The 56,137-nt window shown below is 42.9% G+C and overlaps 1 protein-coding gene across 2 annotated transcripts; it reads left to right on the plus strand.

Annotated features, from left to right (window-relative positions):
• The first annotated feature begins 19,908 nt into the window (after positions 1-19,908).
• Positions 19,909-49,921, plus strand: frmd6 (FERM domain containing 6). 2 transcript variants are annotated; one of them, XM_079528860.1, is made up of 14 exons: positions 19,909-20,216; positions 33,515-33,824; positions 34,064-34,154; positions 36,614-36,693; positions 38,699-38,775; positions 39,160-39,346; positions 40,660-40,815; positions 41,119-41,184; positions 41,965-42,033; positions 46,931-47,105; positions 47,439-47,747; positions 47,885-48,022; positions 48,935-49,026; positions 49,308-49,921. In XM_079528860.1, exons 2-14 carry the CDS (start codon positions 33,726-33,728, stop codon positions 49,599-49,601), a joined length of 1,833 nt encoding a protein of 610 aa, XP_079384986.1. In that variant the 5' UTR covers positions 19,909-20,216; positions 33,515-33,725; the 3' UTR covers positions 49,602-49,921. The 2 variants fall into 2 exon arrangements, with proteins under 2 accessions (XP_079384986.1, XP_079384987.1); XM_079528861.1 differs by lacking the exons at positions 19,909-20,216; positions 33,515-33,824; positions 34,064-34,154 and adding an exon at positions 34,287-34,310.
• The last annotated feature ends 6,216 nt before the right edge of the window (positions 49,922-56,137 follow it).

Consider the following 56,137-nt stretch of genomic DNA (forward strand, 5'->3'; position numbering starts at 1 on the left):
CATCACCACCATCATGTCAACAAATGTTAATGGCTTGTACCAATTTATCAACATCTATAATGTGAAACCTTTCAAATGTCCCTCGGAGAGTCTTGATACGTGAAAGATAACGTATTTTCTATCTATCTATCTATCTATCTATCTATCTATCTATCAAGACTAAGATGCACGCAGTACCAAACTAAAATCATATTCATCTGCAAAAAACCTTCTAGTGGAGAAAATGTGCAAATAAAAATAATAATAATTGAAGTTGAAAGTTAAAAGCGAATGCGGGGGTGGTAATTGCCATAACCTTGGACCCCAAATGACGACTGTATTTTTGGTGATGACAACCCACAACACGAAAAGGTTTCAGAAAGTCAATATACACTCATAAAAGGCTGATTCAATCACGTCTGTAAAGAAAACTACGTTAAAATATTTGCATAACCTCAAAAAAATAAAACAAAAGAACATATAGTATCTATCTGCTGCAGATACTACAGCCTTGCTTTAGGAACATTTGGAAGGAGAGTCAATTCAATGGGGTTTTTCACTAATGAACACTGCAACGATGGTGTCGTGTGTTTAGATAGAAAAACTGGTTAGTTGGAGAAACCTCGATCCTGCTGACTCCAGATTGAAGTGAGAGAGAAAGTTGAGTGGCAGAGAGAGAGAGAGAGAGAGAGAGGAAACAGTGCATGGTAGAACACAGTATGACTCATACAGTGCTCATTCCATTCACATGGAGAAACATAACTCTTCAATTTGCACATTATGTCAGAGCGGGAGCCAGGAAACTTCCACTCAGAAGTTTGTCATTAGTCCTCTAATGCCATAAGCAGTTCCTCTCTTGTTGTTAGTTGACTACTGGCGTCATGGAATGAAGCACACCATCCTGAAGCACAAAGTTGATAAATGTAAAATATAAAGGTTTTTATTGTTGACAAAAGTCTTGTTTTCTATGGGTTAAAAAAATGTTTATGTTCTTGAATTAAGTCAAGACTAGTCTATTTATAATTTATTTATACATGGGGCCAGAACTTTTACATGGGTGTATGTGTACAATATTTGGGAATAGATACTGTATGTGTCTTTATAGGAATGTTTATACATTATACGTCTGTATGAGTATATGTACATGTGCATGTATTAGTTCAAGTAATTAAGCCTCTTAATGAATGAAAAAGCAATCACTCCTAACCATTAGCCTTTTGAAGTCATACCTCTTGGGGCAACCACTGACAATAATACAGATTAAAGAAAGAATTATATTTGTGAGGTTAATGACCAGAACAACAACATTGTCATGCATAAAAGTTGGTCCATCTGGGAAAAGGAGAAACAAGAAGAAGAAAGCCACAGGACGTCAGCCTGTTTGTCTTTTATTGCATTTCTCTGTGCTTTGTTTTCCTGTTAACAAAAGTCCTGGGTGACTGGAAACACTGTAATGTCAAGTGAAGTCATTAACAAACAAAGGTTAATGTATGTGGTATTCATTTTCCAATTCCACATTTTCATAAAGCTGCAGAATGTCAGGTAATAGTTAAGCAATCTATGAGTATGATTATTTGCTTACTTTTAATGTTTGTTTGTTTTTTTGCGGCTTTCGCCTTTATTTTATATTTTTTATAGAGGGACAGAGAGTAGGCTGACAGGAAATGGGGGAGAGAGGAGTCGATCGGGAGTCGAACCCGCGGCACACTGCCAGACTCGGACTGCCGGCCAAGGTGCCTGGACCGCTGAGCCACGGCCCAGGCCTATTTGCTTACTATTAATGGTATTAAAAGATGTATTCAAGGAGCGGGGTATCAAACAGGGAACCTTCCACTCGACTCTACTTCCTGAGCCACATTTTTTGTGTGACCTACCACCCACAAACAAAAGGTGCTCAAGGTGATCTGGTGATGTAGGCCTACCTCAAACTGTACATGTTTTGTACAAGCACATAATGAAGTCCTCGGTTAGAATTGGCCCATGACCTGTGTTGCATATTATTCCCACTCTCTGCTCCTTGTTTCCTGTCTCTAACAAACACAAAAACAAGCACAATTTAAAGATCATGTTTTATAAATGGACCAAATTTGATTAAACTCTGTACCATTGATAATTGTGGACATCTTGTGTAGTAAAACAAAAGTCAGAACAGATTCCCCTACTACAGTACAAGTTCCTGCTTCAGAATGTCAAGCCAGCGTAGAGTCATTGTAGGGGAGAGAACATACGCAGTCAGTCAGTGCCAGTGAATATCAATGAACACAACCCTCAAATGTCCCCTGCTCTTAGACACACAAAGCTGTTGCCTGCTCTCAGACACACAAAGCTGTTGCACAAAGAACAAAGAATAATTTAGCCCAGCAGTCTCAGCAATTAGCAAGAGCGGCATTTGGCTGCAGCTACACTAGAAACATTGACTTTCACACTGACATTTTCAAAAAATGTGAGTCCCTTGTTTGACTTGTTTGTATACAGAGTGGCTTTTTATGCTACGTTCCATTACTGTGAAGTACAAAATCCTTTGTTCAGTGTTTGGTGTGTAGTCTGTGTACAGTGAGTGTACGGTTACTGTTGTGACTACAGTGGGGATGCCATCTCTGAATGTGTTTTAAATGAAAACGAGTGAAGCTGTGTGTATAACTGTGTAATATGATATGGATATATGACATGTTCTTTATGTGTAGGAAAGAGGGTATTCTTAACCTTCAAAGGAGGCCTATGTTGTTGTTCTCCACATATTCATTGATTGATTGATTGATTGATTGATTGATTGATTGATTGATTGATTGATTGATTGATTGATTATTCTTAGGCTAATTGTTGGACTGGTCAAAAATGCAACACATATGCACAGTACAAGAAACAGAGAGTAATACACATTTAACATTACAGTGACATTAGGTCTGCGGTTCAAATTGTGGAACTCTTTTTTGTTTTTGAGAAATCAGAATTGCTGTTACAAAGCCATACAGTCAAGAGAGACAGAAATGAGGTAGAGAGACAGAGAGCAGGCAGATAGCGAATTTAGGGACAAATGTAAAGAACGGAAGAAAGACAGATACAGAGGAAACAAACTGTGGCTTGAGAGGACGACCCTGGTCTGACTGAGCTTTTAAAAAGCAAACGTAATTTACATAATCCAATGTTCCTATTTGGGTTTAGGTTAAAGCCAAGGCCTTAATAGAATTCCACAATGGCTCTACAGTACAGACTGAATGTGGCAGTACTCTGGGGACATTGATACAGTGCAGTCATTGGTGAGTGCTGACCATGAAGGGGACTCTGGGACATATCAGCAGTGTCCCACTGGGAGATGACATAATCAGATGGTGATGTAATTGACCAGCAGCAGGGGGACCACAGTGTAAACACAATGTGCATGTGTGTGTGTGTGTGTGCGTGCGTGCGCATGCCGCATGCGCACACGCAGTGCCACAGCCACGCACGCACGCACGCACGCACGCACGCACGCACGCACGCACGCACGCACGCACGCACGCGCACACGCACACGCACACGCACACGCACACGCACACGCACACACACACACACAAACGAAACGAAACTATACACACACACATGAAACTACCCACTCTGACGATGTAATAACATTGACGCAAGTCCACGATCTCGCACTCAGTAAAAGTCAGTCCGAGGGGCAGCTGTGTGTTTCAGTGTAATTATGTACTAGGTAAGCGTGGGCACCAAATGATTGTTTGTTTGCACATTTTGCTGTGCTTAGTGGTCAGGAAGGACAAAGTATATTGTTGTTTTGAGAGGCAGTCTTGTATAGAAAGGCCACAGTTTATTTTTTATTATTATAATTTTTATCCCACGATTTTGCAACCCATTTTTTCACCCAGTGTCAATTATCTAATGTAATCCTGGGCGCTACACTTCCTCTGCCAACCTGGGGGGGGCAGCGGACTGACCTCATGCTTCCTTCTATGCATGAGGAGTCCAAGCTGCTTCTTTTCACCTGACAGGGGAGAGTTTCCCCGGCCGGACGTAGCGTGTGGAAGGAACATGTTATTCCGACCAGTTCCTTTCCCCTCCATCAGGTGCCCCGGCTGGCCAGGGGGAGGTAGTTTAGAGACCAGGATTACTGCATGTTTTTTGTGAGGGTACCTATAGGTAACCTCACCTATAGGGGACACAGGGACACAGGGAAAACATGCAGGCTCCACACAGAAAGGCCCTTTCGCCAACCCCGCCTCGGGTATGGGCACTGATGACGGCGCGGATGAGAGAACACACCCCCAGCGCCCACAGCGTCCCCAGCGGGAATCGAACCCAGGACCTTCTAGCCGTGCCCCCTAAAGGCCACAGTTTTGATCCAGAAAGGAGAGATAGATTTTTAGAAGTTGATACTTGAAGGGATACATCATTTTGTATTATTAATAACAACATAAGCTCTCGTAGCCTACATACTTCATTGTGCAACGAATTGCAAAACAGGGCCAATCCACAGCCCCAGCTTGTAGATCTGCTATTTTTTGGGGGGGGGTTTTACAATTTTTGAAAAAATAGTACTATAATGACATTTCCACAATAGAGACACCAGGATCAAAGTGATTTAATGTAATGCAAAAAGCTCTGTTGGAACCTTATGCCCTTGAGCAAGATGACCAAAATATCAACTGCAAGTGTCCACTTAAGTAAGTAAGCCTGTCAGCTAAAAGCCAAAAAGTAGAAGTAAAGAGAATAGATTCCGGAAAATGTAAAGCTTCTATTAGAGTTCTACACTTGCTTTGATCACTGACTCGCTGTGCTATGTTATTACATGACAATGTTTTTCATTGATGAGTAAAGCAATCAGAATAATGATCTTTGTCTCCCCTTGTGTTCTCTCTCACTTTCTCTCTATCCATCTGAAAGGCTGTTTCAGAATGTGCACTTGCATTAGCTCCATCGCACGCAACGTTGACTTAGATCCTTTAATTGCAAATACACAGCGGGGCCACTGTGTGCCTCTCTTCTGCAACCCCAAAGGGCTTGAAACTTTTTATCCACACAGCTATTTTTAGGTCCTCCTTTGTCAGTATGGGACACATAATGGGGATGCATAAATACAAAGATCTTGCCTTTGTGCTGGAGCATCATGGTCTATGCTTCAAAGAGCAAACAGCATAGGACCATCCTATACTGCAGGGTGGTAAAAGGGCCTGATCAGCTGGCTCCTGTCCCTGGCCTAATGTACTGTAAGGTCCATGTCTCCATAGGATCAGCTGGCTCCTGTCCCTGGCCTAATGTACTGTAAGGTCCATGTCTCCATAGGACCATCCTATACTGCAGGGTGGTTAAAGGGCCTGATCAGCTGGCTCCTGTCCCTGGCCTAATGTACTGTAAGGTCCATGTCTCCATAGGACCATCCTATACTGCAGGGTGGTTAAAGGGCCTGATCAGCTGGCTCCTGTCCCTGGCCTAATGTACTGTAAGGTCCATGTCTCCATAGGACCATCCTATACTGCAGGGTGGTTAAAGGGCCTGATCAGCTGGCTCCTGTCCCTGGCCTAATGTACTGTAAGGTCCATGTCTCCATAGGACCATCCTATACTGCAGGGTGGTTAAAGGGCCTGATCAGCTGGCTCCTGTCCCTGGCCTAATGTACTGTAAGGTCCATGTCTCCATAGGACCATCCTATACTGCAGGGTGGTTAAAGGGCCTGATCAGCTGGCTCCTGTCCCTGGCCTAATGTACTGTAAGGTCCATGTCTCCATAGGACCATCCTATACTGCAGGGTGGTTAAAGGGCCTGATCAGCTGGCTCCTGTCCCTGGCCTAATGTACTGTAAGGTCCATGTCTCCATAGGAAAAAGCGGAAATAGTCAGGCTTGTACGTAGGTTTACTACTTTTGTACAACACTGTAATGCAGTAAAAAATTAAGGAATTAATTAATGAAAGAAAAACAGATAAAAAGATGAAATATGGAGATAAATGGTTTCTGCCGGACAGCGACGATATGTGGAATGTGGGAAGTGATGGTTGACTTTACAGCATGACACCATGACATGAGAAGTATGTGTTCGTGTTCCGGTCATTATAAAATCGCATCAAATGCACGACAGCTGGCCGAGTGGTTGATTTGACGATGTACAGTGCAGTTTACCCTCTCACTTAACAAAGCAAACATAACACTTAATCAATTTTACATTAATTTTAGAATCACAGAATATCAACTCACATGAAGTTCAAAACAACAACAACAAATTGCAGTATATTCCTTTATCTGCTAGAAATAGGACACAGCTATGTAACTTAAGCATGCTACTAACATTGGATATTAAGTTATATATTTTATTAGTAGGCTATTTATGGTAACTGATCGCCTAATATTTTAAAACGCTGTCTCTAACCCATCTCTTTGTGTCAGTGTCAAGCTGAAAGAGCTTAAACTCTTTATTACAGACATATTTATGCTTTATTTAGTCAGTATCTCTTTAGGCTCTATGGCATCTGATGCCATTTTTCAGGGCTCAAGTATACCGTAGCACTTTGTTTTTCAATTTGCACTTGAGTTCTATCTATCTCTTGTCCAGATCTCCCTCAAGAAAAGGGAAACACAGGGTTAAGTCAAGGTTAAATAAACCTTCTCTATATTTAATCTCAATACTGTCATGTTTCCACCTCCCTTCTCTTCCAATCCCAGGCCGCAGCATTATCACTGCCTGTGGAGTCACAACACAATCTGTGGGAGGACAGCATTCGGGTCGCCTCTATCTCTGGAGGGAAGCTTTCCCAGCCTTGACAGTGTATCAACAGGACTTAAGCCCCAGCACATGCCCACACACACATCATATTTATCTTCATGTTATCCTGGCCGAATAAATGACACACCCATGTAGGAATTTAGTAGCAAAACAGCACCTGTGGAGATAAAGTTTAACGTGGGATCTTTTAAGGTACAAAAACTAAAGCTTAGTGGTGAGAAAACATTAGGGTGACCAGCAGCGGCAGTAAATTGGATGAGAGGTTCATCCAGCCACAGTGCAATGATATTGCATACGCTACGCCAGTTTCCCACTTCCAAGTATGATTTATTCACAAACTGGCCACTGTGTAAATAAGGTCAACTGGACATGCATGATGAACATAAGTCATCATGTTTTGTTGAGGTTTTCTTTTTTATGCATCATTGACTTTGCCGACTGTGTTAATTTCTTGTGTTGTGGTTTTATTGTTTTGCTTGCTTTTTTTATGTGCTCACAATTTCCCCATAATAAAGTTGAATCTTGAATCTTAACCTCGGTTTCTATTAATTTGCCTCAGTGTCCACAGGATGAGCGCATAATAGGACATTAGACTTCTGATTTATGTATACAGTATGCCCTGCACAATAAGCACTATGATATACTGTACAGTAATACTGTACAGTAATAAAATACACAAATAATCATTACCAGAAACACATGATTTCCAAGTATGATGTTCATAAAAGGAAATTGCCTTGGCATTTGGAGCAGTGAAACCTTTATAATAAATACATTAGGGCGTTCATCATATTAGGGCATTTATACAAGGAACTTGCCTCAACATATGGAGTGGTACATAACAACAGTGGCAAGCCTGGCAACATAGAAAAACTAATACATGCAGGACTACCTCAACCTCGGGAGCAACTAAAATGACATGTGCTCATAGGAATTCAGAATCCAAACAGCACCTGGAGAGTGCCGGAATGTCCCAGTTTCCAGTCATTGATACAATATTCCATTGTCAATGTCAACTGTCGGATGCAGTTTGGGAAATTGACAAGACGGTGGGTGTCAAGGTTTTCAGGCTAGTTTTTGGTTTCTGGACTTTGAAACGAAGCGCCGAAACCCAAACACCTCTCTGGTGAAGGCAAATATTTACTTTCACCCCTTCATCTCTTTTCCTTTCCCTGTGCATAACATCAGTCTCTCCAAACCCCCACAGTCTGGTTTTATCAGCATGGCATGTCCTCTGTTTAATCCTGTTTTGTCATGTAGTGCAGATCATGTTATTATATTTGAGTTTAAAATAAGCTCAAGGACTCCAGTTTGGTTTGTACAGACAAGGTTTAGATAGAGGTGGTGTGGCCTGATAGAGATTGTTGTAACACAGCCATGACCCTGTGATTATTGGGATGTGTAAACAGACTTGTGATTACAATTTCACTTTTGGCAGCCAATCTCATAAAGTGTTTTATGAGATTGGCTGATTTATGAAATATCGCTCAACTAGAGAGCAGAAGTATGAGATAGAAAGTATGGCTCAGGATGTAGAGCCGCAGCTCACCCTGGGACTGGGTAAGTGTCAAAGTGTCCTTGAGCAAGACATTGAACCAACTGCTCCCGATGCATGATTTGCTCTGCTGCAATGGGACTTTTTTAACATTTATATGGGAAAGTACCAGCATGAGGAGAGCGAGAGAGAGAGCTGTCAAATGAAACAAATGTGTTGAGTCAGATTCAAGCCCACAATAAGTCACAGGGACATGGTACTTTCTCACACACACCCGCACGCACACGCACACACACACACGCACACGCACACGCACACGCACACACACACACACACACACACACACACACACACACACACACACACACACACACACACACACACACACGTGTATAGTGTGTATTCATTTAGGCACCATTTACCATTTGTATTAATTGTGGCTTTTTTACATCCTGGCCTGAGGTGTAAAAGTTCAAATGTAGGGAGCGCGATCCATTAAAGAAACCAGTTACATTTTACAGATGCTAATTTTCACTGACACGACAAAAGCCCTGCACCATTTCTCTGATTCAGTGAAACCTGCTACTGTCCATCAGGATTTAATTCTCCTTGCACTCTGAAGCCTCCTTGGCCTGCGTGCCCTCCTGAGTCCTGTCCCCTTCCCCCAGCCCCACACATTCAGAGAATGTTTTTATTGTAGAGGGGGGGGGGGGGGGGGGGGCTGCAGTCTAACAAATCCAACAAATTACACGGCCGTGAAGACCTACCTGTGTTTGTACTGCATGCCATTCACAGCAATTGATATGCATGCTTGCAAATTCATGCTTTGGGAGAAAGTAAATACGACAGCTATGGTGGTGGATGGCTCTGTGTAGTGTGGCCCATGGACACATACGGAGAGACTTAACAAAGGAATGGAGAGCAAACAAACATGCACATTCCACACACTGGAAGTAGAGAGGAACTGTAGAGAGAGAGAGGACTGGGGGGGGGGGGGTTGTTGTTGCCCTGAGGACTACGGCCTTTCCACTTTCTACAGCCTCCAGGTGCTGTGACCTCCATGACTGGGAAGGATCAGCGATCACAATCAACACTAAACCTCCTGATATACTGCAAACACACTACTGTGGTGTGTCATTCCATAGCAAGGCGCCCACCATTTGACACGTACACTCTGGTATGAAATGGGAAATGACTGCTGCTGGTGTGAAGTGAAAGCACATTATGAGTTGTCCTACTATTAGCGAAAGCGAAAGTGAAAGCACCAGGCTGTGGCTCAGGAGGTAGAGCAGGTCGTACAATGATCCCTGGGTCGGCGGTTCGAATCCTGGCTCCTCCTGTCCACATGTCGAAGTGTCTTTGGGCAAGACACTGAACCCTACATTGCCTCCAATGAGTTGGTCGGTGTGAGCTTGCCACCATTGGTGTGTAAATGTGGGAAGTGAGGACGCTGGCGTCGACTGTTCGCCGTAAAGCGCTTTGAGCACTTGGAAAAGCGCTATGAAAATGCAATTCATTATTATTAACAAGAGTTTGTATTCTCTAAATCAGGGGTGCAGAGAAGGCCAAGAAGACCCAATCTAATGTAGTACTTATTAGTGATACTTACCTGACAATTAATTATTTGTCTGCTGACAACAGCATTGTTTTTTAAGATAGTAGTTATATTTTAGAGACCAAATTGGCTTTTTGGGGGGAATTGAACAGGGATGTTGCAATGATGTGTTTTATCAGGTCAACTACAAGTACATTGAGATACCGTATTGATTGATGTCTTTCAGGCGGCAACAGCCCTCCGGAATGAAAAACCTTCCAGTCATATTCTAATCCCAGCTATTGTTGACTGTCACTAAACCCAATGAAAAGTGTTGGACAAACAAGGTTAGACCTGATGATTTATGAGTCTGGGTCGGGACAACCAGTGACCTGTAGTAGGACGGACAATGATCCACTGACGGAGCTCTGACGGAGCTCTGACGGAGCTCTGGCAATGATCCACTGACGGAGCTCTGCCAACGGAGACCTCATCCTGACGGAGCTCTGCCAACGGAGACCTCATCCCAAAGGCAAACACACTTAATTCACACTAATGGACTTTGGATGTGCCAAATAGGAAGTGATAATAAACATTAGGCATTCAGAGTGAAGCTAATCACCCGTAACCTGGGCAACACATTCTAACGATGAAAAAGAAATCTTGAAACTACTGTGTACGTACAGTAGTAGTTCCTTACTTGGCTGATACAAAGTATCAAAATCACTGTTTGTTCAGTGATTTATTTTGCAGATAAACTTTGACCTTGACTGACTTGACTGTGCGTGTGCGTGTGTGTGCGTGCGTGCGTGCGCGCGCGTGCGTGCGTGTGTGCGTGCGTGCGTGCGTTTTGAGGTCACCATTGTTTTGTTGTTGTTTTTTGACAGGCCCACTTGTGCGGAATGTGTGGAATGTGAACACACACACACACACACACACACACACACACACACACACACACACACACACACACACACTTGAACAATTTATTCATGTCCACACAGAGGAAATTGCAGCAAAGTGCAGCAAAGTTACATCAACAAAATCAAGGCGTATGTCCTCAGTCACGAATCACGATACAACAAGCATGTCATGTCACCCAGCATTCCATGGGCACAAATAGTGTAGGAATCCTAAGTTCGAAATCCCCTCCAACAACCAGTCCGCGGGTATGTCCCAGGCTGGACCACCAGAGGAAACAATTTCCCAGTCTACTCCTGCATTGCTGCCCGGTGTCATATCGTTGTCCATAGCGTGGCTGATCCCATGGGCCCAAAATTCCGACAGCGGACGGACACACCGGTAGAAGGCCAGGTCCAACGCCTCTCTTCCCAGTAGCTACTTATGGGAATGGCCACCAGGCAGCACCGGCTGTCGGTATACGCCATCGGTGAGCAGTGCCTTGTTGTATGCAAGCTTGCGATCGTGTTGAAGCACACATTCCACAGAGATTGCAAATGCATCTTAAATCTGCACCCATTACATTAACGGTGGTAGTTACAACGTCATGCTCAGGACACACACACACACCCACACACACACACACACACACACACACACACACACACACACACACACACACACACACACACACACACACACACACACACACACACACACACACACACACACACACACACACACACACACACACACACACACACACAGACAGACAGACACACATACACACACACGTATAAGAGATATTAACCAGTAAGACGCATCCGCCTGGGTGACGGCAGACTGCTGGGAGAGCGCTGGCGCTTTGGCATGGGGGGTCAGATCAACATATGGAAAGTATTCTGTACTGGCCATATACGTCTTGAGGGTTTGATGTGGTCAGATCAATATATGGAATGTCAGAACAGGTCAGCTCCATATATGGAGATCTAAGGGTGGCAGCGGGGGCAGTGTCTTGAGTGTACAGGGTTTGATGAGGGCCCAGGTAGGGCCGGGCCTTAATTTTCGGACCTGTTGAGAACTCTAGTTTTCGCCGGCTGCCGGGCACAGCTACACTAATAACTTTGGGGCGGGCATGTCTGGAGTTTGAATGGACAGGTATCAGTCAAAAGGGAGACATTGAAGAGAAAGGACGGGTGGGGAAGGATCAACATATGGAATGTCAGAACAGTTCAGCTCCATATATGGGTTTGAGGTTTGTGGAGTTGCTGGCCAGCTCCATATATGCAGATCTAGGTGATGATCCAGTCTTCTCCATGTATGGCTATCCAGGGTTTGATGAGGTCAGTATCGTGACCTTCATATATGGAGATGGCCATATATGGAGCGTGTCACGAGGTGACATATGGTGGCGTGACGGACTGACAGGTTTTGCAGGTTTTCATAGCAATAACACACAAGCCGCAGAATGTATAGCAGTCTCAGTGGCGAGGTGCCACCTGTACCACTGAAGTGTTATTTGATGCTCTGTTTGATGCATATTAACATCACAACAAATCTTTCTGACATGAAAGAAAATGACTCTGAGCCGAACAATAAATAAGATGGTATATCTTGGCTGTTGTTGTAAAGAGACTTTGGCAGAGCCATTATTAACGTCAGCCAGGACAAGGAGCCACAAAGGACCGACAGCCTTATCATCCTGCGTGCTGCTAACCGTGATCTTCAGTTCTATACTATGATGTCACAATGCAATAAAGGTGATAATGGTGATCAGTAATCGTTTACCCATGTTAATCGAATGACCCATTAACTTTTTATCTCCATGATCAATATAGAACTGCCCTGCTCTTTTTAATGGACAGACAGGGCAGGCATGGGCCAAGTGCAGTTAGCGGACATAAAATCTGCCATTACACAACTGGAATAGTATGCATTTAATACGTGCAATGAATAATTTAGACCACAACTAAGAGAGAGCAATCTTTATACAATGAAACCTACTGTTCAGCCAGATGAATATCCAACCATTATGTCTAAGCGAGGACTGAAGGTCCATTTAATGCAAAAGAAGATGGTGCTTGACAGAAGAATATGATGCTGTATAATTCTAAATGAACACAACTGGTTTCCACTGAGCACATTGAGTAGTTGACTGGGTGCCAGGTGGCTGAGAGACCCAGGGAATGGGGATAGGGCCAGGTATGACAGGTGGTGCATAGATCTGACCCTTTATTGACATGCAGCCACCAGCATGACCTCATGTTGCAACATTAACCACGTGCACAGCAATCTCCCTGATTTGATGACTTTCAAACTGCTGCATATCTATTTTGCATATTTATTATCTACGGCTCAACACTTGAAAAGGATAAAAACTAAAGACAAACTTTTTCATTCACCCAAGGACTTAGTATAACTACAGTAGTACAGCCCTTGAAATGGTAGAATGATATATTTTATTTTGTGTTATTAAATTCAGGTGATTCTCAGTGGTACCATGGCATGAAGACACTGTATGCTAGGGATAGTCAGTTGCAGTCTTACATGCACACCAGTTCACAGTTACCATTGTGCATTCTTTTCACTGTACCATCTGGTGCCTCTCTCTTTCACTCACTCTCTTTTCTCTCAATATCATTCCCTCTTGTAATCTCTCTCTCTCTCTCTCTCTCTCTCTCTCTCTCTCTCTCTCTCTCTCTCTCTCTCTCTCTCTCTCTCTCTCTCTCTCTCTCTCTCTCTCTCTCTCTCTCTCTCTCTCTCTCTCTCTCTCTCTCTCTCTCTCTCTCTCTCTCTCTCTCTCTCTCTCTCTCTCTCTCTCTCTGCTGTGCTCAGTGCATTGTAAAAGAAGCTGGTGACTATGCAGATGTGAATGTGACTTGAAGGTCTCGGGGGCCAATGGCTGGCCCTTTTGTCTCAGCTATACAGGAACAATTGTCTTGACAAAACAATGAAATAAAGGTGTGTGTTTGCTGGTGCCTGTGAATTGCGCTTTAGTAGTGATGAGAACAAACACCTCTCAGTTCGAATGTTCAGCATTCAGCAGGAGGGGTAAATTATTCTAAAAGAAGTACTTGGCACTTCTCATAAATAATGGCATCATGACAGTTCTGTAATTGAGGAACGCATGCATAATATAAAGACGATATAAACAGTCAGCTTAATCTCTGAGAGCTCAGCTCCATCATTTCTGCTTAGCATTATAAAGCCATTACCATTGCCACTAAGAACATAATGATAGCAGTATGGTCTCTCAGACAGCAGATGCAGAGGGCATTGGCACTATAATTTAAATCAATGCACTCCTCCATCCCTCCACATGCAGGGATCACTGCACCTCTCTACTAACTTTACAGCTCACAAGGGGCCCCTCTGGGCAGAATTACAACCATCCTTACATCTCAACATTACGGGATGAAGTTCAATGTGAAAAGTGCAGCCAACTAATTTGCGCACTTTAGTTCTAATGCAGCACATCAGCACTGCCTCGATACAACTACTCACTATAATATACTACTACTACTACGACTACTACTACTACTACTGCTGCTTATTACTATATACTAATATTAATATATAATGGCTCACAACAGTCAAACATCAAAAACTTAATTCTACCTACTTGTGAAGTTGTGACCCCCTGGTACTGAATTCTACTTTGCATTTGATTTAATTTGATAAGTTATATTGTTAGAAGCCTTTGTAGGGCAGGCTACAAATCTGCCTGAGAGCTTTCACTGTAGAGTACATGGGATCAATAGCCCTTTCTCTCACCAAAACAAGAAGGTATTCTTTCTAACCAAAGCCCTCACAATCTCCCTGTACTAAGTGGGGAAAACCTTAGGGAATTACAAGGTATCTCTCCCAGATGAGACATCTGCTCAGTTTCTTAGCATTTGGATCTACAAACGAACCCCAACCAAAACAGAAAAAGATATTACTGGCAAACATAACATGTTTGCCAGTAATATATGGCACTTACTGTAAGAACATTCTCAAAGTAACCTTGGTATGGATGCTTACATAATAGCAGCACCTAAAAGACTATGATTAGAGAACATCTGCTGGGCTTTATTTTTATGCATGACTTCTTAGATTTCAAAGTCATCTCCAAGGAGTTTAAAAAGCAGATGCTTGCAGTCAGATTTGAACTGAAACATTTTAAAAGCATTCTTCCCAAGGCAAAGGGCAAAATGTTAAAACGGCCAACAAGATCAAATTCGGCCAACAAGATCAAATTCTCTCACCAATTTGTGGTATTGTAGAGTTCAATTACAATGGTATGGCCTGGGGCCACACAGCAAAATCCTGAGTATTCATTTAACTCTGAAAGTTTTAAAATGAAGGGTTCCCCTTTAACAGACTTTCACTGTGTATGTCTTTATTCCCCAAATGTGCATTCTTTATTTAATATTGTACTGTAGATGTTATTCCACCAGGCCGGACCGATAAAGGCTGGGGACTATATTCTCACTCCTGTCCATCTGTGTGTGTGTGTGTGTGTGTGTGTGTGTGTGTGTGTGTGTGTGTGTGTGTGTGTGTGTGTGTGTGTGTGTGTGTGTGTGTGTGTGTGTGTGTGTCACATTCTGTCTGTCTGTCTGTCTGTCTGTCTGTGAACAGCTAATCTCCAGCACCATTGGACCGATCTGCATCTGCATGAGCTCCTCTGAGTGGGTTGCGTTGCGTTTGGACGGCGTCAAGAAATGAACCGGCGCGTAGGGTAACGTTGACAGTGGAGAACCCTTCATTGATTCAAATGGGAACATTCCCTGCGTTGACAATGCGATGCTGACGGACGCCCGATGACTGCAGTGGAGCCCCGGCGTAAGGAAGAACTCCCACGCCACATGTTTCAAATTGGCCTCATATTGGTGCGATATAACTGCCCACTTCATGTTTTGACCTATAACTCTTTTGTGCCAGACTACATTTTCCACCATTTCCTGTTTTCTTTAAAACATACTTTTTGCTACTACTTTGGGTTCATGTGATCAAGATGTATCAATCAGAAGTTCCATATTCCATTCCATTGGCTATGACTGCCTTCCAAAGTTTGCACTGCAGGCCCTGGGTAGGCAACCCGACCTGTGCTCAGAGGAGCACACTTTTCTAGCCATAATCATGTAAAAGGCCTTGTTTTAGAAAGAATTGCAACTAGAAAAAGTGCCCTTCTGGGCACAGGTCTCCACCAGGAGGATAGGAGTGTGTGTGTGATGTTTGGCAAAATGTTTAGGAGCAATATAAACGACGCGGCTTGGCCTGTTGTAGCGCCACCATGAGGCTGATTTGAAAACTGTCAAGTGGCATTTCTTCCAAAGCCTAGTGGGAATATGCATGCACAGTTTCACCACAATCGGACGCTGCGTGGAGTAGTTGTGGCGATTTGTACAAAACGGGTACAAAGCGGGCTACTCCTGAAAAGTTTAGAAGCCAATTGTAGCCAATGAGGGTGGATTATGAGAAATCAAACAAACCCGTCTTGATCACATGACTATGGAGAGCATGTGTATACCGATTTGCGGGAAATTTGGATAAAAATAAATAATTTGGATAAAAAAAAGGAGTAATATTAGAAAATGTGTTTTACATATGTCGGCCTCCTGATGTTAAAAATTCCAGGCAAAGGTTTTTCCTTGGCCTCTAGGGAGTTGGCATACAAAGTTATCCACAGATCCGTGCAGTTAGAGGTAAAAACACCTTTCGGCCAGTTATAGCGCCACCATGAGGCTGAGTTGAAAATGTTCATGTGGCATGAACATTTCTTCCTCGGCCTAGTGGGAATGTGCGTGCACAATTTCACGGAAATCACACGATGTGTTAATGATTTGCAGCATTTTGTTTGAAACTAAGCACTCCTGCGAACTTTGGAAGCCATGATCTTAGCCAATCAGGATGGAGTCTGAGAAATCTGAAAGGCCCGTTTCGTTGAATGGCCCTAGAGAGACTGTGTACCAATTTGCGTGATGTTTGGACAAAATATGTAGGTGTACTGTCCAAAAACTTGTTTTGCACAAAGCGGCCTCCTGGTGGCGCTATAACAGGCTGTTCTGGAAATTTTGGGGAAGAGGTTCATCATTGGCATCCAGGGAGTGTGTGTGCAAAATTTGGCATCGACCGGGTTAACAGTGCCGGAGATTAGCTGTTCACAGACGGAAGGACGGACGGACGGACGGAGTGCAAAACATACTCTCTCCCCATGCCTTCGGCCTGGTGGAGACAATTACCACACAGTGGCCATTTTGCTCTTGCATCATACCCAATCCCACCTCGAGTATGACACAAATGGCCATATGATCAATAAGAAATAGGAGACCAAAGCTATAGGAGAAAGGTGCACTAGCACTAAAATTTCATGCTAAAAACATGTTCTTAATCTGCCTGTCTGGTTACATAAAAATTCAATTTCTAAACAGAATAGACATGACCGCTTGGAGGTGATAATAACAGTGTGTGTCACAATCAAGGGGACTGGCTCTTGGCAAGGACTCTCTCATAATGACTGAACCCTAGTCATCCTCCCCTCGGGAGACAGAAACACAGGGTGACTTATTTCAATTAGTCTGATGCTGCCACAACAAAAAGCCCAACCCCACAGCTCGCCTGCTGCACAGCCTGACTTGAGAGGGCTAATCAAATCAAGGAAGGTGGAGAAAAAAAAACACAAAGCGCAGAGGGAAGATGTGTGGCGGCATTTGGCCCGGTGTGAAAAGAACATGGTTGTGGTGATGGAGGCAAATGTGACATCATCTGACATGTGTGTCACATTAGCATCACATATACAGCATTTCTGTGTAATGTTCAGGAAAGGTGTATTGTGTCTTTGAGATGGAAATGTCTCAATGTGAATAAGCAACCAGCATGGAACAGGTGGTAGTACACAAATGGAGAGTGGAGAAAAGGTCATTTGGACCACTAATGAATTGTAAACAAAGTACTTTTCAATGTCGAATTTGCTTGTTTGGTTGGCCTTCCACTGTGCGTTTAATCAACCTTAATATAATAATAATATCAATACTCTATTCTCAACTGTGGGCATCAGAGTATAACTTGAGTAGATTAGTGTCTCACCCAGAGGAGATTTGTGGTCTGCTGTTTTTTCTGAAGTTAATGGTTTGCGCAGCTTTGTTGTTCTCAGTTCCCCTTCTTATGTCACATCAAAGCGGTGGAAGCCAAGCCAAAGGGGGTTTTAGCCTGGCCTGACCAGGCACACTTCCGAGCTCTTTTCATGTTGGTACTCCATCTCTCCCTCTCCTCCTCTCTCTCTCTCTCTCTCTCTCTGACAGGCTGTCTGAGCCCAGTCTGGGCCCCTCTAGCCCTAATTACAGGTCATGATGTCAGCAAAGGGCAGGTCAGAACTCTTTGATCGTCTCCCTACTTTTTATTCCAATGGTGCACTTCATAAAGGAATAAACTTATTCAATTATATTTGCCTGCAATATGGAGTGCTTTGCTTTAACAATTTTCTCAACATATGAAAAGGTGGATAACACTTTCTATGCATCTATAGTGCTTCATAAGCATGCTTAAAATGCAATATAATATACTCATAACACTGTATAATTATAGTTATAACATACTCATAATGCTTTATAACAATAATCACAACACATTATAAAGTATTTTATAATTACTTATTACCGGTCGGTCATCAAGTATTACCTTGACCTAATAAGTCTTATGTATTACCTTTATACACACTCTTAAGTATGCACCATAATGCAAACATAACACATTATGTCTTTTTTATGTCTTATAATGACTATAAGGTCATAATTCTTTATAACTACTGGTCACTGACACAGAATTTTCCTTTAGGCCATCCTTTGACTTATAATCACACTATAATGCATTATAACAGTGATTATAACATTATTGTACTGTATTACAATTTACAAATAACTATGGCATTTATAATAGGCCTACATGTTTTCCCAAATAGTGGGTCACACGATTCACGACCCATATGTGGTTATGGATCACAAAGTAAATACTCTTACTGTGTACTGTTTTTAATTATTGTTTCAAAACATGTTCAAAATTGTTTTTAAACATTTTGAAACAAATTGTGAAACATTTTTCAAAACAAAATAGCAGAAAAAACAGTAGATCTGCTATTTAAACTATAGTTTGGGCTGCGGGGAGACATCAAATTTCTCTTTTTGGCCTCAAGCTGAAATGTTTGGGAACCACTGCAGACTGCACTAAGGAATCGATAGCAAAAACAAATGTCTATAGTGTCCAGCAATTATGAAGTAGTATGATACTTGACCTTATAAGTCATTATAAAATGCTTTATAATGAATTATTATTATTGTTATAAAGTATTATAAACAGATTATAATGCCTTGTTTCAGATCGCCATTAGCTTCTGCTGCCACAGTCACTATAGTCTTCCTGGGGTCCACATAAAACATCACAACATAAAACAACATTCATACAAAGTACAAACAACAACTTTATAATGCATTGTAGACATGGCATGCATAGCAAGTGTTGGTTAATTTGATGAATTGAACATTGTGGACCCTATTGGAAACAAGTGTAATGCTTAATTGGGTCGTCCACTCACAATACAGCCTTTGTATTGAGTTTGTGCTTGAAATGTACTGCAATTCTGCAAACTGTTAATACATTTTTCAATCAATCAATCAATCAAGGCATATGCTTGATTGAATCTTCTGAAACTTCTAATAGTGGGTTGGTCCTATATCTATAATCTATTCCTAATACAACAACGATTTGGGCTAATTTGAACAATCTGAGGTGAACACAAAATAAAGAAATAAGATAGAAAATAAGAATACAAGTTCTCCGGATACCGAAAAGAACTGCCCCACATGATGAACCTTTTCTGAGCATGTATTTGATGAATTGAAAATGGTGGGCCCTATTGTAAACAAGTGTAATGCTTTATGGTGTCGTCCACTCACTGTTAACAGTTTTTGTATTGAGTTGTACTTGAAATGTACTGTAATTCTGCAAACTGTTAATCAATCAATCAATCAATCAATCAATCAATCAATCAATCAATCAATCAATCAAGTATATAATTATATACGCGCGGGGCACTTGACTTCGATACTATTTCTCCCCACCAGGCTTCCAAAATTATGCTGCTCTTCTACAGTTGAGTGCCGACCGAGGAATGGAATGAGAGGCAGTCGTGGGCGCTACCAATTCTTCATCCAACGGGGGTGGATATTATTACGTGCAATGCAATCGTTCTACGTTTCGAGAGGTGGGGATTACACTGTGTGAAAGTCATCTTCAATATTACATGTTGTACTGGTGATAGATTATTTTCTGCACACAGAAATGCCGTTATTTGTGTAGAAACGCGTGGCTAAATTAAATCGTCCCACCCCTCATTCCTCTCGTGGGACTTCCACCAATTGCACATGTATTCCTATCTACTTGTTACTGTTCCAATAGAATGTGGCGCTCGTCGAAGGAGGCTTTCCCCAATCCCGCGGTCGTTTTCCTAAACTAAACTTAACCGAAGACTATTCTTAGTTGGATATCTTTTCTTAAAGCGTAGGAATAAAGGCATTTGGATTTACACGCTTTAAAGGGAATAATTTTTGTTTTCTCATGAAAGGTGAGTTGTATTTATGAATTTGACTGGAAACACCACCACATCTTTTATCCTTACTTTAGCACGGGGCTCCCCCATGAAACAACGTAATGCGATGTATTCACTAACAGTAATAACAATAATCAAAGTCACTTTGTCGTTTATGTCTTCTAAAGTTGTGTTTAGTCCGATCACTTCAGTTGGTAGTGTCTCTTGATTTACCAACAGTGATGCTCGGTGACTTTCTTTTATTTATTTATTTTAAAGAATGTTGGAATGTTGTTGTCGCCACGCGATGTTTTTTGTTTTTGTTGTTTTTTTCTGCGTTCAGACGTTGATTTGTAGCGTTAGAATAAATTAGATTTAGTAAAGGCTTGATCAAACTGGACGGAGTAGCTAATCATGTGTAGTGTAGCCTGCCTAGTATAGTAAATCCCTTTAAATGCCCGAGCTTCGGTCTATCGTACTATATTATCGGACTACATTACCAAGTATGCCAGCAAGACAGTACAGTCAAAAGCCTAAATTCTCATACCGGTATATTGCAGCTGTGTAATTACGCAGTTCATCATCATAAGTCATAACACAAATTGTGCTGTGGAGACGAAGTTGTAACGCAGCGTCCCACGCCTCTCTGCGCCGACAATGTCACTGTTGGCATCCTTTGGAATGTGTAATGCCTTATGATAGTCAGAGCTCGGGTGGAATAACTTATGTGTTCCTTCCACCATGTCCTACAATCCATACAGGTTCGGAATTTGGTACTTTTCCTACACTTTGCTGTCAGTTTGAACAAAATACAAAGCTATTTCAAGGCTCAGGAATGTCAACCATTTCCCCCTCTGTTTAATATTAGACTGGACAGCAATCATTGACAAAGACATTTGGGAATGCTCCTTTGGTTGACTGGAAATGCATGTGTTTCATCTAGATTTTGGAAGGTTTCATTACCTCAAAGAGGCATTATGAAGCTTGTTATGTAGGCTGTATGGACGGACATAAAGCATAATGCAACACCACAAAGTATTATGGTTATTGTACACTGTGAGCATGCGTCTGTGAATGAATCATCTTCAAAGACTCTGACTTGATGTCTTGACTTCAGCGTTGGTCTCATGCAAAGGTCTCCAACACTTGAGGCTTAAGCTTGTACACATGGCAAGCTAATCAAGTACCCTGTGTGGCCTCTTCTTCAACTTACACACATGCCTCTACTCCAGCTGTGGAGGAAAACGGAAGTAAGACAAGCCATGTTTTTGTGCTGGTGACAGTCTTCAATGATAGGTGTAACAGAGCCTGCAGTCTCCCGTGAAAAGAAACAGGAGAATGAGAAGGGGAGCTGAAAGTTAGAATGGAGAAGCAGAGAGAATCAAACAGGGAAGAGAGATAGAGAGAAACAAAACAAGGTTAGAGTTAAAAATGGACAGAGAGCGGGAGAGACTTGCATAGATGGTGCAGGTGTTGTCTGGACAGGAAGACCTCTGCTTGAGAAGGAAACAAAGAGGAAATGTGGACAAAGGTGGTCAGTGGTCAGTGCGTGTGTGTTGATGAGGGGGGTAGGAAGTTAGGAAACATTCTGTATTAGAGAGTCCTTCAAAGTGGAAATGTGGACAAAGATGGTGTGTGTGTGCGTGCGACGTGCGTGCGCGACGTGCGTGCGGGCACAGCTACACACATCCTTTAACTCCTCTTTGAGCCACACAATAGGCACCAATAAACACAACAAACTGAATTGTTTTTCCTGTGTTTATGGAACTTCCCGCCATCGTCCACTTTCTGTGTTTTGATTTGAAACCACATGTGGCACTGTCTGTCTACCTACAGACTGTTGGCAGTTCAGTAGCTTATCTTACAGTGGATTCAATACCACACACATTAAGTGATCGTTTCCTCGATCTAAAACCTCACCAGCACAAGCCCAACACAAAGACCATAGCCCCAGGGGTGCTTTTCTCCAGCGGTAAAGCTCTGCAGCGAATACAAAAGCCAGCTTTGGGTAGACACAGTAGCCTACCTGAGATGTTAAAAAACACAATTTTATTCATATAGAGGACACTAGAAACGCTTTGCCTCTCTCTCCATCTCTCTCGCTCTCTCTCTGGTTGTCTGTCTGACTTTGATTCTCTGCTTCTACATCTCATTCATTTCTACATCTTTTATCTCTTTCTCTATCTTCCACCGTTGTGATAGTCCCACAAAGGGGCCTGGGCACATTTTACTTATGTTTCAATAACAGAGGCTGCCTCGCATTTGTATTAACTCCAGTGAAAACCTATACGCAGTTTCCATAACTGCAGACTAGCAACACATGCTCTGTGAGGAAAGCCAAAAACATTTTAGTTTCTAATACAATTAGAGTGAATTTACCTTAGTTGAGGCTTGTTTATAAATGTTCCCCCTAAAACTAACAATTTATTAGTGAATCTACCAGCAGCCCTATCCTAAAGGATAAAGTGTCAGAGAAGAGGCGCATTTACAGTCTCAAGTACAATTATATGAAGACAGCAGTATGGGACTGTCACTGCACGCACCATGAGAACGGATGAGATTACTGTTATCGCCATAGACGAGGAGAAACCCTATCTCTCACCCCTGCTGTTGCATGGGGTTATCTTCATTTTGACTATGTGGGTGTGAATACAGTCAAACATCCTTCTCCATGTAAGTTATACAGGTGCCCAGGGCTTGCCACTTCTCTCCTGTCAGGCCTCTATGGTCCGGCCCATATCAGTTCTGTCGCATGAAAACTTTATATCTTTAGAAATTCTTGAATTGAGAACAACAAATTACAAACAGCTCTTGTTTGGATGAATAACCAAACATGCTTTTGAAAAGTCCAGAATGCGGTTTTAAATTGAGTATCATCGGCGCCGGCGCCTGTAGTGTACGTAGCTCATGAGACTTGCTCAAAACTTCAAATGATTATGCAAAACTTCAACTAAAGGAAAAACCCGAAAGTCACCAAAGCTCGAGTTACGAAGTTTTTGCCCAGACGGTGGCATTCTTCTTCAGCCCACGCTACTAAAGTATGTCTTAGTGTCTTTTCATATCCATTTCTCAAGTACACCATGAGGAGGGAAGGGGAGAAAATGGGGTCAGTGCTTCCTGCATTTGTCTCTCTCTCTTCCTTGGATTGTCCTTTGCTTCTTTCACTCTGCTCACCACTTGGCCTCTTTGGTGAAGATTGAGTGCATTCAGAGATTGAAGAAGTGCACCCAATATATTTATCTGGCTGCTACATAATATTACAAATTTAGACATAATATTGTAATGGGTTATAATTGTGAACCCAGACATGGTAGATAAGTGTTTATGTTCCTTTGTCACATCCATAGAGATTCAAAGCTATCCCATATTCCAATCAAAATGGTTGAGAAACAGGATTTGGCAGATCTTGTAATTTAACATTTAAATGTAACATTAAAGTCAGACAGCCCTCTTTTAATTGCTGTTCACAGTCAGTTTATCAATCACACACCATAGAATCTATTCCAAACCAGTCAGTTCACCTGCGCAATCATTCCAAACAAAAAACCAAATCGTTGTCTCGTGACACAAGAAAACCAACAGTGTTTTGGATTGGGTGTTGGAATAATTGCAGCTGTTTCTTTAACCTTCTCCTTTAAGGCCACTCACTCTATTCTGAGTGTGCGTAATGGCTAGGTTGGCTTTTCTACAGTGCGTTGCACTGCTAGTTTTGCGGGTTACTCATGCATGTCCCAGGCCTGAATGCTGGGTGCCATAAGCCTGCAGGGTGGGGAGCTTGAAGAGCGACTGCTGACTCTGTTTAAACATGTCTGGCTGCTCTGGCAGTTTGAGGTGTGTGTGTGTGTGTGTGTGTGTGTGTGTGTGTGTGTGTGTGTGTGTGTGTGTGTGTGTGTGTGTGTGTGTGTGTGTGTGTGTGTGTGTGTGTGTGTGTGTGTGTGTGTGTGTGTGTGTGTGTGTGTGTGTGTGTGTGTGTGTGTGTGTGTGTGTGACTGTGTGTGTGTGTGACTGTGTGTGTGTGTGTGTGTGTGTCTGCATGTGTGCGTGCGTACGCGTGTGTGTGAGAGAGAGAGAGACAGACAGACAGAGACAGACATGAGTGAGTGAATGAATGTATTGCATGTGTGAGTGTGAATATAAAATATTGCACATATTATGTGCAAGTGAGTGAGTATGCATAGTCTAGTGAGTTATTGTGTGTGTGTGTGTGTGTGTGTGTGTGTGTGTGTGTGTGTGTGTGTGTGTGTGTGTGTGTGTGTGTGTGTGTGTGTGTGTGTGTGTGTGTGTGTGTGTGTGTTTTTTATCCACATGGAGGCCAGATGTTATGGATGTTGAAATCAGTTTCCATAAATGTTACTGAGCTTAAGTTTGAGCTACTTCAGTGTACTTCACTGAAAAACCTGAACAACCGATCTCTGTTTCTTTTTCTGTTGTTCAAGATGGGAAACATAAATGTTCCACATAAACATTGCCTATGATCTTTAGGAATACTAATTGATTGTGTCTTATTTGCTATCATATAATTTATTCAGGGCATTTGCTAAACACATTTGCCGTTTTTCAGCATCACACTCATCACACACTCATCACACAAACAGCCTACAACTGTTCCACTGAGCAGCTTCAGTGGAACAAATGGCAATTAATAGTAGTTCAGCGAGTGTGGAGTCTTATTCATTCACTACTATCCCCTCCCTCCCAACTCACAGCTGGTCTGAGTTGAACAGGAAACTATGCAGCATGCAGTCAGTAGACAGCGTCCATACCTATTGGCTTTCTATCAACTTTAGCCAATAATATTTCAACAAAGAGGACATAGCTGTAGGTTTAGGCCCAATCTGGGAACTCAATCTGTTTTGAGAAATTAATTTAGGTATAAGTACAACAATCCCTCGTTCGATCAATCCCTTCATTTTTACTTCCCTGTTTACCGCTCAGAAAGAAAGGCTCGTATCTCCTAATCTAGGGAGCTCTCAGGGGTTTTGACCAGATGGATATACTAAGCTCTTCATTTCTGACTTCAACATGCCTCTCGTTTAAAATATGAATGTGAGGGATTATCGAGCGACTTTATCGTAATCATAGCGAGGTAAAGCAAGCAAAAAGAAAATTAACATGTCAACAAAACCTCATTGAAGAAGACACTTAACTTAACATTAATTGTACATTTCTGTAAACCACCTGAGTGAGACAGGGCTTCAGAGTGAACACATGAGCCCTATGGGGTGCCCTGAGTGAGACAGGGCTTCAGAGGGAACCCAGAGCCCTATGGGGTGCCCTGAGTGAGACAGGGCTTCAGAGTGAACACATGAGCCCTATGAGGTGCCCTGAGTGAGACAGGGCTTCAGAGTGAACACATGAGCCCTATGAGGTGCCCTGAGTGAGACAGGGCTTCAGAGTGAACACATGAGCCCTATGAGGTGCCCTGAGTGAGACAGGGCTTCAGAGGGAACCCAGAGCCCTATGGGGTGCCCTGAGTGAGACAGGGCTTCAGAGGGAACCCAGAGCCCTATGAGGTGCCCTGAGTGAGACAGGGCTTCAGAGTGAACACATGATCCCTATGAGGTGCCCTGAGTGAGACAGGGCTTCAGAGGGAACCCAGAGCCCTATGGGGTGCCCTGAGTGAGACAGGGTTTCAGAGGGAACCCAGAGCCCTATGGGGTGCCCTGAGTGAGACAGGGCTTCAGAGGGAACCCAGAGCCCTATGAGGTGCCCTGAAGGAGACAGGGCTTCAGAGGGAACCCAGAGCCCTATGGGGTGCCCTGAGTGAGACAGGGCTTCAGAGGGAACCCAGAGCCCTATGGGGTGCCCTGAGTGAGACAGGGCTTCAGAGGGAACCCACGCACATGCTGCATGCACCCAAGAAACGGCAGTGCTGCAGTGCAACAACTATTCATTGTAGAGATGCTCCGATCAGGTTTTTTGGGACCGATACCGATCACCGTTTGTTTTTCTCATGATCACAGATAGGGTAAATGCCGATTACCGATCAGAGTGAATTTCGACCAATATGGCCGATTACTAATCGCTGGCCGATTATCAGAGCATCTCTAATTCATTGGTTGCATCAGTGCACCTTACATTTACCAGGTCTGTCCATGTGTGAGTATGTGTGGATGCACGTAAATTATATGATGGCAGTATATGAAAAACTTCTGGAGCCTGTGAGCCTCTGTGAGACCGCTGCTACTAACTCAGGGCCATTCAAATTGCATACCGACCGATATAATAAATAAATAAATAATACTTTCTTAGACTCTAGGACTGAGTCGCCATGGTCTGCATCTAGAAACGTTTTTGGGGATATTTGCAGAAACATCCAGTGACAAATTGTTGCTCTGGTGACCAGGCTGGTCTGAGCATTACAGCTATATGCTGTGTACAGGCTGTGTACAGGCTAATACAAATGTTTCCTCGTTAACTTGGTATGTTGATAAATCATACTATAGCTATTTTGAATTGTCTACCCTCCTTGGAAGTAGAAGAGAAATTCTAGCAGTCAGACAGATATCTGATCACACACACACACACACACACACACACACACACACACACACACACACACACACACACACACACACACACACACACACACACACACACACACACACACACACACACACACACACACACACACACACACTCTGTGGTACAGCTAACCCGCTAACAATGCTACGGTTGCTACCAGTCTGCCTGAATGTAATGTAATAATATATCAATCTCTTAGTCTCTGTTGTTAACAGTGGAGGCAGTTAAATGTAGAACTTGGCATTGCTAACATCGACATTTATTCTCATTCCCAAGAACAATGAATGTACAGGAATTTGTCAACCCTTCCCTTCCCTGTATGTTTTTGACAGGCATTTCCTGACATGACAGGCTAACATAAATACTAAATAGATGTCACTGTAGATAGATGTCGCTCACTGGCAGTCTAAACTTATCTGTTTGGATGTGTAGACCCCTCACTGCTCCACCCCATGGAAAACAATTTCTGGCATTGTTAGCAAACACACAATTAGAGCATCCTAAATCCACTTTAACCTCTAGGCCACCTTTTCCATCTGTAATCAATAACCATAGATAGGCTAAACAGGAGAAAAGAAGAATCCTGCTTTAGCAAGCCTCACTGTGCCGGCCAATGCCATCCAGTGACCAGCATGATTTAGAGCTAACTTTATACTCAGCAACATTTCTCATCAGCTGAATAAACAGATCTCTTGCCAGAGAAGAGAGAACAAGGGCAAAAAGAAGTGACCTTCCCAGTCAGGTTTTGCCGTCAGCTCTAGTTATAAAAGCTCTGCCCTTTGAAGGAGGAAACCCTTTAAATATTTCAACAAGGGCATTTGTTTTGGCTGCGTCTACACCCCATGCCACATGCATCCCTAGGTGAATGTGGAGATAAATTTAGGTTTGTCGATGTCATTGTGCGCCATTTGCTCTCAGTCATTTTTTATCTCCTATTTTACAGCTGTTTCGGTGCTGTAGTGCCGAAATGATTTCGGCTCGTCAGAAATTTTCAGTAGCACCGAAGAGCCGACTTTAGGACGGTACCCGTTGTAGGCTCTACAGAGCCGAACCGACTTTTATTCGGCTCTAAAATAGGAGTATGAATCGGCCCTTAGTCTTTCTTATGTCAATATTTTACAAAATGACACTGAGCACCTAAAGCTAGTCATTCATTATCATCAAAACTGAGGTTTCAATCCATACAAGTGTTATACATTTTTCAGTCAAAAATGTAACCACTTTCATTCTGGGGTCCCTGTTTGGGGAATTTGGGCATAGGCAAAAGGTTTCACAATAGTGAAGATAGCAGATGTACAAGCTCATAATCGCGATACGACACAATTGTAATTGACTCAAGCTTTTTTGGTAGCGATTAGTGTCAAAGCAGTAGGTTTTAATTGTGTTAACTTGTAGGTTTTAATTGTGTTAACTTCATCTCTTGGAGGCTACAGGTGTTGACAGTATATCTAGATGGTCCTGATGCTGTAAACCCCAAACATCTGGCACTCCAAGTAGTACTCCAATCACAACTATACTATTTCCTACTACGGTTTGACCCAGGTCTCTACCTAACGCTGGGATTACCATTTATGCGTTCTATTTCTGGGTCTAGTGATGCAGCGAGGGGATGTAGTGCACTGGCAAACTCAGGGGACACGGAGACGGCAGCGGTGCTCTTGCTCACTATATGCAAGTCAGGAATCAAAGGCCTCCATTGTTGGAATGAGAAGCAGATGTTCGTGTGGAATTCTCCTGACTGCAGCAGTTTTTTTCATGCTCGTGCTTTGAGCGTTCACTCTCTTCGTCTCCCTCTCTCTCTCTCTCTCTCCCTCTCTCTCTTTCTCTCTCTCTTTCCATATCCTTCTCACGTACCCTCTTATGTCTATCTGTAAACCTGACATTATGTACTTTACCTGAAGCTATTCTTATGTTGGTACAGGGAGAGTCAAGGCTGTCAGTCACTCTTTCAGCTTCCTCCTCCTCTTGTTTTTCTTTCTTTCTTGTTTCTTCTACCTCTTCTTTCTTCTCTGGGGACACTATCCCCTCCTCCCTATACAAGCACAGAGCATTTTCCTTGGCTCGGCCATCAACTTTCTGGAACTGTTATAGGTTTTAAATGCACTCCACCCCGGTGATGTCAAAGGAGTGAGGGAGGGTGGGGGCTGTTGTGGAAGTCTCCTCGCTGAATTTGCACCCCTCTGATATCAAACGAAAGAGAGAGCAAGAGACATTACACATGATAGACATAGACAGAGGCTAGCTAGAGCATTGGTTCCCAACCTTTTTATACTGAAGTACCACCTCAGAAGATATTTGGCTCTCCAAGTACCACCATAATAACTGATGTTAAAATACAGGAACGTATACCTGCCCTTTTTGTTCCATTCCTAAGCCAATAATGCTGCTGCTCTGACAAAACTCTGTCTAAATCACTAATCGGCACAACTGATTTCTAATGAATTAATCCCTTCTCAAATTTTCTATTAATGGCTAGGTGTGCTGTCATGCTCATTTCAGCATGGCTGGAGAGCCTATTCCAACCAATTGCTTGGTCAGAACAAAATAACTACCTGTGGTAATATAAATATTTCATTCCACTTTTTTTGGGTGACTCCTCTGTGTACCACCAGAGGGGGGCTCTACTAGTACTCTACTAGTAGAGCCCCCCTCTGTGTACCACCAGAGGGGGGCTCTACTAGTACTCTACTAGTACCAGTGGTGAACCTCTGATCTAGATTATAGAGAAGGTTAGAGGCTGTTTCTGTGTTTTAAGTGTTGAGATTTTGCCACATCGAGAGACAATGCCATATAGTTCTGCTGTACAGCTACAAAGCAGCAGAAAGCAGTACAGAGCTGACTGGCTATAATGTGCTGCATTGCTATGCACACACGCTAGTGTTGCATCACCCCTCTCAAGGCAATGAAAGGGGGATCGAAGAAGGCAGCAGTAATTTCATTATCCAACCCTCTCTCCCTCTACTCCAGTGTGTGTGTGTGTGTGTGTGTGTGTGTGTGTGTGTGTGTGTGTGTGTGTGTGTGTGTGTGTGTGTGTGTGTGTGTGTGTGTGTGTGTGTGTGTGTGTGTGTGTGTGTGTGTGTGTGTGTGTGTGTGTGTGTGTGCGCGACTATGCGTGCGCGCGCACATACTTGCATTTGTAATATGTTTGTGTCGGGTTCCCGTTAATCTATGGGAGTTCATGGACATTCCCCAGTGCCGTGATGGCTCATGGATAGACTAGACATCACACAATGGGCCTTTAAAATCATTAGTAATGACTAGACAGCCAAGCATCTATGCATTCGTTTTACATCGTTTAGCCTCGACTGCTCTTATAAACAACGGAATGGTAGTATTACTGTGAAAGCCAGGTATTTAGTTTCTACCTGACAGAGTAACAGGATATGACTTCAGCAGAGAAACCACAACGAAGGGCCATTAACTTAACTGTGTTACAACATGACCTGCACGTTGGTCTGCACGTTGTCCTCACTATACCTAAACACACACTCAAACCACGAGGTGAAAGCGATATATGATCCTTCGAAAGGGAGTCATATTATATCTAACTGCAATGTAATTTTTGTCAGTTGAAACAAGAGTCGACTCTAGATGGTGTGTAAAGGCCAGGTGAGCACAGTCAATTCTCAACTCATGAATTTTACAGGAGCAAACTGTGTTTACTGTAGCAGTATGATTAAGTCTAACAATTTGACTTTCAAATATTTTCATGTGATTGTTACTAAGGCTACGTTACCCTACATTGATAAGATTGATTGATTGAATACTTTATTAACAGTTTGCAAAAAGTACAAAGGTACAGTTATATACAATAATGCTAAAAGGATAACACAAAGAGCTATTATAGAACAGCCCATTCAACCTCTCTCTACAAACATCCTATGACTATGAATGGAGGACTCTTGACAATGGTTAGAGTGTATTCCTCCATGTCACAGACTTGTCTAGGTCCAGTTGCAAGTGCAGGTGTTCTTTTATGGCAGTTTTGAAGGAGGGTAGACTAAAAAATATGTTTTGAGTTGACCCTTGGTCTGGTGTTCGCAGTAGATCAGAATGAGTCTGTGTTTGAGAGAGAGAGATAAGAGCTGGGGCAGGGAAGTGATTCAATTAGGCCTAGTTGGATCTGACTTCTAATTAAGCCCTGGTGCATCTCATAGCTCAGCTGTTCTGGAGATGCGGTTGACATATGGTGAAGGCAAGAGTGCAATAACATGCACAGGGTGTGTGTGTGTGTGTGTGTGTGTGTGTGTGTGTGTGGGGGGGGGGGGGGGGGGGGGGGGGGGATATCAAATGAAACACAACCACCCTAAAGACTAATCATTGTGTGTATTTTGCTTTGGCAATGTATGTATGTATGTATTCTCATGCCAATAAAGCCCTTTGAATTGAATTGTGTGTGTGTGTACATGAAATAATAGGCTATGGTGTGTGCATGTCAAATATATTTGTGTGCAGTGCACACCACAACGTTTGTATTGTTTGTGCATACGTGTGCACTTTTGTGTTAGTATGTGTGACCATAGTCATAGATAGTGTTCTATTTTGTGTGTGAAGTTTTGATGCACGCATTAAGTAGAGCTCAGCTTCCCGAAGGTCAGCATCAGCACAGTGTACTGTCCTGGTCATCACAGTGTACTGTCCTGGTCATCACAGTGTACTGTCCTGGTCATCACAGTGTACTGTCCTGGTCATCAGCACAGTGTACTGTCCTGGTCATCACAGTGTACTGTCCTGGTCATCACAGTGTACTGTCCTGGTCATCACAGTGTACTGTCCTGGTCATCACAGTGTACTGTCCTGGTCATCAGCACAGTGTACTGTCCTGGTCATCAGCACAGTGTACTGTCCTGGTCATCACAGTGTACTGTCCTGGTCATCACAGTGTACTGTCCTGGTCATCAGCACAGTGTACTGTCCTGGTCATCAGCACAGTGTACTGTCCTGGTCATCAGCACAGTGTACTGTCCTGGTCATGGTCATCAGCACAGTGTACTGTCCTGGTCATCAGCACAGTGTACTGTCCTCAGTGTCCTGGTCATGGCTCACAGTGTACTGTCCTCAGTGTCCTGGTCATGGCTCACAGTGTACTGTCCTCAGTGTCCTGGTCATGGCTCATCAATGCAACTGTGCTGAGTGTGTTTTTTACCCATCACTGTGAACGTTCAATGACCAACTCTAATGAAGACCAATGAATCAGGCTATGTGCACAGCATGCCTATTTAATGTATAGCCTACTTAGTCCAGTTGTATTTTATGACTTGGATGTGTGTCTATAAGCCTGTCTATAATGCCTGCATTGCAGCAAGAGTCAAAGTTGACTGCATGTGTACACTTTAAGTTTGCAAGTGTACACCTATCAGTCACTAACGTTTTGGGACTTTAGTAGCACAAGCTACATAATGTTAAATCCTGACTGTTGACATTACGGATCTTACTCTGTATTTTCGGAGTCGTGAAATCACCAATGCATTTACAGCTATTACCTCTAAGGAGAACATTATGTAAATGTTTAATTCCATCCTGGCTATATCTTTCACATGCTGATCGTTATTCACATGGAGGTGTGTGTAATGTGACACTAAACCCAGCAATAGTGCCATCTGTTCTGAATGACAATGTAGCTTTAACGTAAGCTGCCTATAACAGGAAGAAGTGATCATGAACATTTGATTGTTCCTTAGCATTCCTTTGTCTGAGCTCTGCTGAGACAATTCACACCTGGAGAAAGTCTCACATGTCCCCCAAGCAGGTCTCCTGTGGTTATCGCCATGACTCACACTAACACAGCAAATGGCATCTGTTTGTGTGTATGAATGTGCGTGTTGTTCGGTTCCATCTTTTTATGTATGTGTTTATACTTTGGGTTTTCATGTGTAAGAGGGGGGGAGAGAAAGAGAGAGAAAGAGAGAGAGATTGAGCTGGTATGTCACACACTTTTGTTGTTTTGTCACCCGTGGTGAAGTTCAGAGGTCAAATTGGGGAATCAAGTCGATTTTAAGGCGTGAGTCACTGGCCCGTCACACACTCCTCTTTCATTCCTTCTCGGTCTCTCCCTCTCCACTTTCATCGCTGAGCACCATCAGGGCATTCCATCAGTTCACAGACAGATGTTCAGATGTTGCCTGGGAGTCGTTGAACATTCCTCTGTCGTGATGTCAGATAGGCATGGACACCGAAGCAACGCGCACAGGAGTATTCCTGTCGCATTTGGTCTCTTTCCTTGCACAGTAAAATCCAGTGTCAATTTAACTCTGGGTGCATAAAAGGGTACCCTCAATTTACTCACAAATTGAACACTCTTGGTTTTGTGTGTTAATCTCCCACTTTCCCTTTCTCTATCTCAGTGTTTCCCAACCTTTTTTACTGCCAGGGCACAGCCTAAAAATCCCAGGGCACACCTAGATATACGGTGTATGTATGTATCATATATATATATGGATGAGTCTGAGTCAGATAGAGAATATCTGGCTAATATCCTTCTCACACACACACACACACACACACACACACACACACACACACACACACACACACACACACACACACACACACACACACACACACACACACACACACACACACACACACACACACACACACACACAGCAAAGGTGTTCATGGACAGACTCTTCTGCACACGTTATAGTACAGTGTGACATCATGTGGTTGCTCCTCTCATGCTGTTCCGATATCAGTCCAACACATCATAAACTAATTATAGATACCGCCAGCTTCCTTATACAAGAACTTCATCATCATTACTTTACAAAGTATTCAAGTCTAACATGAAATCCTGTCTGTCTCCACAGCGGCTGTCTGTATCACTGGTACCCATGACCTGTCCTTTGAGCGCTGTTTGGCCTGCTGAGCCTTTGGGTTCTCCATTGCCAGTGCTTGGCTACAGCTGAAGCAAGGCTACAGCCACTATTGGTATCGGTGGTTCTGGTGGTGGTGGTGCAGGTGGGTCGCCCGAAGGGGCCCGATAGCAGGCAGGGCCTGTTCTGTCACAGCCACACGAAGATGAACAAACTGACCTTCAACAACAACAAAGCCATGCAGGACCGCCGCTGTGTCTGTGTCTTTCTACCTAACGATGACACACTCAACGTCATTGTCAATGTAAGTGAAATCTACGGTATAATCTTTTTTTTAAATCAAAGTTTCTTTATTAATATTTTCAAGTCACATATGAGTCAAATAAAAATAACATCGGAAAGAGCCACAACCCTGGTATCTCGTACCATTAACAAAGATAAATTAAAATAAAAGGCAAATCTACTGTAATCTTGTGTGTGTCTATGTCTAGTGGCAGTTTAACAAAGCTAAATAACAATGTGCTCTGATCTCCCTGCTCTCAGGTGAAGACCTTGTGTCAGGAGCTTTTGGTACAGGTGTGTGACCTTCTCAGACTGAAAGACTGTCACCTGTTTGGACTCAGCGTCATTCAAAGTAAGCAATGTCCCCGTCTGATTCTCTCCACTCTCTCCTGCCTGTCATGAATGCTGGTGGTGATTCCGTCTTTAAAAAGTAGTGGTTCATTTAGTTTGTTTTGTTCCCTTATAGGAGGTTATAGGAGGTTGAACAACAGGGTTGAGAAAGGCACTGGTAGGCAGAAGAAAATACAGAGTCCCAGGGTCATTACACATTACAGCATCCCATTCTATGTAAACATGTAAGCTAAAAAGTATACACCCTATACACTAGCCTGCACTAAGCAGAACAAAATACACAGTCAGTGTCTTTAGAGTATCCTGCCCTGTGCTTAGGCAAATACACACAATCACAATATTGTTATGACATCACAAAATACACTGATATAATGACAGTTTCAGTGTCAGAATATTGTTACAGTGTCAGTAGTGTTATCAGTACAATAACCGTGCAATAACCGCACCCTACATTGTTACTGAGGAATAGAATAAAGCGGCAGTGGCCATACTACGATACATTCTCTGACTCTCTGGAAGAATGAGTCAATGTCTGTAACAGTTATTCTGCTGGTGTTACTTCAGAGTAGTAAGTAGGTATGACTTCCTGACCGATCAGCTCCTTTGAATAAAGGATAATGCCATTTTGTATCTATTATTTATTACCAGTGATTGCACAATGTGTGTAAGTGAATTTGCACATGGGTCTCCCACATGGGAAACCACACATCTGCTGCTCATCCAAAGAGGCCAAGGGAGATATTAGGTTTCTGGGCATCAGGTAGGGGCCACTCTGCTACAATTTGCACTCCTTTGACACCCCACAACCACGCCACCTAATCGTCCAATATTGCAGGAGCCCTCAATAATAGATACAAAACCAGGTTTCCTGCGTTGAAAATCAATCTACTCCTCATTCAATCATCCAGGGGAATCCACTTTGGCCACTGGATACATTAGGGCTACTCACAAATGCAGCCTATAAAGAAAACATGTCATGCACAGAAGTGTGATTATTTACCTCCAACCAAAAAATCATGGGAAGCTAGAATCCTTCTTCTGCCTTTTATTTATTTATGTATTAATCTCTCACCTAATCTCAGGGCTAACTACTGTGAGTCAAGCCCACTTCAGCCTGACTGGCTCCCATTGTGCAGAAAGGTTAAAGTTGTTTTACGGCAACTTGGGCTGGGTGAGGGTCATATGCATGGAATGAGTCACCCCGTCAGTCCACTGGCGTGTAGCAGACAGTGGGTGACAATTGTAAGCAACTGCGAAAAGGGAAGCAAACCGCAAAGGGCAGTGTTTTTCAGACAGCTGGCCTCCAGATGAGCCAATGACAGCCCAGCAGGTCAATTGAGCAGGAGCCAATGGGTCTGATTCTGGGACATTCCTGAACTGCTTGTCTGAACAGCGTGAAATCCCCTAGGCAAACACTACAGTGTCCACCTACCCCCTCTGACTTGCTGACTGTCCCTCACTGACCAATGCAGCCACAGCCCACCTCCATCCATACCAGACCTGAGTCTAACCGTAGTCGTGAATAATTCATTGTTTGCTAGATAATTGCTTTGTAGTACCAGATAAGGAGAGTTTACTACATAGAGACATTAAGACAATTAACCACTAAACCCTGTATTTAGTTGACCGGAGTCCCCCAGGGCTCTATACTAGGTCCCCTCCTTTTGCGCTACACTAAATATCTTCTGCAACAAAAAAAAAATAGCCAATCTACTGTACAAGCTAACAACGCAGATCGGCTAACAATTCCGCTGAATGTTCGCCCCTGCCCAGAAAAGGGATGCTCGGGTTCATGTGGTTAAACAAAAGATATGTCCGTTTATATGTAAAAGCATGTTAATTAATTGACATACTGTGTAATGTGGCCCTGGTGTGGTAGATTCTATTAATCTGGTAGAAAAAGGTATGAATTATTTCAGACTACTTTGTGATATTTGACTCTGGTTCCTTATCCAGGTTACAAGTTATTTCCAGTTACTATTTAGTTGCTGCTCACTATCCAGTCCCACGCCTATACAGCTCACTGAGTGCATACACTACACATTATTAATAGTTCATAGTTAACGACACACAAATACAAAATACCCGCTGGCTGGTAAAGTCAAATCTGTACACACACACACACACACACACACACACACACACACACACACACACACACACACACACACACACACACACACACACACACACACACACACACACACACACACACACACACACACACTTTTGCTTACGCACAAGCCACCAACAATAACAGCCTAAAAGACACAAACACAACACTCACAGACAGTAAAACGTTTCATAAACACTCTGTGGATGGGTATTGCTTCACGATGCTTGGCGAGCTTGTAGATTTGCTATTTGCTAATTGACATTGATTTACGAGTGACACCAGCATACGACAAAGTATAAATCAGGCTTATGGCTTCTAACCCGGGTTCTCTCTCTCCTCTTCAGATAATGAGCACATTTATATGGAGCTGGGGCAGAAGTTGTCAAAGTACTGTCCCAAAGAATGGAAAAGAGAAGCCAGCAAGGTAAGACATCAAGCTACTCAGACGGCTGCCATTTACTTACTTCATATTTGGGCTTCATATTTGTGTAAGAGCAAATTGAACGCCATGTAAATATCTGTACATCAGAAGGTACAATCACAAGAGTTTTGGTTTCAAAATGGGATATCCAGTTTTTTGGGGAGAAAATAAAAGTGACAGCTGCATAATTGTTATAGTACCAGAATTGTTGTTATGAATGGGGATAGCAGGTAAATGGTAAATGGTGCATTTATATAGCGCCTTTATCCAAGGCGCTTTACATAGACGCATTACATTCACCCATTCATACACCGATGGCAGAGGAAACCATGCAAGGCACCAACCTGCACATCGGGTTGTTTTTGATTGTTGAGCTGTTGGAATGTATGTTCTGGTTTGTTATCTTTTTTATTATGTGGTTTCCATTCATTCATCTAAAGCTCTGTCCACAAAACCCGTCCTCACAACATGTTCACAAAACCCGTCCTCACAACCTGTATATCCTGCCCCCTTTTCCTCAGTGGCTGGAGCAATTGATCTGAATTGGGCATTGCCATTAGCATATGCACCAAATATTGACGCTCGTTTGTCACTTTCCCAAAATGTAAGCTGTTTGTTAGCATTTTTATATCCGTTTCATATCCCGTAGTTCGGGCTATGGGACGGCTATGGGACCTATCTTTGCCATGGTTACAGCCCCAGAAGCTATGGGGTGCGTGCCGTGAATCAAACTGAGCACGGCCAACTTACAGAGACACACTGCACACGGGCACTGACAGAGACAAAGCTGCAAACTTATAAAGGACTTTCATTTGCGGCCAGTAACACACACTGCGTTTTATGAGCGGGAGGGCGCTTTGGATATCATCTTCATGGCACAAGCATGCAGATTCAGGTTCTGTTATTAGCACAGTTAGTTAGTTAGTTACTTTATTGACACAAATGTATAAAACATTGGGTCCAAACAATAATAAAAAACCCATGAATCAAAAACTTTAAAAGATACATTACATTAAAATATACAATACACAACACAAAATCCCTTTACAACAGGAGCTTTCTATTGCTCCACAAGTGACAGGCAGGCATGTAGCATACGCAAAGTCTCTCTGTTAGTGCCCACAAAGAGTGAGCTCAAATCAATCATCAAATTTAATAATTTTCATTTATTTTTATTATTAATTTTTCTTTTAGGTTTTATGACCTCAATTACACCCACAATACCTGAACTTTGAACATTCTGTGGATTTCCTGTGGTCTGGGACTTTCTCTGTGTCTGTGAAGCCTTTTGAGCTGCAATGAAAACAGGCAAAACAGTGACATCTGCTGGCAAATCCCATTGTCATATATGAGATTTGCTGGCTTTTACATGACACTCCACAGGAAAAACAGAGCACTGAACACAAAATAAATTTACTGAATGTTAAAAGTTAAGGTTTGTTTTGGGTGCAATTGAGCTCAGAAAACCTAAAATAAATAAGAAAAATTACAAAAACTTTTTTTTAATGTCACAATCCCTTTAAACATCAACTTCCCATGGTTGTGGCAGCGACGGGTCCGTGTGTGCGTGCGTGTGTGTGTGTGTTCTTTTCTAATCCTGGGGTTGTGTTATTAGCACACATAGCTCAAACAGCTTAAACATCAACTTCCCATGGTTGTGGTAGCGACAGGTCCGTGTGTATGCATGCGTGACGGGCTGTAAGCTCAGCTGACACTGTGTGTGTATGTGTGTGTGTGTGTGTGGGGGGGGGGGGGGGGTGACTGTGTGTGCATGCGTGCGTGCGTGTTACACTACGACTACGGTATATAAATTGAGAACGAGCACACCATTCAAAGTAGTAGGGCGACAGAAAAGAACATGGCGACCACGTCCATTGACTTCAATAGAGATTAGAGAAGTGGCGCTATGTTATATTCGGTTCCACTTTCTATATATTCTATATAGATGAGTGAGTACCTCACTGCCTTGATAATAACTGTGTCCTTTTTTCCTTTGTGTCATTCTCAGGGCATTGACCAATTTGGGCCACCAATGATCATACACTTCAGGGCTCAGTATTATGTGGAGAATGGGAGATTGATAAGGTACGTCTCCATGGCCACCCAGAGTGAAATCATATTTAATTCTTATAAGCAAGACATTTATTGTATCTATGACTATTCTATATCTATTGTGTCTAAGACTTAGCTCTAGACTTAGAGCTCTTTAGCTGGGTTCTGGTATTTGTCTACAGTATATTCAAAAGAATGGAATTGCATTCACCAGGGAAATGATCTAGTACAAATCCATAGCGTTCATTTAACTAAAACCAGAAAGTGTGCAAATGAAACCAAATGCACCCTTATTGGGGAGTAACCCTTAGAGCGCACAAAATGTACAATCTGAGAGTTAAACACAGTGCATCAAGTATTCACCCATTCAACCATTGGACACTTGTGATTTTCATGTTTTCTTTATGTCACCTACAGTGACCGGTCAGCCAGGTATTACTACTACTGGCACTTGAGGAAACAGTTACTCCTGTCCCAGTGCATCCAAAGGGAAGAAGCCTACTTCCTGCTAGCTGCCTTCGCCCTGCAGGCTGACCTGGGAAACTTCAAGCGTAACAAGCACTTTGGGAAGTACTTTGAACCCGAGGCCTACTTCCCCCCTTGGGTGAGTATGTCTAATGTGGCCCTGATGTGGCCTGTTATCGATCGAGTAGAAGCAGTGATTTAAAGTTGCTGCCAAGCAGTGTCCTTTAGAAGATGCCATGCAAATACGAGAAGTGTTCCATATTTCTTTTTAGTGTTACTGGCACCGTCCCATAACTAGATGTTCACCGTTTTAAATCCCACAATGGCCAACGTGTCCATCAAAACGACCTTGAGCCAGACACTGAACCCCCTGTCTACTTCAAGGATGTCGCTCCTAACTGTCACTGTCCTCTGTGGGCTAATGTTGATGCATCACCCCTCTGAGGTGTCTTTTAGGTGTCAACCGTGCTACAATAGAAATCCTGAATTTGCAGCATGTGGCTGGTACAGATCTCAGCAGGCAGTCAGACAGGCAGTGTTCAGGCACTAGCCTACTGTCTGTATGTAGGTCTGTAGCCACCTTCAATTAATCATGCTGGCCAAACACTTTATGACAGGCCCTCTCATCTGAGCATGTGAGATAATGAGAACTGGGACACCACAAGTTTATTTTTGTCCCTTGAAGTGGCACACTTTTTCTTTTTTAATTTTGAGAAACATGGCTATTGGCCATTCTCGTGACGCCTGTTTACCGCCACTCCAATCACCCCATCCCTTCCACCCCCCCCCCCCCCCCCCCTCCACCACTCCTTAAAGCCCCACCCCTCTGATTGCCCCTCACTTCCTGCGATTAGCCTGCTGTCCTCTTATCGTTGCTTTGAAACAGCAGGCACAGGAAATTGTAGTTTGAGCATGATCAGGGGACACTGTCCTACAGTAAATCTCCCAAAAGATTGAGGTACTTTACAAAGCTTTACTCAAGTCCCACAAAGCCACATGCAAAGCTTAGAAAGTGCGTTTCCGGTTTCCCTCTGGCTCTTTGCTCAGATCTCAGTCTCAGGCCAGGTTGAGGCTCACCCAGTTCACATCTGTTAGCCCTGGAGGCAGCAAGGTGCTTCATTAACCTCATTGGCATAGTACACTGCTAATCTGACACCGAGCTGCCTGGGCTGTAAGGAGCCTGAGGTCCAGCTCCACTGTAAGCCATGCAGTGAGCAATTACTGTCAAGAGAATCCCAACCTTTTCAATGCAATGTGTTTCACCTCCCTCTCTACTTATACACATTCACTTACTGTACTTTATTTGCTCTTCTTAATGCATAGCTAGCGTATGTGTTTATATTCTAGTATGGGACTTGTAGAATAATAATTTATTTTCAAACTGTGATTACTGCCCTGCTGTATTGCTACTGTCAATCTAACAAATCAACTGTGATCTGATTTAACCTACAGGTGATAGCTAAGCGTGGGCGTGAATACATCCTGAGGCACATCCCGAACATGCACAAAGACCAGTTTGCCCTGACAGCGTCCGAGGCTCATCTCAAGTACATTAAGGAGTGTGCACAGCTTGATGATGTTACCGTTCACTACTACAGACTGTATAAGGTGAGCGATTGTAAGACAGGATATAGGACTATCTTTTGTGTAAGTAAAACAAGAGCGAGGCCGATCTTGAGTTGAGTTTATTCCACGACAGCGGGAACAAGAAGATTTATTTATATACAGGGATATTAAGTTATATGTGGAGATAATTATATCAGTGCGCAGTCACTCATTCTGTTACTGCACCCCCCTCCCCAACGTTACATACAAGATAGGAGGAAGGAAACAAAATAGGAATCTGATTAACTGCATTATTACAGTGTTATCCTTCCTTTCTCATCAGCATCATCTCAATCTTTTTAACAGGACAAAAAGGAATTGGAGGCATCTCTTACATTGGGGCTGACTTTACGAGGGATTCAAATCTTCCAGGTACAATCTCTCTCTCTTTCTTTTATTGTGAATTTATACTTTTATTTGGTTGATTATATATGTTTTAGCGTATTTCACAACCATGATGGATATGGCCATTAAAGAACGAAAGAACTTCAACCATTCTCAACCTATCTTTGTATAATTGGTCCTCACTAATGCTCATTATAAAAGGTACCATTTCTGTCTACTTGGTCTGTGTCTCAGAGAAGGGCTGTGGACATTTCAGAAACCCCGCCTTCACATAAATTCAGTTGTCATCTTACATGATCATGGTGAAAAGATAATAACATAAGTTGACAAATTAATTCATGAAGAAGTATATTCATTTTTTATTAGATGATGTATGGCGACAAGAGTGTCAATCACTTCACACGGGTGTGATTTTTTCCAACCAATCGTCATGCTTTCAACCTGGTGTCCCTATTTCAGGCATGTTGTTATAGGCAAAAATCTTCAACATTATCAAAAATAGCCATATTAGCAGATCTGTAGTACAAGGTCACAATGCATTGTTTGTGATGCAATGGGTTGTAGATTGCCTATTTTCACTATTCGCTGTACGACAAAGTGTATATAGGGCTTCTGTGGTTAATCTTCATCATCCTGAAGTAATGATAAAGTTGTGGGACGACATGAATCCACAAAGGAAAAATAACAGCTTTTAGCCTTTCAGTTGGCAAAGGCAAAATGAATGGGCTTTTACTGAAAGACGTTGGTTGACAAGCTGTCACTGAACTGTCCTCTGACCATAGGCTTGACGCATGTTCTTTGTTTCAGAATGTAGGCTCTGTGAGACAGCTCTTGTATGACTTCCCTTGGACCAACGTGGGCAAATTGGTATTTGTGGTGAGTAAACCTTTTACAGTCTATGGTCTAAACCTTATTTAGCATATAATTCGTTAAAACTTAAGATTACACATACAAGTCTTTTGACACATGGCAAGCCTGAGGAAGCATTTTTCATAGATTTTCATATTTTATTTCACTCCACTAGCAATGACAAAATCCAAAGCATGACCCAGCTCATGGTGGAGTTTGTCAAAGCCTAGCGGTTATGTTGGCTTGTGGAAATCTTTACTCCTTACTGACATTTTATATTAGCTCTCCAAGAGTCTTCTGGAACTAATCAGGGATTTAGTGAGACTTTTCCTTGCATGCTTGCATACATGCGTATGTAGTTATGTACATGATGGCCGTACACACGCACGCACAGACAAATATACTTCAGTGCAGTCAATAGCATCACCATGACATGCTCTTTCTCATATTCCGTGGAATTAAATAAAAAAAGAATGTATTTGGTCCTCGCATCTCCCTCAGGCTGTTCCTGTGTTATATTTAAGTGGGATAAACTAATATGTGCGTCTACTACCCAGACCCCGCCCGGCCGCCCCTGACGTCATCAAACAGACTATTTATTTTCATGTGTGAACGGCTGAAACGGGCATTCTCCTGTTAGATTCTATGGTGCCGTGTCATTAGTCCGACGGCGCATTAGTCCGACTCGTCACATTATTAACCCTAACCTTCCCTAACCTCAAGCAAAGCCGCGTAGTTGGAATAATGGGATGTCTGAATTATGGACAGTCCCCACATTCTATGTGTGAAAGGCCAACACTGGACCGGATTCCCCGGACATTTTCCAGTGTATAAATGAGAAAGGGGCTTGTGTGTCCTAATATCTCCATTACACCAAACATCATTAGTTAGTTGGCATCCCTGTGGCCTGATAAGTCTTCTCATCTCTCTTCTGAGTCAGCCTTGTCGTTAAGCTGAACGGAGCAGTGGGTTAATTTACCTCCATAGGGTCTGTTATCATGGAAAGGCAGAGAGGCTTACCACTACTGTATATCTGTTTCACTCTTGACGACTTAACGTTCCCTGCCACTCGACAATTAATCACATTCCCCAGAGGATGACATTTAGGATTAGCTATGTGTTATGGGTGGCTGCTGTTGCACAGGGGGAAATCTAGTCATTTCAATCTTTGGTGACTTTCCCAAAAGGTCGACCATTTGAGGACAAAAGAGCTTCATCGTCTTCATGAGTGCGTCTTCCTGTGCGCATTGTTAGCTGTTAATTTTAAGTATAAATTAAGCATCATTCTGTTGTCATTCTTTTTCTGCATTGGGGGAACTCACCTGTTGTTGTTGTTGTGGTGTGAAAGGCTATGATGGCATGCCATGGCTGAGGAGTGGAAGTGGATGATGCTGTGTCTGTGGAGTGAAAGATAAGATAAGATAAGACCTATATTATCCCACTGGGGTAATTCAGGTGCCAACCACAGTACAACAGTTAAACACAGAAGTCACAGATTACAGCAGATGATGGAGAGACATCACAGTCAAGGAAACACAATCAGTAAGTTGGAAAAAAGAAAAGAAAAAGTATATTATATAACATACAATATACAAGCGGATGATGGAGCGTCTGTGGACTGAATGTAGGAGATGGCGTGTCTGTGGACTGAATGTAGGAGATGGCGTGTCTGTGGACTGAATGTAGGAGATGGAGAGTCTGTGGACTGAATGTAGGAGATGGCATGTCTGTGGACTGAATGTAGGAGATGGCGTGTCTGTGGATTGAAAGTAGGAGATGGCGTGTCTGTGGACTGAATGTATAGGAGATGGCGTGTCTGTGGAATGAAAGTAGGAGATGGCGTGTCTGTGGACTGAATGTAGGAGATGGCATGTCTGTGGACTGAAAGTAGGAGATGGCGTGTCTGTGGACTGAATGTAGGAGATGGCGTGTCTGTGGACTGAATGTAGGAGATGGCGTGTCTGTGGACTGAATGTAGGAGATGGAGAGTCTGTGGACTGAATGTAGGAGATGGCATGTCTGTGGACTGAATGTAGGAGATGGCGTGTCTGTGGATTGAAAGTAGGAGATGGCGTGTCTGTGGACTGAATGTATAGGAGATGGCGTGTCTGTGGAATGAAAGTAGGAGATGGCGTGTCTGTGGACTGAATGTAGGAGATGGCATGTCTGTGGACTGAAAGTAGGAGATGGCGTGTCTGTGGACTGAATGTAGGAGATGGCGTGTCTGTGGACTGAATGTAGGAGATGGCGTGTCTGTGGACTGAAAGTAGGAGATGGCGTGTCTGTGGAATGAAAGTAGGAGATGGCGTGTCTGTGGACTGAAAGTAGGAGATGGCGTGTCTGTGGGTTTTCCCCTGTGGATGCAGAAGAGGGCCTCTTATGGCTCCGTCCCTCCCTTCCCCTCCTGAATAACAGGCTTTCTTTCTGCCCTTGCTCCACCCGCGGGCACGTCATCATCCACTGCTGCTGCAACCACGGCCAAGTGAGCGAGCCAGCAGAGCAGCAAAGGAGGAGGGTGGAGGGACCTGTGCGCGTGTCAATAAACACCAGATGTTGTGATGGTTTAGTGGGAGGGGGATTCTGTGCTCACGCCACTGGCAGAACGGAGCCCTTGCTCTTCATGGGCGTCCAGTGGCGTCACGTTTAAAATCAAAGGGAGAGGAAATGTGTGTTTATGTGTAGCTGCTCTGGTTGATGCACAGCTAAATCCGGAGTGTTCTTGTAACAACCTAAAACCATATATACTTCATTGACTGGATTCCCCCGGGGCTCTATACTTGGTCTTGTACTTTGCTGAAAATAGCCAATCTACAAGTTCACAATGTGCAATACAGAGTCATAAGAGGCGGTTCCACAGCCAAACGCCATCACCTGCTTTCAGTATAGCACGTGCGCTTGTAGATATTCTATTTTTTCCATATATTCCCCCAGAATAGGGACGCTAGGGTTCAAGTGATTAACTCTTGAGGGTGTAAATTGAACAATTTCAGATATGTGCGTCTGATTGAGGAAGGCGAGAAGGAAAGGGGCCCTGGGCAGAGCAGGGGTTTTCTTTCGATGTGTGTGGGCCACATTAGGGACATCTTGGAGAAGGACGTGACTCACAGCTGTCCTCCTCATAGAGGTCAGATGGACTGACTACACACAGTCAAATCCTGAGCCTTAATTTAACTCAGAGAATGTAGTAAGGAAATTGTAATGTAATATAATGTACAAATGTAACATTTACATTCGCAAATATAAGTGTTACATTTGTATGTTCTCCGAGAAACAGACCCGTAAGAGTCCATTTGGTTACATTTGTACACTCCCAGAGTTAAAATAACACTGAGGAGTTTACTGTGTGTAGTGTACAGTATGTGTACCGCACAAAATGAGAAGCTTGTCTGAGGAGTGGCCAAACGCCCTTTAATAACCAACACCGACCGATATCCGACACCGGCCTGTACTCCACTTCGGTGTACGTGTTTGGTCTGGACTTGGGGACACTGCCAATGGGTGACCTGTCAGTTCTAAGTCCGTCTCCATTGGAGTTGCTCATGCTATGACCAAGGACTTTGTGTTTTGTCAAAGTGAGAATGGTTGAGACTTATTAGTATATAGTTCAGAACTTAAACCTATTTTTATCCAGGCTGCCTGGAAATGCTATTTTTCGCCTTGCATTTACAGTATAAAGTTAAGACACATTCACACCTGGGAGTGGCCCAGTTTAAAGGAGAATTTAGTGCTAGAAGGCTTTCTCATCTTTAGTTGCAGTTGTTTAGTTGTTCTGTATATAGCTTCTCTCCATAATGTTCAACAGTATGTTAAGCGTCACACTTTACTTAGCATAGTAACGCCGTTGCCGTGTTTCAGCCGTAAAGCGTGAACTCTCGTCTATCACGAGACTTTGTGAGCTCCATCCACTTGCATGGGGCTCGCAAAGTCTCGCGAGCCCCATATGACGTAAATTCTCCATTCATTGTCAATGGCATTTAATGTTTGTGTTCAGACAGAATCTATACTATAGCTGTTTATAGGAGGGAAAAAAAGAAGAAAGTAAAAAAGTTGGGACCCTTAGGAGACACCGGTCAACTAAGTACATGGGATAAATAGTTACGAGATAAGTGAGAATATTGATCGTTTTATTTTTCCCAGCCAGCTCAAGGATTTGAACCAGCGACATTCCAGCTACAAATAACAACCTATATTGTGGGCCAACCACTGCTCCAAATTTGTTTTGTATTTATTATTAAATAACTTCCTTATTGTAGGAATCTGATTTGAGTCAATTCACCAGTTTATTTGCATGAGTAACCCTACACTGGGGGGGTCTTGCATTCAAGTTTCAAATAAATAAGTAGAAAGCGGCATTTTATAGTCAGGAATGTGGAGTTCAGTGCATTTTTCAAAGAACCTTAAATCCACCCCTTGAATGTGAAAATCCAAACCCCTGTAGAAATGTTTATAGGGCTGTCTTGAACAGCGCTGCTGACACAGAAGACAGCTGTTATTGGGTCAAGCCTCTTCCAAAGGCTTGCAAGAGAAAAACACAAGCCCACCGTTTTACTAGTGTGTGTGTGTGTGTGTGGTGTGTGTGTGTGTGGGGGGGAATGGGGCTTTGGAAAATCATCAAAAAGTAATGTTCATTCCCTCCATGCAGAAATGTTGAACAGATATGTTGAACCGGTTGTTGTCTCACTATTTCCATGTAAGAGGCAGCGGCTAGCTGCAAAATAGATTTTCAAGATGAGACCTCATCACTCCTCTGTGGTTTGCCTCTAGGCTTTCCAGGCACTTAATCAAGACTGTAAATTCACATTCCCTTTTCATAAGCTTACATTATTAACTGTTGTGAAACACTGAGAGAACTTGTTTGAACGCTTTGTTTTCTTTTTGTGACAATACATTTTCCCCCCCCATTTCTTCTCCTTCATATTCTCAGGGAAAGAAGTTTGAAATCCTCCCTGACGGGCTCCCGTCCGCCCGTAAACTGATCTACTACACGGGTTGCCCCATGCGCTCACGCCACCTCCTGCAGCTGCTTAGCAACAGCCATCGCCTCTACATGAACCTGCAGCCGGTCCTGAAACAGGTCCGTCGACTGGAAGAGAATGAGGGTATGTTCTCATGCATTTCATATCATCAGATATTAGAGAATGATAATGTTTAATTAAAAGACTAACTTACTTATTAAGATCAATCACTATTTGAATCAAATTTGATTAGATTGAGTATTATTATTATTATTATTATTATACATATGTTTTTATATTCTAACTGATGACATCAAAAATATGACTTAAGAAATTCAAAGCGTCAACACCAGACAGAATCTTTGAATGTCAAGAAATGGCCTTTGACTAATTCTAATGATTTGGAATAGAGAATCCAGATCCTGTGCTTTTAGTTACATTTAATTTAATTATTTGTCCCCCTGTGTAACCCCACAGAGAAAAAGCAGTACAGGGAGTCGTACATCAGTGATGCTCTGGACATGGACATGGAGCATCTAGACAAGCGCTCGCGGGCCAGTGGCAGCAGCGCTGGGAGCATGTCTCACCACAAACGCCTATCTCGCCACTCCACCACCAGCCACGGCAGCTCCCACACCTCGGGCATCGAGACGGACAGTTTTAGGGCCCCTGGCCAACCACCCCACAGACCCCTGCGCACCTGCAGCTCCAGCACAACCAGCCACGGAAGTTCACACACCTCGGGGATCGAGAGCAGTGGCAAAGAGCGTATTCTAGATGACGATGGTAAGCCGGCAAAGTGCAGATAAAGACGATACCAGTGGCTATTCTTTACCAGTAGAGTAGCTACTGGTTATTAAATAACTATACATTATTCATAATGTTTGAACAGGTCTAAATCAGCCACCACTTGTTCATTACAGAGATTGAAATGTTGGTGGACGACCCCAAGGATTATGAGGAGCTTCATGAGATGGCCCTGGAGCTCAACCAGGACCTGTGTATCCATATAACTGAGGACATGCTGACCATGTCTCCTGACCAGACTAATGGATACTCAGGTACTGCCTTGCTTGCTGTCTTATCTGATTAATCATTTTGTCAGGGTCACAAGGAACATAACTCCGTTTCTTCAATGCTTTTATCAGAAGCACTTCACAGTACCGTGCGGAGACCCGTTGAGAAGTCAAGTAACAAGCAACACATACAGCCTCCTAGCTAGGTCCATTAACAGACCATATTGGAAATATGTTTGAGGCTTTATTTGTGTTGTTCTAAAATGCTGGCAGTCTGGCACTCTTGTGTAATCCATAAAAGGAATCAGCACAATCACATATAGCAGCTGCTCTCATTCAGATTGACTTACAAATTGCATGAAGCAGTATGAAGACAAAGTGCTACAAAGTAACTAAGCAGGCCAGGTACTGTAGACATTAAACTTAGCATCTGCATAAATAACGTACTTATCTAAATGTAACAAACGTGGCATCTGTGGACAAGCAGATAGCATGCATGTATCAAAATAACATAGCATATGTGAACATGCTACCAGCATACATCTGGATAACTTAATTAGCATGATACAACTGATAGAAAATAAAGAGTGCTAGGGGGTGAGGTGCACATAGTACACTAGTGTGCACATTCCACATCATCCCCTTATTCTGTTTCTGTGTTGATATTTTCCTGACAAGCGTCTGAAGCTGTTATATACTGCTCAGTAGTTCTCAAAGTGGGGTCTGTGTACCCCCAGGGACCCTTGAGGGTTTCCCAGCAAAGTTAGTTAATTTAGCATCGAAATCTGTTTAACTTAACTCTCACTTTCTTTAATCCTATATAGATCAGCTATTTGAAAATAGCCAAGCAAGTTTCAAATAATGTACACAAATCTTGTATGGGGGCCCATGGCACATAATATTTTCAGATGGGATCTGCACTGCTGTAGCTAAGCCTTAATCCTCTGTGTTTCTCAGGACTCATTGTAAAGGACGTTAGCTCCTCCACTTCCAGCTCCTCAGAGACTGTGGTCAAGATGAGAGGTCAGAGCATCGAGTCTCTTCCTCAGGTAGGCCAACGGCACTGTTACACAACACCACCACACTGCAGGGAAACTTCAAACACATACTCTAGTCCACACACAAAGTCCTACCCACCATACAATGGCTTCATGATGTCATGCATCACAAAGCCTCATTTATGCTTCTGTGACAAAGTGATGTGCGACGAGGCACTCGACTGAAATAACATCTTCTCTGTGGAGAACACAAGAAATAAATGAGCAAATATAATAATATACCTTATTCGTTCGTTTGCCTTTTCTAAATATTTGTTGACTATCTCCCACAGACATCTGCATGCAGGAAGCCTCAGTCGTCAACGGACCGACACAGCCAATCTCTGGACGACATCCGGCTCTACCAGAAGAGCTGCTTGCAGTGGGCGGAGCTATGCCAAGACACCGCCCACAGCTACACGTTCGGCTGCGCCCAGGAGCTGAGCAACGGCTGTGGCCAGCAGCAGGGTCTGGCAGAGCAGTGTGCTGGGATCCGCGGGGAGCAGCACCCCTTCCCCATCAAGAGGACCAGCAAATATTTCTCCCTGGACCTGACCAGCGATGAGGTCCCAGAGTTTGTGGTGTGATGATAGGCGAGGGAGAAGTGGACATAGGTGGCCTCAGTGTGACCCTATTCTTCCATGTTAGTCAGACCTGGAGACTCCTGGTGCGAGGGGAGCGTTGGAGGTATGATGATAGATGGAGGTCTCCATATGTGGCCATTAACAACACTCAATGAGTGAACTGGCCCTGAATTGTCTTAACCCGGACCTTCTTCATCCCTCTTACCACTACACACACACACACACACACACACACACACACACACACACACACACACACACACACACACACACACACACACACACACACACACACACACACACACACACACACACACATTAAATTAACAGACAATAAGAGCCCATGATGAAGGAATCTTGGGAACTTCAATAATGGAACTAATTGGTTCAAGAGAACCTGCGTTTTTACAAGTTAATTCATGCTGCTCCATTTTGACACTCTGGTTGGGAATGGAGTGTGAAAGGAAACGTAAGGGAACGAAGCTTCATTTTCTCTCAGAACAAATTTGGACTATGTTTTGACAAACACGTCATTTCCAACCTTGTTGAAGATCTACATTTTGCGTGTGCCTGCCTACATTGACTAACCTATATGAAACTGGACTGTGTGTGGACATGCACAGTTGCACACAGGCTTGGGCATGCAAGGACACAGACACAAACAGCATATCAATGTTTCATATCAAGAGTATCCCAGAATTGCGGATCTCCCACAAAAAGGAGAAAAATGGAATTACGAGCTATGAACCAAAGAAAAGCTGACGGTAAAAACAGAAATGGCAAACCCCTTTTGCGTTCAACTAATTCTAATTATGTACAACGGGCCAATGAAATGAGTTAAGATTAAGTAGGACATTATGAGATTGTTTTTTGAATATTTGGGTTGATAACCTTTAACCACTTAAGCCTATCTACAACTCTGCGTCACTATTTTCAAACATCTTTGAACAACTTTTGCCTATAATGAAAAGCCCCAAAATAGGGAAGCCAGGGTGAAAGTGGTCAACCATTTGTGCACCAGTGTCACCCTCTCCCTCTGTCTATTTTCTCTTTTCTCCTAAGCAACGTGTCTTCTAACACTTCATTTTACCTCACCAGGAAGTGCAGTGTGCCAATTTATCCCTCACAGTCTCTTAATAATGTTCACAAGTGTGAACACACACACACACACACACACACACACACACACACACACACACACACACACACACACACACACACACACACACACACACACACACACACACACACACACACACACACACACACACACACACACACACAAAATGTGCCTTCACTACACTATGCAGGATGCCGAAAACCACAAATCCTTGACCCTTGCCTTGACAATCACACATCCTAACCGTAGTCATGGACAATTTTATAGTCCCAAATTCTTGTAAATTAATTTCCCCCTTTGATGTCTTCTTTTCACCACTGACACAATTTCAAACGGTGTACATAAATAACATTCAGCAGACTAACCTGCTTTAACATTGGTGGGGGTTTGTCTTCATAACAATGTTAGCTACTTGACAACTTTAGTATGAAAAGGTCCCATGATCATCACAGACTAGACTGAATTTCCTAGTAAGAATGAGGCTGAGTGAGTAATCCTACATGTTCTTACTTGTGCCGAGTTGAGGAAGGCTCCCCTGTAATCCACACACAAAATGGAGCCATGTTGGCCGTCGGCCAAAAAAACAAAACTTACATGTTGACTTCGTTCTGCATGACTATTATCATTTCACTCACTTGTCTCTTGGTTACTGTTACAGCAGAATTGTCTTTTTGTTAGTCTAATTTTCTTAGTCTATTATTTTTAAACTGGAACGTGTTGCATTTTTTGTTTTCATTTAAATAACTTACCTTGCTGAGATCTTTTACATGTATTTTTGTATGGATCGTCAGACTCTCTGTGTATGTTGAAAAGTTATTCTGTGTGGAGTGGATGTCTTACAGTATTATAAGCGATGTATGTGACAGTATTATAATAACCCTGTGATGCAGATTCACATCTGTAATATCGCAGCCCTTTATACACAACTTATCACTATCTAATAGCAGTTACGAGTGAACATGAAATATTGTTGTAATTAACAACAAATAACAGCTTATTATATTTCACAACTACGTTTTTGCTCTATAAATCACTCAGAGCTTAAATACACCACTTACGGTGTAACTGGGAATAAAAGGGTGTCGTTGACAACACATAATTTAATTTCACATGGTATTTCTGCTCATAAATCACACAGAGCTGAGATTTAAAACTGCATTCGTGCGATACTCTGCCGGAATCGATAAAGACGAGGAATTGCCATAACAAGCTGTAGTGTTTTGAAACACTCACACCTCTCCACCTCCTCTGAAGCCCCTTCCCCTGGCTCCCAATCCCTTGTCTATCAAAAACACTCACATGCAGACATACAAGATTTACACCCAACGTGGCGCTATCTATGTTGCTCTAGAAATTATTACTTTTTGAAAGGATGCAGATCATTCTAACAGGCATATAATGTGTTTCAATGAAAACTTTGTACAACACATTTGTTTCAGTCCTTGTGACTATCGCACCATGTCATACTACAACAATGTTTTAAAAATATATTTGATTCATATCAATTGCCATACGTAGTGAACTCAGTTTAACTGCACATATTTACAATAGCAGGTCTATTTCTGCGGTAAGCGTGTTACTCCAAATGTCACTGAATACATTACGTTATTGTACATTCTGGTTAAAAAAATCTGGAAAGGAGTGTACCATATACACATGACTCATGACTGGGGGAATACAACATTTCGTTTAACATTTTCTCTTTTCAATGTTTACATGTGGGTAAACGTTTTTAAATTATTTTTCAAAGGTTATATCAAAGTGAGTAAGAAATTCATCTAGAAAAGGGTTTGTAATTGTTATCAGCTATGGGTTGCAAGTACTGTCTCAAAACTGCTCTGAGAGCAGTAGGAACCTTATTATTCCATACTTGTGTGTGTGTATGTGTGTGTGCGTGCGTGCGTGCGTGCATGCGTGCGTGCGTGCGTGCGTGCGTGCGTGTGTTGATGCCTATCAATAGTTATGACATGTCCCCCTTCTGCGCACAGCTGAATATCTATCCGTTAGTCGTGTTTGCTTAACACAAGGTTTCTTAAAATGTTTAAAGTATGCCATATTAATACCTCGAGACTGGTAAAACGAGAGAAAGACAACTGGCTCAGAGACAATAAAGCATTCTTAAAAAGGTTAAGTGTGTAAAGATTCGTACACTTATGGATTTGATACAAAACTACAGCATTCTATATTTCTATATTTCAGGTTGTTCCACTCACTGTTTTTTCCACTTATGTGTAATTGTTTATACTCTAATGGGTGTTTTCTAAAATCCTGTCTTTTCTGTATTAAAGCAGTGAGTGAGTGTCAAGGTACAGAGCCATACAGCCACAACCCACTTTCCTGTCCTTAACATACTCAATACATATTTACACTATGTAAGAGTTTGTATGTCTGCACTATGTGTCCATAATCCTTTCTGTGAAAGGATCTCCCTTCAGGAAAAAAAGTGAATGATTTTTTTTGTCAAACCCTGTAGTGAAAATTTATGATTTGTAATTATGAAGTCTGGTCCGTGCCTTCTTGGTACTAATGCCCTCAAATAATCAATAAAAAGGTACATTTATTTGCCAAAGTTGAACTGTCCTTGTCTGGTGGCATGTTGTATTGTGGCAAGTTCGTTCATTCATTCATTTAAGTGCAGATTAGTACAGGGTTTTAAAAGAGATAATTAGTGGGGTAAATAAAGTAGCATCATGACGACAAAAAACAACAACAAAAACAAAACACATAATGCCCCTAAAGTAATGGCATCATTAAAATGCATCATAAGGTCACTTGAATGTTGATAATGTGAATGTGCTGCCCTCTGGAGTAACATCCAACAGCACAGCATTATTTTCACGCACTAGAATGAGTTGGCCATGTCGGGGCAGTGTTGTCTCACAATGGAATGGGCTCCTGTTTCACTTCTCCCCAGCAGAGCCTGGCTGGCAGGGCTCATCTGAGCCTTCACCTTCACTTAAAACTAGCTTTTTACACTGACTATCAAGCCCGAGAACACCATTGAAAACCCAATAGAACATGGCGGCCGCGTCCATTTAGATACACGTGTGTCACACCTCGTGACACTCCATATATGGCCGCCAGTCCGTCACACCTCATGACACGCTCCATATAGGGCCGTCTCCATATATGAAGATCACGACACTGACCTCATCAAACCCTGGATAGCCATACAAGACTGGATCATCACCTAGATCTGCATATATGGAGCCGGCCAGCAACTCTACATCTGACCTCAAACCCTTAGATCTCCATATATGGAGCTGACCTGTTCTGACATTCCATATGTTGACCCCTCCCCACCCGTCCTTCCTCTTCGATGTCTCCCTTTTGACTGATACCTGTCCATTCAAACTCTAGACAGGCCTGCCCCAAAGTTATTAGTGCAGAACTAGACTGATACCTGTCCATTCAAACTCTAGACAGGCCTGCCCCAAAGTTATTAGTGCAGAACTAGACTGATACCTGTCCATTCAAACTCTAGACAGGCCTGCCCCAAAGTTATTAGTGCAGAACTAAAGTTCTCAACAGGCCCTAACTGGGCCGCTTCATATATGGAGGTCAAGCCCGCATCCACCCAAAGATTTTGGCGGAGTATGACTCGCACACCCTTGGCCACGTGTAAGATGTTGGCCATGCCCCCGGCATCATCTGGCTTGACTGACTGCGCCCCAGGACCCGCGTTGACTGCCTGTAGCCTGACCTTTGGTGTGGGCAATCTGGCAAGTTTTGTTTGGTTGAAGCTTTCCTCAGCCTGGTGCGTGCTGACTAGCACCTGGGAGTCCTTGAAGCTGGCCTGTTCCTGTGTTGAGCAGGTGGTGGGATCATTGCATGAGGAAACTCCAATCCGCGCGCGTGATCATCACCTACATCTGCATACTGTATATGGAGCCGGCCAGCAACTCTACATCTGACCTCACTGACACCAGATTAATAGTTTAACTCCTGCTTCTCAACTGTGCCGTATTAAGAAACTCTGTTGTTTCAGCACGTCCTGGCCCTTTAGGGTGTCAGGGGTACTTTTCTCTGCTTGCGTCGAGGACCGCTGCTTGCGTTCCTTGTTGGGGATCGTTCCCAGATTGACGGACGACGCAAGGGAGGGGACGCAAGGGGAGAAATTTCTCTCACCCTCCGTTGCTTAGCGCTTTCTGCGTCGATTACGTTTGACTCTGTAAAGCACTTTACAGGTCATTCTACTCTGGGAAAAAACTAATAGACCTGCAAGGAACTTTCATTAAAAACAAAACAAAAACAATACATATAGCAAAATTACAGATCTAATATAGGCCTATATATTTTTTTTGAGTCAGACTTCAGACTGGTCTGATTTCTGTAGGGAACGAAAAAAGGTTTGGGAAACAGTGGTCCAGGATGCAGCATGTAAACCTATACGCAAGAGTTTGTATTGTGTAATCACTCCAGAACAAAGAAGTGCTTTTGAGCCTTATCAAAACAGTGATATATTACTGTTCTATTAATATCTCTGTTACATTTGTTCATAGATATATCATATAATACAACAATGCAACTGGTGTCTTTGCTCCCATTTCTCTGAAATTAAACGTCAATATTGATCTGAGCAGAGAACAAAACATCTGCGTCAATGAAGAGTCAACAATCAATGATGTGTTGATAATCTCCAGTCGCAGCTCAATACTGGTGAACAGTTAGCTTTTGGACTGATGTGTAATCACACAGCAAACATACAGTAGAAGCCCCGCCTCCATTCTCTGACATAGATACAGCATATCTCTCTCTCTCTTTCTCTCTCTCTCCCTTCAAACCTCCATCTCTCTCTTCATTACATCGTGCCTCTACCTCTCTCTCTCTCTCTGCCTCTCTCCAACTCTCTCGCCATCCCTCTGTCCCTCCAACTCTGCTCTCTCTCTCCCCCCTCTCTCCCTCTGTTTTCCCTCCAAGCTACACAGCTGTACAGGAAATCAGTCATCCACCATCACCCACTACTGTCGCCATGGCAACACAGAGGGGAAATCCATTCTCGCTCACTCTACATTTCTCCTCGTTTCTCTCTCTCTCTCTCTCTCTCTCTCTCTCTCTCTCTCTCTCTGCTTTCTTTTGTCTTGTTGAATAAGGTGTAGCCTGACTGAGTCCACATTGTGTGTGTGTGTGTGTGTGTGTGTGTGTGTGTGTTCGTTCTAACAAACTGTCATCTATTGTGGCTCACTGGAAATATGAACCACTTACGGCTTAAGTAGTGGTTATTAATATAAAGAATACTGAAAATAGCAAATAAATCACACAGTATATGTGCACACACACACACACACACACACACACACACACACACACACACACACACACACACACACACACACACACACACACACACACACACAGTACATATTATAGTATATATTATAGTTTCGCCTATAATAACATGATGTACTGATCCCATTTG

This window comes from Electrona antarctica (genome assembly GCF_951216825.1).
Source record: "Electrona antarctica genome assembly, chromosome: 18".
Lineage (NCBI taxonomy): Eukaryota > Metazoa > Chordata > Actinopteri > Myctophiformes > Myctophidae > Electrona > Electrona antarctica.

What these genes read in the sequence shown, in the direction of transcription:
- frmd6 (XM_079528860.1), top strand. Translation starts at nt 33,726, where the DNA reads ATGAACAAACTGACCTTCAACAACAACAAAGCCATGCAGGACCGCCGC. An exon ending in TGGACTCAGCGTCATTCAAA is followed by an intron (nt 34,155 to 36,613) that starts GTAAGCAATGTC and finishes TCTCCTCTTCAG; the next exon opens with ATAATGAGCACATTTATATG. An exon ending in GCGTATTCTAGATGACGATG is followed by an intron (nt 47,748 to 47,884) that starts GTAAGCCGGCAA and finishes TGTTCATTACAG; the next exon opens with AGATTGAAATGTTGGTGGAC.